We start from the raw sequence: 72,089 nt of genomic DNA on the forward strand, positions 1-72,089 counted from the left end.
CCCTCATCTTTTCACGGATATGTGTTATTATTATCTGTCGCTCACATGAGCATTATTCTAATAAATGATTAAACCAGCATTTAATCATTCTTTCACCAAATGGTCCTCAAGAGACTTTGGTATTTTTCTCATTCGAGGATCTGGGCGTTACATGGTGAATTCATCGTCCCATGTAGCCGGTCCCTGCGTCACTCTGCGGTTGATTTGCAATAAATCATCATTTCAGTAAAATTAGAGTTTTGAATTCAGATCTCCGCAGAGACATGATTTTGAGCAGATTCAAATACTCTGATAATTTTATGTTAATTCCATGATCAACATTTTTATTTTACTCGACCCAGCAGTAAGTATCTTAAATTAATATTTTATTTGGTCCTGCTACCAACAATTCATCAAATGAGCGGCATTTGCTCAAACCGGCAATATTTGCTCGAACCAACAATGTTTGCTCAGATTCAAGAATAGTGGTTCAACTATCAATATTCAATAACTCAGCAACATAGCTTGCTCGTCTTAGGTAGTCAACATAATAATACCTTGTCTCAGCAGACATATTTAATTCACGAGTCTCAGAACATTTGCAAATCATGTTCAACTCAACAATACATGGACTCATCGTCCCATAAAGTCAGCAACTGACTCCACAATCACGAGATATCAATCGTGTTACATGGCAGGGATATTAACTGGGGTTTTGATATGGCGGCTACGACACGTGTGTTCACCCACGACGAGAATGTGAGCAAGTCGTGCTGTCAGTTGGAAGAGTCAGCAAAGTAGTGTGTGGAAAATTAACCAAGTCTTCGCACGATGAGCAACTGGTTTTAACACGATTTCCCACTTCCCCACTCTCTGATTCCAGCAACTGTCACACTTCATGGGATCATGGTATTTTCAACTCCGCCATTATAAAATGTCTCTGAATCCTGATTGAAAAGACAAGATTCGAATACTCGAACATTCGTCTAAACAAGCAATTTCTCGGCAAGTTCATACAGACAATCTTCGTCTAGACGAACTCATTGTCTGAGTAATCACTCTCAATTGAGTAAAATTCAATCATTCAGAGCGTTCTTACGCTGAATTCACAATACACCTACAATCTTAGATCACCATTGATCTCACACATTTCTCAGCTTTCCTCCTACAGATCAACCCATCCTCTCTTGTAACCGAATTGACGCTGGAACGACCATTGTTCTTGGTTTAGGCCGGAGTCCTACAGATTGATCTCTCGAACTTAAAGCACTCCCTTCTTGCAGTGCATCTGTGTGAGGTTCAACATTTCACTCGGTTCAAGGAGTCTCCACATGGTCGACTCTTCAATTCCGTAAAAACCAGCAAATCATTTTTCCCCATCTACACCTGGTTATATAGAAACTGGAATCTTGACAGAATTTCGTTGGATTCAGCTTGTACTTCAATATTCATGTGTTGCTGCTCCTTTGCCCAGTTGAAAGCTAGGTATACACCTCCTGTTGCTCCCCATTCTCCCAATTGGCCTGAGTGTCCTATGCTATCAAAGTAGTTTCCTGCAACATCCAAGATAGTTAGTGCAGAAAAATATTTTGAGTTTTCAGGGTCTTGTAGAGTACAGATTGCAACTCGGTAAGTACCGATTCATTATGCAATGGAATGATTGCAAGGAATCTAATGAAATATATGCATGTGTTAATTTGGTGATTTTGATACGAGACTAAATCATGAGAATTTCACGTGCATGTTGTACCTCCTCTACCAGGTAGAAGAAGAAGAAGATGCATATCTCAATCTGAAATAAGAAAATCAAAAACCCAGTAAAATGTCGATTCAACAAAAAGCAAAACCGAAAAGAGAGAAAACAAGAAAAGAAATAAAAGTGATAGATTTTTGCTTTAACGTGGCTTCAAATAGGTAAAGGTATAGCAAACACATTTCAGTCTGACTAAGGACCGGTCGACATGGGTTTGTGCTGTATGACCAAGGGAGGGTCTTCAGTTATCATGCTTGGTTGTACATTTGGAAGACAAGAACACTATAGAGGTAAAGTATAAACAAACTTACAGCTTGATACTCGCGTAGCTCATTCATCCAAAGACTGGAAACAATGAATGTGATAACAACCTTTAACCTTATCCATACGAGGATTGAAGACAACAGAGAGGAAAATCAAAAGAAATCAGTGTGTAGTGGGAAATAAAAAGGCATGTTTAGAAGAAAAAAATGGCTTAAAAACATGCATAGATAGACTCTGAAAACCAATAGACAAGTTAGGGCAACTGCTGTCTCTAATGTGTTAATGCCAGCTATTCGTATGAAGATACCAGCCTTAACCGGCACCGGAGCCATGATTTATTTTAAGATTGTACAGTAAGATAAATAAAAATCATTGTGCAATGGCAAATAAAATGCCAAGTTTTGAATTTTAAAATAAAATAAAATACAGTATATCTTACGGAGTATTTTGATATATATAACCTCGTAGAACTAAATGGGAAGTGCCCGTACTCTCTGTAATATACTTTCCTGGTACTGGCCAATACAACTCATTTACTCCGAATCTTTGAGATAGATAACTTGTTGGGATACGATCCGAAATTTTTTAAGTACCATTTCAAAAATAACTAGTTCCATTTCAACTAGAGACACGTATTCCATACTGGGTATCATCTTCTAAAGAAAACACCAAAAGTTTTCCTAAAATTTGAATCTCCCTGTCTGTGTACCATCTAATTCTTATACTTCTACTAGGCTTTCAAACCTGACCACCGACAATGTTGTACTTCTATTCGGTAGAAGAATCAGTCAAAAAAATTGAATATCCCCTGACTATCTGATTCTTAAAGATGCCTCTTCTTTCAGTATGCTTTCAAAAAAATCTGACCATTTAGTTAAATAAAAATGTTGTACTACTAACCTTCTATAGAGAGGAATATCAGTCAAAGTTGATTGACCGATCTGTTCCAACTTTCTCTTCTGCTTTTCCAGTTGACTCAATTCCAAAGTGTTTTTTTGTGCTTTAAAGTGTATATATTTCCCATTTTATTAGTCCAAAGTCACTTAGAACCACATTTTATGTTTTTGATTCCATTTTTTCAAAATTTCTTTGTTAGTGTAATCCATAATCAATTTTTACTTTGTTTAAAACTTTCATGATTTCATTTCTTTATTTTTAGCTTTCTCATTCTCCAACCATATGGCCACATCACATGGTAAAAAAAAAAAAACCCTACTATATACTCAATCACACATGCATGTTACCCAAAATGATTATGACAAACTACATGAATCTCATCAAAAGAAGACACAATGAATCATTTTCACTGTTTGAGGTTCATGGGAATGCATGTTAATCATATCTGTGTTGGTGTTTTGATAAGAGAATTTAGCACTTTATCATTATTGATATGTGTTTGGTCCTGTTTGGATATTCTTAGCTATTCTTAAAGCACGAAAAAGTTAGATTTTAACCAACTTTAGTTTTCTTTGTAGCTCCCATAATTAGTGAAGAAAATCTGTTCTTAAAATGTGTAGTAAGACTCAACATTTTAACATTTCACACGCACTGAAACTGGGGAATCTTCTTTTGCTTTGGACATCAAATGATAGCAACACACATCAGAAACGTGAATAAATCAGATTTTTAGGTGTTACTGTTGCCAATTATGGCAAGCACTTGCAGCAATATACACTCGAGTATACTCAAATAATCATTGTGGTGCGACTGTACTAATACCAATGCAGTAAGGAAGAAACCAAGAGAACGTATCTAATCACTTGCATACAAACAGAATATTAGGAGGGTGTACGTTTTTTTGTTTCATTGGTGCCAGTGTCTGCTTCATTTACCTGCCTCTTTTTCGGCAACCAGTACTATGGGGTTGCTTTAACAATTACACCACGGTCATTCCACGTAAGTGCTACGTGGATAACCAAATTCCACAGGAGATTACCAAACTCCGTATACTTTAATTTGAAAAATAATTTTTACCAGAGACCGGTAACTCTCATGGAATATGAGAATTTACAGTAGCAGCTTTGACATTTTGGGAGCTAGAAATGGAAAGAGAAGGAGCGGAAAAAACGCTCTATCTAGAGAGAGAAAAATTTTCAGAATTTCCATGGGAACTCAGGGTTTAAGATTGGAGGAGAGAAAGAAAGGAGGTTTTAGATCTTGGATTGGCTTTTCACCAGCTGTAGCATGTTGGTTGCTTGAGGTTTTGGAGGAGGTTAGAGAGGGAGATTGTCAAAGGAGGAAATGGCCGAGAAGGGAAGGTGAATCTTCGTTTCTGTGTGAAGTTAGGGAGAATGACGCAGGAAAGTATTTGCGAATATCACGAGTTAGAAGAGGAGATGAAAATCGCTCGTATGCTTTATGTGTACCGTGTGGAGATAGTAGCTATTACTGGGCAGTTCTATCTAAGGAGATTAGAAATGTGTTGCATGATAATAACTTACTAAAGAAACCAGTTCAGAAAATTCCTGCAAGATCTGACTTTGCACAAGCTCTGCCTAGGAAAGCATCTCAGCAAAAGGTCTATGAAGGTTTCATTCGTCTAGATGGATTGGTCCGTTGGGAGAGGGTTGCTAGGGAAGTGAGAAAGCAGATGGAGTGGGATTCTTTTATTGACATGGCGATTATTGATGAGAAGTCTGCTAAGATTATTTTGGACAAGGATTATTGGCTTGATCTTTGGAAACCTCAGAAGATTGTTGTGGATAATGTGGTTGTGCATTTATCTCAATCTGGTGGATGGGACGAGTCAATTAAAAGTAAGAATTCACATTCAAGGTTAATTTCTCCAGATAAAGTGAATACTATTCCTCTACAGGCTATGGCTAAATATGGGAAATGGCTAAAGATAAGAGGCATCCCTAACAGATTCTGGAACTCTAAATTGTTTGGATCAGTTGGAGACGCTTTGGGTGGTCTCATCGAGATTGCACCTAGTTCATTGAGGATGACGAACCACAACTTCTTCAGAATCTCTGTCAAGGGAGATTTTACATCTATTCCGGCGATTCTCATGGTTGAAGATGACAATCAAAAGTTGGTCGTTTCTATTAAATGGGATTTCAAATTCGATCCTAAAAAAAGGCACCGATGGAGGAGTATATTAGGTTGGTCAATGAGTTTGATAATATAATTGTTTCAAATTCAAAATTTTCTCACCCAGCTTCTCAAGGTGCCAAATCGGTGTCAGTGAATGGATTGGGATCAAGTGAGTCTGGTCAGGATTTACGAGGTACGGATAGTTTTGGATTGGAGAGCAAGTTAAAAAAACCCGGCACATAACTCGTCGATCATTAAGGACTCTATTCCTAGGAGGGATGATCAGGAAGGTGATTCATCTTTCTCTAGCTCCATAGCTTTGATTGGTGGTGAACTCAATCAAGCTGTTGAGATGGTGGTTAACAATTTTATTTTTGAGAATAGTGTAGGTTTGGGGTATTCTCAAGAAAGAGTTTTAACTACTACTACCAATAAATTCCAAATTCTAGATGATGATGGATGCGAAGGAGATGTTCCCACCTCAAATAGGTTGGAAATAATTGAAAGTGTGTTGGCTGTTGAATCTCTTGGTTCACAGTGTATGGTTGGATATGCAGTTGGAGTTCCCAACATTCACAGTGTAGCAAATGTTTCAGTTAGTCATGGTTTCATAGCTTTGGAAGGTGGTGTACGTGCAGGTTTAGTTCCAACCTCTTCTGGGGTTAATTATTTTTATTTGGACTTAATAGAAAACCGAAGGTTTTCTTCCTCAGGTCTACCTGACGACCTTCAGATGGTTTCACACGAAAGGCAGGTGGAGGTGAGTAATGATATGGTTTCTTATGATGCGTTGCAGAGCATGATACCTCTTCGGGTTACTTCTGCTGCTGAGCTTTTTAATGTGACAGAAGATCAAATTTTCAACAACCTTGGAGATATTCAAAGTACAAATATTGACTCTAATGAAGTATTCTTTTCTACTTCAAAATTGGTAGTTGAGTTATGTTGTAGGTTGTGAGGTATTACTACTAAAGATGAGAAGCAAGCTAAAGAAATTTTGTTTAAGTGCAGGGACAGATATAAGACAACTGCTCATGGAAGGAAGGTGCAAGATAGTTGTGATTCTGATAATTCTTCTGCTTCTAGAGATATGGAAGAGGACATGGAGGAAGTCAACTAAAAGGGAGAATAATATCACTGATGGGAACTATGATTATATCTTGTAACATCAGGGGATTAAATGCATATGAGAAACAAATTGTTGTGAAAGATTTAATCGCAGCATATAGGTGTTTAGATTGTTGTATTCAAGAAACTAAGATGATTTCTCTCTCAAGTTGGTTTGTGAGACAGTTGTGGTTTGATGATGATTTTGGGATGGAATTTCTACCCTCTCAAGGATCGGCTAGTAATAGTGGAGGCCAATTAACTATTTAGGAAAATTCTAGTTTGGAGTTGCTGGATAAGAGAATGGGAGTCAACTCAATTTCTTGTCTCTTCAGATTTAGAAGTAATGGATTCAAGTTCGTTCTTACCAATGTTATCTTATTCTCCTTGTGATGCTAACATATGAGAGAATTGTTTTGGAATGATTTGGCTCAAGTTAGAGCTTGGTCAAATGAGGCTTGGTGTTTTACTGGAGATGTGAACACGGTTAGAAGTGACGCAAAGAGAAATAGTCCAGGCGGTGATACAAGGAATATGGAATTTCTCAAAAAATTTACTACTGATCAGGAATTGATAGATTTACCTTTGTGTGGAGGATATTTCACGTGGAGCAACAAACAAGACAATCCTTTGTTATGCAGATTGGATAGATGTTTAGTATGTTCTTCTTTTGATTCAAAGTTCAATAATGCCACGCAAACTGCACTGGTGAGAACAATTTCTGATCATAACGGTTTATTGTTAGAGTTGGCGCCTAGTATTATAAATAACTCAAGCTTTAAGATCGAGAATCACTGGTTAGAACATCCAGATTTTGTTAAATTGGTAGAAATTTGGTGGAACTCTTTGGATTTTGTTGGTGCGCCGGGTTATATACTTTTTAGGAAATTGTAGAACCTAAAATTATTCACTAAAAATTGGAGCAGAGCTACATTTGGAAATGTAAGTAAAGAGGAGAATGATATTACTGAGAAGATAAAATCTTTGAACATTGCAGAGGAGAGTGCTGCTTTATCTCGATTGCAACTTCAGGAAAGAGCTGACTTGTTGAAGTCTCTAAATAATGTGAAAGTAATAAGGGCGAGAATGGCTTACCAAAGAGAAAAGGTTAAGGGATTTAAATATGGTGATAAAAATACTCAGTTTTTTCACAAAATAGCTAATGGTAAGCGAAGGAGGAATTGCATTACGAAGTTGGAGGTTGATGGTGTGGACGTGTTTAACCAGGAAGTTATAAAACAGGAGATTCATCAGTTTTACTCAGGTTTGTTCACTGCTAGCTCACCTGTGAACCCTTCTTTTTATAATATGGATTTCAGGAAAATCGATGTTAATCAGCAGGAGTGGTTAGAGAGATCTTTTGAGGAAGATGAGGTGGTTAAGGCCATTAAAGTGTGTGGTGCTAACAAATATCCAGGACCCTATGGGTATAACTTGGAGTTTTATAAAGATTGTTGGAGTATTTCGAAGCATGATGTCATGGATGCCATTAAAGAATTCTATAACAAAGGCAAGTTGGATTGGAGGCTGAATACGTCTTTCGTTAAGCTCATCCCAAAGAAAGAAGACTCAGCTACTGTTAAATACTTTATACCTTTAAGTCTAATAAGCAGCTTTTATAAAATTTTGTCTAAGCTTCTTGCTGAAAGGCTCAAGGTGGTAATGCCTGGTTTGATCTCTAACGCCCAAGGCGCTTTGGTTAAAAAAAAAACAAATTGTTGATGGCATTTTAATAGACAATGAATGTATTGATTGTAGGATGAGACAAAAGAATCCAGGAATCATGTGTAAGATAAATATGCAGAAAGCTTTCGACAATGTTAGGTGGCCATATCTTTTTGCTATTTTTCACAAGAACAGTTTTGGGGAGAAGTGGATTCAGTTGATGAAGTGGTGTGTAACTGTCGTGCAATTTTCAATCTTCGTCAATGGTGGAGCTACAAATATGATTAAACCTTCAAAAGGTATTCGTCAAAGCGATCCTTTATCACCTTTTCTTTTTCTCTTAGTAGTGGAAGTCCTCTCTATTCTCTTGAATGAAGTTGTCTCTCATAATAGAATTAGTGGCTTTAAAGTGGTAGATGGAGGTACTGTTGTGTCTCACTTATAGTTCGCGGATGACACGATTATTCTTCTAGATGCTTCTATTGTCGAGGTAATGAGATTGTTGGTTATTCTTTTATTATTTGAGGACCTCACTGGTCTCAAGCTAAATTTAGAGAAAAGTTCGATGATCAGTATTCGTGCAGATGATTTGATTGAGATGTTGGCTTTAGAACTAGGGTGTAAGATTGAGTTTCTTCCCGTGACCTACTTAGGCATGTCGATTGGTGCTGGTAGGAGGAGTGCGTTAATTTGGGAAGTAATCATTCAGAGGATGCAAAAGAAACTCGCGCCGTGGAAGCGTAAATAATTAAAAAAAGCTGGTAGGATTGTTTTTATAAGAAGCTCTCTAGAAAGTGTGGCGGTGTATTTTATGTCTTTGCACTACATGCCTGTTTCAGTGGAGAAAAGGCTAAATACAATAATTCAAAAGTTCCTTTGGGGGGAGGATGAAGATAGGAGGAAGATGAGTTGGGTCTCATGGTTAGGTATTTGTAAACCGAAGAAGAAAGGTGGTTTGGGTATCAGGAACTTAAGACTTATTAATAAATCCTTACTAGCTAAGTGGTTTGGAAGGTACTGCAAAGAAAAAACAGCTTTGTGGAGGCGCATAATTTGTGCGAAAACTAGGGCGGAGGAGAATAGTTTATTTCCTTTGCAGGTTGGTGACATTATGGGGAAGAGCATGTGGTTTGACATATTAAAAAGTAACGATGTCTTCTATAATTCTGTGACTGTACAAGTAAAATATGGAAGGTCGATTAGGTTCTGGCATGATTGGTGGCATGAAAAGAAATCTTTCAAGGAGAAATACCCTAGGCTATAAAGACTGTACAGGCACAAGACGGCTTCGGCGACAGATGTTTTTGAAGATGGTTTTCAATTCACGAGAGACTTGGACCCGGCTGAAAAGATAGACTTGTTGTAGATTAAATACGACACCAGGAGTGTGACTTTAGTTCAGGAAGAAGATGATGCTTTGGACGGTGACATCACGGCTAAAAACATCTACAACAAGTTAACAGAGACTGATCCAGACTGGGATGGATACTATGTCTTATCCAATAAGTTTGTCCCACAGAAAGTGTTGTTTCTTTTTTGGGCTTCTTTACACCATTCTCTACCAACTAGAAGCATGCTGCAACACCGAAGAGTGGTGGTTCAGTCAAATTTGTGCCTATTTTGTAACACTGAGGTGGAGACCTTGGAACACCTCTTTATTCGTTGCAGTTGGGCTTCGAAGATTTGAGAGATATTCATATCAGCTGCTGGGGTCGACTGGGTGATGCCATATGACTTTAAAGTTCTGATGCAAGGTTAGAGACTAACAAGATGTTCTGAATGAATGAAGATAGTTTGGCATCTTATACCTTTTGCCATTTGCTGGGAAGTTTGGAATGAACGAAATAAAAGAGTTCATGGCGATAGGCAGAAGTCCAGAGAAGATCTTGGAAGTTGTTGTCAAACTAAATATTTTCCTCTGGAGCTCTTCTGCGGAAGTTTTCAAGATTTACTCTATGAATCAGATTCTAAGTCATTGGGAGGACATTTTGCACATGTAATTGTTGCAGCTCTTTTCTTTTCGGAGGTCTTTTGACCGTTGTAAATATTTTTCGTTTTCCGTATATCTTCCTAAAATAAAGCAAAAATCTTGCTTTATATAGCTTGCCAAGAAGATTAGAACACCTAAAATAAAACAAGAAATCTTGTTTTTCTTCCCAGTGAATCTTTGGAAGATCAAGTCTTATGGCAACCAACACTTTATTAATTTATTATTAGGCTTCTCTAAAATATAACCTATGGTTTTATTAACCATAGCCCATCTGACTTTAGTCAGTATAGGTTGACTTTAATTTTATATTCAACCTTTTCTATTATTATTGATAGCCTATAAACTAGGTTATTGAGTTACCGAACGGGTGAAACAGTGAGTTAACATTGTCTCCGTAATCAATAACAATCATCATTTTATGTATGGTGTTACTAATACAGGTTCTATTTTATATCGTGTTTATCATGATCATCCCGTTTCAAGGTTTTAATGTTTCATTCTTCAAACCAGACAAGAGTCAACTACTTCGGTCACTGTACTAGGTTATTTTACAAGTAATACATAATTACTGTTTTAATGTTTTAATGTTTCACTGTTTTAATGTCTCCGTAATCAATAACAATCATCATTTTATGTATGGTGTTACTAATACAGGTTCTATTTTATATCGTGTTTCATTCTTCAAACCAGACAAGAGTCAACTACTTCGGTCACTGTATTAGGTGGATTACAAGTAATACATCATTCTTATTATTACGAAGAAAATCAAAGTTGTTAAGCCGTCGGTGAAATACCAAATCACAGAGGGAAATTCTCTTTTCCTATACATTTGTATTGCTAGCTAGTATTTTACTTAAAACACACTTAATCAATCTCACTGAATATAAAATTCACTTGAGATAAGGATCCTTTCAGTAACCTTGTATCGGAAACTTGAATATATCCTGATTGTATCATGACTAATAATCCCACTGAATATAAGATTCACTTGATCTTTTATTTTGAAAGTCCCCACGAGTAATAATTGCTGATGGGTATGTTGGTGATGAGGTGTTGTTAATTAACATTTGCACAGTAATTCATGACGTCATACTGATCCATTAAAACCTAATGTTGGATACATTGTCAACCATGCAGTCGGTGCCAGCCAAGAGTAGTCTTTTGCAAGATCATTTTGACCAGGGGTCTGTTAATTAATGTGTGAGGTTCATGACCAGCATAGAAGTCATTGTAAGTGCGATTACAGATATGGCAAGGATCACAGTTACACAGTTGGAGTTATGGAAATGGAGGAGGAAGAAGAGGAGAAATAAGTTAGGGTTTTTGCTTAGAAGTGTTTATCAACGTAATTTTAAAATTAATTGAAAATGGTGATTTGAGTCGGTGAAAAAATTTAAACCGCTTCCTTTCCGAGTCGACTCAATTGACACTCAGTAAAAATGTATTATGGGTTATGAATTGGGCTATAATTAACAATCGAAGCTTTTATTGCGGGTTATAACTAAAATGGGCAATGGTTAGTAAAAGCATAGACTATATTTAAGAAAAGCCTTATTATTATTCCAAAAGTGAGAGGATTACCGGGCTACCAACCTCTTGTATATATTAATGGTGCTCTAAGCCTCTAAGAGTCACTGGATCTTAGAAAGGGTATTCAACTTCCTCAGTATTGGCTATCAGAGACCCAGCGAAAATCGGACTCCAAAGTGCATTCCAGACTTCCCAGGACCAGGATTCTGGAATCTGGATTGATCCGTGAGGAGGAAAAAAAAAATGGTCCGCGAGTTATAATCTCAGAGGTATCACCATCTTTTCACAAAATACCCATCAAAACAAAAGTAACACAAAAACCCCATCAAAACAAAATTAACACAAAAATCCCAAATTTAAATGTTGGTTTTATCAAATTTTATTTTGGTTTCATCAAATTTTATGATGAAACCAAAATAAAATTTGATGAAACCAACATTTAAATTTGGGGTTTTTGTATCAATTTTTAAAAATTTGGGGTTTTTGTATCAATTTTGTTTACGATGGAGTTTTAATGGATCCCAACATTTGAATGGGGTTTTTGTACCACAAGTTTTGTCACCTTGAATTTTTATGACTAGTTTTGAAAAAAAAATACTCTAATGATTGTTTTACAACTCCCACTGGGGGTGTGGGGAGTTGGTTGTAAGCATGCAAGGAGATTTTTTCTCCGCTTCTGAAATTTTAGGGGTCGAAATAAATGAAATATAATGATACCTAGGGCCGAATGGTTTTTTTGTGAGCTTTTTCAAATATAGTTGACCTAGGTGGGGTTTTGGGTAGTCAAAACAATTCAAAAAAAAAATCGTCTCGAAATCCTTACCCCGAAAATCCGACTTAGGTGATTTTAAACCAAATGGTTTAGGTAATACTTTAGATTAAATTGTTCTAAATCGCCATCATGGTTCATGTAAACCTTCTAAGGGTCTTAGGCATAGTCGTCCGTCGTCTCCCCATTTATTTCTTATATGTATGAAACAATATAAATCCATTAGTAAATCAAAATCTCAAGTAGTAACAATTTGTCTTTTTATTCTTTTTTTTTTTTTTGTGCACAGTTGTAAAAAAAATTACCCAACATCATAGAGTACCGAGCTGTCGGCGGGGAAAGGACTTAAAAAGAGGTGATATTCCGGGGCACGTACTCTTCTGGCTCAAAATTCCAAAAACGACATTTTGGACTTTTGGCAACGGTATTATACCTTTTTACCCTCCACAGTAGATTTTTCATAACGGTTTTGGTCTGAGGAGGACTCATAGAGTCTAGTTGACTGACACATCATACTGTTGACTGTGTAATGTTGACCAGTCAAGGACGGGAGAGCACTCCCACTACACTCGAAAAAGGTACCGTTGATCGTTGACGGGGTAGTGTTGACCAGTGAAAATGAGTCCAGATGATTAGTCAATATTATGAAGGCAATATTAGTGCACTCAATAAAATGTTCTTACAACATTCATCTCGCAGTCGTGTATGTCATCATTTTAGGGACACAGGCGATACTTTTACGATCATTTTTTACCCTTTTGGGCATACTTACCTATTTTGGAATTTCTGTGTACGCAAGGGTGGTACACAAAATTTCACCTTTTTTAAGTCCCTTTGCGGCAAAAATCTCTAGGGTAACATAATCCTGCATCTGGTAAGATGACTGAATTTCGACAAATCTGGGCTACTTTTAATAAGAGAACCCATCATGGCCACCAAAGGATGATGACTAGGCTACTTAAGATCAGGAATAATTTACAAGGAATGTTATCTAGATGCCTGTTGTAATACCTGGTATTTTTACTTATGGTTTTGGTTCGTGTTATACCCAAATTAGCTAACCATGCGGTTTAGGTTGTTTCCTTTGCCTTAGCCTAGCTAGGTTGTTTGAACTAGAAAGGCTACAAGTTAGGGTGGAAATATAATAGCTAATAAATAATAAGATAAACATTTTGATTAATAGAAAATGAAAAGACAAATAAAAAGAAATAAAAATAAATAAATATGATGCATTAGTCTATTATTATTAGTAGGAGTGGTATTAATATGAGAATTAGTGTATGGTTTATAAAGGAAAGAGGGAGAATAGAAATAGGGGTTACAAACATAGATTAAAATGAAAGCTAGGAGAGGAAGATGGAGTTAGAGATTTTTGGAGAAGAAGGATTAAGAAAATCTGTAAAGGCTTAATGAAAATAAGGTAAATTGCGAAACCCTTTCTCTTTAGATGTGTTTCTTTGGTGTTTATTTTATATTATTTTGTATTGTTATGATTCAATAATTTATTTGAATAAATATGTACCTCTTGTTGATGATCAGGCTTCTCTTATTGATATAAAACATGATTAGGTATCTCTTGTTAAATTTTGAGAATTTTTCCAATGTAAATTCACCGTTGAATGTTTCTTGTAATTTGGATAATAGTTTCTGAAATTATGGACAGTTTCGTTTTTAATGTTCTTAGACAGTCTTAATAATGTTAAAATGATTTGAGGTCTTAACAAAAGTTGTATATAAATGTATTATCTTTGATTGTGATTTAGATTTGCTTAATTTGAGACCAATATGAATTTTTGGTGAATATTTTGGTAAAACGGTGTTATCTGCCTAAATATTGTGATGCGTTTCTAAAATCAATAACTTTTGATTGAGTTGTTAGTTTGATGTGAAATTTGGATATATGATAGATAAATATGTTTGGAATGTTCATATAAAATTTTAAAATGATTGGATCAAGTTATAATTTTGAAACCTATAAAATAAAATTATGCAGTTAGTGTGTTTTCTTAAATGGTTGAAAGAATTACATCGTTAGTTGGGTTGTGAACTTATGACTTGTTGATGAAGTGGTTTTGGAATATCAAGATGTATGATAAAATCATTTTATAAATAATTGGATATGCTTGTTTGGACGGTGGTGCCCATCCCGAGGATATACGGATAGGTGGGGCACGACCCAAAGATACTCGTGTAACGGTTGTGAATTTATAAATGAATGGATATACTTATTTGGATGGCGGTGCCCGTACCGAGGATACACGGATAGGTGAGGAACACCCAAGAATACTCGTGCAAGTGAGGTTGGCGGTATCGTGCCGAGAATATACGGATAGGCGGGGCACGAACCGAGGATACTCGTGCATTTAAGAGAATTTAATAAATTCTGAGTTTAGTTGATGAATACACATATATTTAAATCCTTGAAGTTGCGGCGTATACTCTTGATGTACATATTCTCTTTGATTTATTGGCATGTTTTCATATATTTTGAGAAATGGAATGCATTCTATTGAGCTGTCATCTCACCCCAATTGACATTCCTTGCAGATTTATGAAAGTTGGAAATGGAAGCTAGAAACGAGTAGCTTAGTAATTGCATTGTTTTGTCGTATTGCTTGAAATGTAGACTGAATTAAAAAAAATGTTTAGTTTAAAATGTTTTGAACGATGTTTAATGTATTCATATGCTTCAATTCATGTATAAAAGTTTCAATTATGTTTGGTATAAAAGTAAATTAGTAAGGAATAAATATACGCATAAGTCTCATTCCGACCCGTAACGCCTTGAGTTCGGATCTCCATATGGGTTTGACCCTGATCCGTAACTCGGGGTGTTACACCTGCTTCAATCAAAAATAATTTTTTTGCAAATAATTATGGAAAAAATGAAGCAGTGAATTTAAGACTGAAAGAGTAAATACTCACCCAAGCAAGCAAGCTTGCTTTAAGCAAGTATGAATATTCTCACACTATCTCAAAATTTTTTAACTAATTTTTTTACAAAACTTTATTACTGAAAATTATTGCTTTCGGAGATACTAAACCTCACCACCTACCACTTTTAGTTTCGATCGTTAATTTTTCAACAGTTGATTTTTAAAAGCAGTAAATGGTGGGGTTTACGTTTCATAATATGTTCAACCTTTTATAGATTATAGAGTTTTATAATAGGATCATACCAATAAATTAGCTGCAAATTCATTGTTGTTTGAGTTTTTAAGAGAATCAATATTGAAACTGTAAGATACTGTAAGAGCAACCATTTTCAGATGTAGTAAATTTCTTACTGAAAAATAGAATCATCACTCTTCATACAAAGAGACTCCTGGTTCTGGTGGGGAAATGAGCCTTTATTTTATTAATTATAATTAGAGTCTCTATGAAAACCCATTTCTACGGAGATTTAAGGATCAAAGAGAGAAATAAAACCAATTAAGCGATGACAGATTTTTTAATTTTTTTCTATATAAGAAAATGTAAGGATGAATCCTTACCAGGAGATTATAGGACTGACTCTTACAAAACCAAAATAAAATTATATAAATTGAAAAATATAGACACAAATCAAAGCTAAACAACAACTATCACCATGGTTTAAGAAACATACAACCAAATATTCCAGTTTTTCTAAGTAATATATAGTAATAAAGTAACATGTTCATAAATGGTATTATTTGGCTTGTAAAGAATAAAGCTAAACTAAATAATAATTACATTGATTCAACTATTTCTCAAGGGTTTTTCGAGTAATAAACTTATAATGGCTCTGTTGTCGACTAAAGACGCCGGCCAGTGATGCGTGAGGACGGGCGAATGGTTTGTAAACTTCATCTGAATTATGATATATGAGACTGTTAGTGTTGTTGACAGTGATGTTGGTGTGGCCGCTACTGAAAGTGATTTTGTGGCAACTGGTTTGTGAACCAAAATAGGAGTTGTTAGAGCATTGCTCGGTCGAACTCACAAGTGTTTCTCTCTCAAGCTTGTTGTCAAAAATATATCTTGATTTCTAATCTACAATTAGTTAAGTCTCGGACTAGGATATAAATGTAGTTGAGAAAAAGTGGATCACGGAAGTCATCATTGCTTTCTACCATTTGAAGGCGAAGATCAACCGAAGCTTTTGGAGAACTTCATCAACAAAGGTAATTGAAGACTGAACCACCAATTTCTCAAGTTATATTCACTTTTCTATCATTGAGACGATGCCGCATAACTAATTAGACTATTATGCATATACAAGAAATTTCGAGTCAAGTTTATCTTGATAATTAGTCTTTGAAATATAATGACTAAGCGTAATGAACATTTGTTCATACTTGATGTTATCTCGGTTAAGGACAATTTACTGTTCGGAATAAAAATCATGATTCAAGTTTTATCGTTCGAAAATAGCATGGAATAGTGATATGTCAGTGATATTATTTGGGAATGTTTCGAATCGATTTAGAGAGAAATATAGAACTACTATAGATTCGGATACAAGACAGTGTTATCAGTCTTACAAACTGGGAAAACTGTTATAAGTCTAAAGTCGTATTATATGTACTTGTACACGTAGCAGAGTAGCTATATATATATATCGACTTACAGATTTATGGTACGCATATTCTTATGCACACCATGTAAAAATCTGTTCAACTCGTGAACCAGATCGGTACGCATACTCGTATATATGCAAGCCTTTTAGGAATAATGGTCACGGAACCGGGTCAATATCCAAACCGGTACACGTATTAAAATAGTTCAGTGTTCCCGAATTCGGTAGTGTATCCAAACCGGTACACGTACCAAAATAGTTCTGTGGACTCCGGATCCGGTCATAGTCTTAAGGTATCCATACTGGTACGCATACCTAAATAGTCCTGTTAACTCCGGAACTTGGATTGGCTTGTTAGATTACAAACCGATACACGTACTGTGACTGAACAGACTCACGAACGGCTATGGTATTTGTACTTTGTACACCTACTAACCATGTTGATTATTTTCAAGTGCGATTAAATTATTTCTACGAGATAATTAGCATTTGATCAATTCTCTAAAAACACTAGACTTGTTTGATCACATGATTATGACCCAAGGTTAATGTCTTAAGTGTTCACGAAAATGAATATTAAGCTTTTAAATTCAAATCCACTTGTTGCGGCTAACCACCTTGAACATAGTCTTTGTACACGGTTCGGTTACGGTTTCACCTAACCAGAGTGTATATCTTTTTTACGTAAATTAGACTCAAAGATTCATCTAACAGTGGATATTGATTGCTTGGTTCCAAAGCTATCTTAGCTTAAATATAAAGTAACATATGCTTTTAATGTTTATAAAAGGAGAACTTCTGGGATATTTGGATCCCGACACTACTTTTTGGTGTGTCGTAGTTGTAACTAGAGTCGTCCTCTTCCTAACCCCTTTAGGGTTTAGCGTCTACAAAAACTTCATAGGGATTCGTGAAGCCAGGTCAAGTTATCTTTTCTTGATAACTCGAGTATCCTGATATTGATCGATTTTTGAGATGCTAACTCGATCAAGATAGATAGAAATCATCAAAATTCTCTTCGTCTCAAACTTTGTTGATTCCACAAGTTTTATACTTGTGAGGTGAATAATAATCTAGATTGCACTTCGGGTAGCATAAGTCTGAATTTTGAGGTTAGCTTGACTTTCTCTATTGCTATCGATTTAAAAACCACCTTGATCAAAATATTTTCGGTCGTAAAGTATATCATATATAGGCTTAATCTGTGGGAGGCAGATTTGGTATAAAGTCTTCAATCAAGTTGAAGTAACTCTTAGTTGGTGTGACATCAGCTAAGGGAATCAATTGCGCGGAATCTTGCTGGGATTCAAGAGGCGTAAGGAGCGCAACTGTACCTTAATTAGTGGGAGACTTGATTAAGGATCAACTACATACCAGGCCGAAGTTAATTGGTAATAGGCTAGTGTTTGTAGCAGCTTAATACAATTTGGTGTTCAATCTGGACTAGATCCCGGGATTTTTCTGCATTTGCGGTTTCCTCTTTAACAAAAGTTCTGGTGTCTATGTATTTATTTTTCCGCATTATATTGTTTATCTTTATAATTGAAGTATCACAGGTTGCGCTTTAACCAATCATATTAGATACATCCTACCTAGTTTGTTTGATACGACTTGATTGATTCTTGGACATTGGTCTTTGGTATCTCTTTGTGATTAGGTTCACGGATTTTTTTCTGTAAACGTTATAATCGCAAGAGAGAGGGAGATATAACTCTAAATACTATTCCTTGATTGAGTTGTACTCTCGGAGTTGTATTGAGTTTGTCAACACAGATTTCCTAAGACAAAATTGGTGGTGTATTTTGGTACCACCCGCATTTTCAGGAGTCATGAAACCCGATGTGCTGCTGAAGAGGAAAACTTTGAGGCTATTACTGGTCAATTAACAATTGTAGAAAATGTTGATATTTCCTTTTTGTTGGCTCAGTGTTACCGGATTGAGGGAAGCAACAAACACTGAAACAAGTCTTAAAAAAAATACCCAACCTTAGTCAGAAACACCACTATAATCAACAATCACTAACTAGATTTGAAAAACAGCCGAGAAAATAAAGATCCCAAAGAGAAAAACCAAAGAAAACTGCACAAAGAAACTTAACATAAAACCAATAATGATTAAAGATAAAAGAGGGAAACCGATAAAATCATAGGTCCAAGTAGGATATCTAAAAGAAAACCTAAGAAAAAGAAAGAAAAAGGACTAAAAATGGTTGAATCCAGAAGATAGATTCAAAGGAAAAAAAAAAACGAAAAATACTCGAAAAAGAGCTGATTATGAAGAAAACACAAAGGGAGAAGAAGGATTGAGGTTCTGCTCAGATCCGCTCCAAAAGAAGAAGACTTTACTAGGAGGAACCTCAAAGCGACATGGGTTTCGGTTAGCTTTCTTGGAGGGAGTTTTCTGGTTATTGGAGGGAGTTTTCCGTGTTGATGATAAAAAATCAAAAGATCTTCCTAGAGTTTTCATAGAGACTTTCTGGTTATTGATTTCTAGATTGCATGGAGACTAATTGACCTGGTGGAGACTTTATGGGCCTCTTTGATTAAAGAAAAAACTTCCCTTCTAACTGTTATAAAAATCTAATGCTGTTGTATTTGATAACATGTTTTTCAAAGTAAGTAAGGGTGAGCATTGGAGATTGAATCCGCAAATTCGAATCGGCCCATCCGTTTTTTTGCAGGTGAATGTCTGAACCTTTGACTAATGGATCGAATGCGGGTGTAGAGTTAAAAATCCGTCGGACCACATCCAATAAGTTAAAATTTATCCTTTTTCGTTATGATATTAGCATAGCCTAAATACTAGTATTTAAATTTCCTAACACTATTCTATTAGGTTATATAAAATTAGGATTATAACTATTACAATATAACTTCTTCAAAATAATACTCGATAATAATATTCTTATTAAAATAATAAAATTTCCTGGTCCCGTCTCGGATCCTTAGTGCTAAAATAATAATTTCGATAAAATCATAAAAAATTACATTTCAAAAGTTCTCGTTAAGCATTAACAGGTCTCAAATAATATATAAAATAATAATGTTAATACAAAAACAAAAATGAATTTCATACATATTAAATTTTCTCAAAACATGATTCAATATTGGTTTATTTTATGACATAAAAAGGATTAACATCCAAGATGTCTAAACACCTAAAAACAAATTCATATTGGTTTGTTTGTCTATGCATAAAAAGGATTAACATCCAATATCGGTTTATTAATTTTATCTTATATATTTTAAATATTAATTATAAAAATAATTCATTGAAATCATTAATATCAGTCAGATATTGAATCAGATGTGGATGCCAAAATCGAATCTGCCATACATCGGATTGGATGCGGATAAGGCGGATAACTAGAAGAATGCAGACCATGCTCACCCCCTAGTTTTAGAACGGTTTTTTGGGGACCATGGTTATTTTGGGGGGACCATGGTTTTATTTTGGGTAAAGACAAAACATAAATCTAGGTCACCCCTTATATAGATATTTATATTAATACCTAAATTACCCTTTTGATTAATTTTTGGTAATGATTATTAGTGTTAGTTAGTGTTAATAATAGTTAGCGTAGTGATTAGTAAAATGATTAAGTTAAAGATAATTAGTGAGATTAAAAAAATCAGATGGCTCTTTTTTAAAAAAGAAGCAGAATTATTGAGAGAGTAAAGTTGGAGAAGATGAAGAAGGAAAACATGAAAAACAAAGGATTTTACCAACCACAACCGAAGGAAGAGTATTTGGGTACCTAGGTATGTTTGAAACTTAGATAATGTTGGTTGAATTGCTCCAAATTTTCAAAAAACTGTAAATTTTTAGGGTAGATTTGGGTTTGTTCGGTTACCTTATGTGAAGAACAGGTTATCGAACTCATCTGAAAGTGTAGTTCGGTTACCTTTTCCATATACGCAGGTTACCGAACTCGTTCTTTAATGGAGGTTTTTAGTTGTTCGGTTACCTTTTCCATACACGCAGGTTACCGAACTTTGTTTATAGGACTTACAGAGTAATGTTCGGTTGGTTCGCAAACTTTAACCCAACAACATATCTAACCGAACTCCATATGTATGCAATTAGTGAAGAGTTCGGTTTGTCAAGATTTTTTGCGAACAAACCGAACATAGTGGAACAAGTTCGGTTAAATTGAAACTCAACATAGTAGGAAAAATAACACAGTTCTGTTACATTGGAAAAAAAAATTCTTTTTGGAATATAAGTAGAGTTCGGTTACTAGATAGTTTTAGAAATTTTTGCGACCCAACCGAACAAGGTAGGTAAAGTTCGCTTATATCATAACTCAACATAGTAGGAAAAATAACACAGTTCGGTTACATTATTTTATTTTTTTTGTATTATGGATAGAGTTAGGTTACTAACTAGTTTTAGAATTTTTTGCGAACCAACCGAACTCGGAGTTCGGTTATGAAAAATTAAATTCGTGATAACCGAAGTGTTCTTCGTGTTCTTGGTTTCAGAATGTTTGGTTACAAAACTAGCTTTTTTTAAAATTATTCCTAACCGAACATGTCACTTTAACATCCATTTAAACCATATTTTGACGATTTCTACTCAATTTTCCTATCCAAAAACGAATTAAAAAGATTGATGGGTTTTTCAATCGAACGAGGAACGTCAAGGAAAGAGAGAAGAAGAAGAGAATAAACTTTTTTTCAAAACTAAAAATTTTCGATTGTTCTTTTGATTTTGATTTGATTTTGATTTTGGTTAATAAATTCATTTAGATTAGATGTATACGATTAGATTTATATAGTTATTAAGTTAGTTTTAATTTAAATTAAAGTAAAGGGTAAATGGGTATTTATCTAACTTTGGGACACCCCTTATAAATATAGGGAGGTTGGCCTAATAAGACCATGGCCCCCCAAAAAAACCATGGTCCCTAAAAAATCGTTCTAGTTTGAGGGATTTACTGTTTAGTCCAGAAAACCCGACCCGGGTTACTGGCTAGTCCAGCGCCAAAAAATATTTACTCCCTAATCCAAAAAAGTTTTGAAAAGAGTAAATTTAATCTACTAACCCTAGTATATAACATTAGGTATAATAATACGTATGTTACTACATATGTATACTTGTATACTAGTAGTAATTAGTAGTAACTAGTATGTAGTAATAACATATGTAGTATGTAATATACTAGTAGTAACTAGTATGTAGTATGTAGTAATAACATATGTAGTATTTAGTATACTAGTAGTAACTAGTATACTAGTAGTAATATGTTATGTATTGATACTACATATTGATATGTAGTATGTTATGTATTGATACTACATATTGACATGTAGTATGTTATATATTGATATGTAGTATGTTTGATATGTAGTATGTTATATATTGATACTACATATTCTTATGTAGTATGTTATATATTGATATGTAATATAGTATACTAGTAGTAACTAGTATACTAGTAGTAATTAGTAGTAACTAGTATGTAGTATGTAGTAATAACATATGTAGTATGTAATATACTAGCAGTAACTAGTATGTAATATGTAGTAATAACATATGTAGTATGTAGTATACTAGTAGTAACTAGTATACTAGTATACTAGTAGTAATATGTTATATATTGATATGTAATATGTTATGTGGTGTAACTACATATTGACATGTAGTATGTTATATATTGATATGTAGTATGTTTGATATTGATACTACATATTGATATGTAGTATGTTATGTATTGATACTACATATCAAAAAAAATTGTTATGTATTGATACTACATATTTTACTACTAGTACTAGTTAATACTAGTTTACTAGTATACTATACTATAGTAGTATACTAGTATACTAGTTTAGTATAGTAAAGTAGTTACATAATTTACTAGTAACAATAAGATATTTTTGTTACTACTAGTACAATACATATTAATATGTAGTATCACCGTATTGATACTACTATTATGTAGTAACATACTACTAGTAACATTTACATGTGTTGATACTAATTAGACCTGGAAGGGTGTTTTAGGAATTTATAAAATACACTTTATAGTCTCCACGAAGTTTTTGGACTAAAGAGTAAATCTTTTCCATGGATGGACTAGCCATTAACTGGGTCTGCTAGAACTGGACTAGCCAGTAATCCCTACTTCTAGTTTTAAGCAAGGATTGGCAATTGCCCTCCCAGCCCAGCGGGCTCCTAATCTTTTTTTTCTTTTCTTTTTTGAAATTGGGCTCCAAAGCCTATTTATTCTCAATCGTCCACATATAACGAGAGTTTGCTTGTCACTTGTAAGATTTCCAACTCCGCCACCAGGTAAAAACGATAACATCTAGAATGGCGGAAATGGAAAGTCTATTAATATCTGGATAGACAATTTGGTTCCTGCTCGGCTGCCATATGTACTGATAATTAAGGGCAAAGCCTCCATTGAGGGCAACTCGCAAGGAGGGCAAGTCTGCCAGAATAAGAGGGTCCTCAAACCAAGTGTTGGCTAGACTTGATCCAGAACAAACCCACACAGTCAACCCTAACCCAGCCTGCTGCTAGCTCTAGACCAACCTATTTTGTCTCTTTTGGTTCCACAAAGGAGAAGAGCTGATTTTGTGGCAACAACTAAAAATAATAGATGCTCTTCAATTAGCTAATGATAGTCCCCAAATAAAGCTTTGAGCTGATTTTGCAGAAAAAGTAAAAATGGATCCCCTTCCATGAAGTACATGGGGTACAATTTATGTTTTTGTCTCAATTTTCGCCAAATGGTCTCTAAGCCTTTTTCAGCGAATTTGAAAGCCCCTGTAAAATTGGAGCTTCTCACTGTTCTCCAAATTCTCTGAAGGTAAAAATGGAGAATCACAAAACTGCTGTACAAATTCTTCAACATAAAAGTAAAAAACTCTTGGGTCTTATTTCTTTCTATATGGAACGGATCAAAATTTTTTGTAGAAGCAGAAACTACTACATGTTATCAATGGCAGATAAGAGCGAATCAACATCTGGGGTCACAATTGCACGCGTAGTTAGCTCCCCGACAGACCAACACTGTTTCTTATCAGTATTGACTGCTACAACTTCGTTAACAAATGAAAAATGTGATCCTGGGGAAACCTGCATTGAATAGTAAAATTTTTGATCTCAAACAATGAAATAAATAGATAATCCGCAAAAAACAATATGATGATGATGAAAAAACTGGAACCAGGCATGACCGAAGCAAGGTCCACAGTCCAACCACTAAGACAAGTTACTCACTTTGCCATACTACAATTCGTTAATGAGGCTTTGCTATATTTGGTTACATTACAAGAACATCAAGCTCCAATCATATAATGCTGGCCTTGATAAAATGGAACCCTCACCCACATGATGAAAAGATTATACATAAAATTAGGCTCCAACCATATGACGTGGATCGCGGGTAAGAACCTATGTACGAGATTGTCATTTACACGAAAGGAGTTCGGGTAATGGAAATACTACAAATCCTAGAGTTCGGGTGTAGTACAGATTTTATTCCTATTTTGCAAGAATGCAAATGAAATCACTAACAATCAAGAGTATGAAATATCGAACAAATCTCAGCTAAAGAAAATTTGACGCCTAACAACTAAGTCATGCTAAAACTCTTCCAAAGATGACCCAAGCGAAAATAACCAGAAATATAAGAAGTGAAGTCTTGATTATATACAGAATGGTGTTATATACTGCACTTACATCGTAAAGGGTGTCTCCGACCTTCAATTTAACTTTGCCACTCTTGTACACCAAAAGTTTACCCACGAGTCCAGGAGGCAATTCTTCCAAACTGCAGCCTCTACCTGGACGTCCGACTGGTCTGGATGGTTTTGAGTTGCCAGCTGTTTCGTTGCTCTCTGCAGCAGCTGATCTCTTCGTTAAAGGCAGAGACGCTGGTAACTGAAGAAAGATCAGTCTAGGGAAAGGGTCCTCATCATCCTTCTGCGAACAACCAGACAAAAAATATAAGTACTGCATCTTATCTCATTGACAGTACTTATGATAGCAGCAATTGAGTTACCGTCAGTCCAAGATCTTCTGCTGGATTTAGAGCATCCTCGTTATAAGTCATGTTTGAGACAGCCTCCCCGAATTCCGCCTCATCAAGATGTACTGAAAGAAAATGTGAGAGTTATGCAATTTTATAGAAAGATCGACATCCCTTTAAATGCAATTAAGTGTGTGCCACCTCTTTTCTAATTGTCACTTGATGCTTCATTCTAGCATATAGCATGTATTGCTCACTGGGGCTGACATAGAGATGACCAGTGGGCAAATAGGTGAACATACTCAACGGAAAGCAAACACTTAGATCATCTCCATGTGGACCCTAAGGAGTTGACTAAGAAATCATGATGGAGAACTTATCTAAAGTAAATCATTCCTCTAATGGGACAACTCACTGCATACCTGGATTTCCAGAACCCGGTGGCCTCAGGGGCACGGTGACCGGATAGTAACTGTGGTAACTCTGCAGCAGCATCAGATGATAAAAATCAATTCAGGAGAGAAAGAGAGGAGGGAGTGGAATTATTGGAGTTTCATTGTTGAGCGTACCCATGGTTCATTGTATTTTTTCTCCATTTTTGGAGCTGATCCACCAATACCATCTACAAAGATACGGTTGACGAAGTTACAGACAATTGAACGATATAATTTAGAGAGAGTATATAATTTAGAGAGAGTATACCTGATTCTATCTTTGGTTTGGGATAATGCTTCGTGGAATTCCATGTAGCTCCTTGACCAAAAGCAACTTGAACCTGTGATTCTGCAAAGTAATACCAGAGATTAGTACCAACTCAACGAAATATCCTATCAAGCTATACTGATTCTGAGTCATATTTTGAACATGACTTAGTGGCCGGTGTGACAAACGAAACATTGATACTTTGTATTACGCTTAACCCACTCATTGCTGGTATTGGCAGGACATTCTCCCTAATGATGCAGGGGCATGTATCAGCAAATTACTCAATTTTTATTAGACGGATAACTGAACTTTCATGGATGTTCTAACATCAACTTTCACAGGTTTTAGATGTGATTATCATAATCTATTCATGTAAATAGAGCGTACGATATAAGAAAATAAAAATCTGCGCGAAAACTCCAACGATCAGCATATAACTAGAAAAAAGAAACTTACCTTTCTTTTCAATTTTGGCTCTTCCCCTTCCCCATCCAGTATTTTCCTATCAATTCAAAAAACAAAACAACAAAGGGGAAATATGAGCAATGTACACTAGATCAAAGTAACATTATGCACAATCTTTTCTAAACCGAAAACAAAGCCGCATTCAGAATGTATATCAATTGATCATGTAATCAGCCTAACAAGGACTGGCAGAGTTGAATCACATTCATCTAACACTAACAATAAACGCCATTACACGGCGCCCCATCTTAATTAAGAATACAAATACACCACAAAAATCACCATAGAAAATTGAAACAAATGTCAAGTAAAATGTAACCCCACGTACATTGAGACGGAGAATCCTTTGAGTTTCGGCTAGTATTTCATCATCAATAACCTCTCTGCGAACATCACAATACGAAAAAAATTATGGTTAAATAATCAAAAGGAAATTAAAACCAAATTCAATGTAAGAAACAAAGATCAATAAAATTTACTCTTTGGGTTCAACTTTTACTACTGGTTTCCGAACTGGGACTTTTGGGGCAAATCTAACCTGTATAAAATTTTGAGATTACCATTAACATTGAGTTCATCAATAATCATACTAAAAAAAAAAAAAATTGAAAAAAAATAAAATAAAAAATCCCACCTTTCTAACAGGTCTAGTTGATTCTGGTTCCATTACGTTTACCCTAATCAAGGGTTTAAGGGTTTAAGCTCCTCTGGGGTTTACTCACAGGAGAGGAGTCTACAAGAGGAGAAGATCCAAAAAGAGCCTAAATTTTTTTTTTTTATATTTATATCTGACAGAAGTCCCTTGAATAGTTACCTAATTGAGAAATAGTCCTTTTTAATTATAAGGGTATTATTGTAATTGCAGTAGAAAGTGATTATCTAGGGTTTTAGGGATTTCCAAATTCAACTTCTTCTTAAATCCTCTCTCTCTGTTTCTCTCTGGGGTTTTTGGCTGCAGCTGCTGGGAAAAGAAAGTTTTGAAATTTTTTAGGGTTTAAGGAGGAAGAATTAATCAATCAATCACAAGATGTATCTTCAGTACTACATCAATGACAACGGTGACAAGGTTTACACTGTTAAGGTATAAACTCAAAAACTCAAAATTTCTCTGTTTTAAAATTAGTGTACTTTGTGATTTTGGTTTTGTTTTTTCATGATTATCTAGTTGAGTTATTGTTTTGGAGTATGGGTTTTATCAAAGATTGAATTTGGTTATGTTTTAGAGGTCTGTTTGATTCTAGTTATTAAGGGGTTTTTGTAGAAAGTTCATTAAGGACTCCATTAGTTTTGATTATTGAAAGTGAGATTAGAAGCATGATAAGTAGACGGCGGGTACACTAATTTGAAATTGGATCTTTTGATTTTCACAAAGTATTTTTGTTCATAGTTCTTGAAATCCTTGCTTGTGAGGATATATGATGATGTGCACTGGACTTAGTTCTCTAGTATCTCATGAGGGGTTGAACTCAACTTTCCTTGAATCGGGACATTACAGGGGATACTAGTTGCTTTGGGAACTTTTTGATTCTTTTGAGTTGACAAGAAACGAAAGGGTTTTCTGTACTTCGATGTTGGTGGTGTGTTGGTTCAATAGTATGCTCTCACTGTTAAGGGTCTTACGGCTATTGTTCGATCTCATAACATGTAAACCTGGAGAAGGAAATATCTAAAGAAATGACTTTTGCAACAAGGAGTTATTTTCAAGACTTTCGAGTACATTGTATGAGTGTTTATACCAGCAAGAATCAACCGTTGCCATATTGGCCAGCCAAATAACAATCAGAGTGCGTTGTTTCTCTTAGGCGTCCTGTCCTGTCCTGTGTCTCCTTGTGGATTGTTTGGTTTTTGGATAGTATTCTTTCTAGCTGTAACATTATGTTTTTTGTGAGGTCGTCTTCTTACTTCTGTTTGTCCTCTTAACAGAAAGAATCACCACTTGGGAAGGCAACAGAATCCGCTCATCCAGGTAATGTGATTTGTTTTTGATGTGAGATTTAAGAATTTCTTGAACATTATATTTGTTGCGACACTGGTGATTTTTGGTTGATTTATCGCTATTGTTAATGTTTCAATAGTTGATCTGAAACCGCTGAATCTGCTTACAAATTTTAGTCATTGCATATCGGTCACTGCAAATTTAGGAGGCCTTTTCATTGAGATTAACTATTGCAAATTCGGAAGGCTTTGCATTAGGTTTGATTGCAAATTCTGTAATTCTGCTGTTTATCTTTGGTGCAATGTTTGTAAATTGCCTTTATATATGCGTGGTTGGGCTAAAATTTGCAAAAGTCTAAAGTTTCTGTGTGAAAGACTAAAATATCTGAATAATCCTTGGATAAGTTTAAATAAGTAAAGTATCAGGATTTTATTCTAGAGGTCATGATATCATGCGACAGTTTAAATGCTTTCTTTGTAGCATAAATCATTGTTGTCTGATGACAGGCATGAATGAAAGAGTGACACTAGTTGTGCGGTTTAAGATATGTTATGCGTAGTTAGCAAAGGAATCATATAGTAAAAACCAATTACATGTTAAAGCTTGTGAATGTACATAACTTCTATAATGTGTTTTATGAACTAATAAATGGTTTGAACTTTCATACATTGTAGTGCACATCTTTTATTTTCTTCTTACTGCTCAACCTAGTAATAGTTTCTTTTGCAATAATCTCACATGTTCTTGTACACTGCAGCTCGGTTCTCCCCAGATGACAAATACTCCAGGCAGAGAGTTCTTTTGAAAAAGAGATTTGGATTGTTGCCAACTCAGAAGCCAGCACCCAAGTATTAAGAAACTTACCTGACATTTCATACTGCGAGTAATGTTCCGTTAGATGTATTATGTTTCCAACTTCATTGTATTAGGAGTTAAACATGATGATACTGAACTTAGCAGTAACTATAGAAGCAACACTATTGTTAATGAGTAATATTTCTATCCAGTTGTATGTTTGAATTGCTCTGCGTTCTTTTATCTTCTTTAGGAATTTGCATTTTCAGATATCAGTAGTGTTTTGTTGGATGAAATATTTCTGAGCAGCACCTATAGCCGATCTCTTGTTCTAAATCTCCAGTCTTATGCTTAGTTATGTTTTGGAAGATTGTGATACTGTTTGAGACTTGCTTATTTTTGTAGTTAAGGTTGGGAATACTGAAATACAACCCAGTAACCTCTGCCAACACTAGAAAAAAACGCGAAGCGCCAGACTCTTTGGGGAACATAGCCAACAATCAGATGTACTTGTGCAAAGACTATTAATTGCTCCTTTTTCATTATCTGAGTAGATTTAGCTACTCATAAACATAACTTCATCCACCATCACTGTCCTCAATGACTTGGCAACTGACTCTCTGGTAAAAGACCCATCTTCATTTCTTTCAATCTCTAACCCCATCTCTTTCCACACCAGTGTTCTTGCATTTAATGGCTGATCAATCACCATTGGCAACAAGATTAAAGGACACCCAAACCCAAGTGCTCATGCACATAAATCCGTTTCCACTAGTTCTTTCCAAGAATCCTATCGGTAGCATGCTTAAAAGGTCTCTGGTTGATCCAACTGGTAACTTCCATAGTTCTAAACCTAGTTCTGATTGACTTAGTGTTGCTTCACTTCCTAGTGCTATTATATACCACTGATCCTTGCTCTTGTTTGTCGAGCCACTCCTTCATCCGCATCCATTCTGTCAGCTTCGTCGATCATATCAGGTGATGGAGGAGGAGGGAGTAATCCAACAGGAATTACTTTTTTCTTGAAAAGATTTTCGAGACCCAAGAACTCGGATTCCACTTCCAAACAGCGTCGAATAGCCATGACTTCGCCAAACCATTTATGGCACTGGAAACGCGATTCCCGTCAGTGACGCCCGACCGTTTTATATCAACAGTTTCGAAAACTCTACCAAACCGAAAGGCCAAGTTAGATGGAAAAGGAATCCAACTCGGAGGAACTGTCGAGTCCATTGCTGGCTTCTCCTCCTTACTGCTCGACTCATTTTCACCACTCACTATCCCGGAAAGCCGATGGAGGCCCAAAGAAACAGTTGACGGATGCATTGAATATGGTAAAGAAACAGCAAGGAATGTCAAGCCTTGACGCAATAGCCGGCAACCGGTAATTAAGGAGCAAAATCTTGAATAATCCAATCAGGTTTAGCTGTTTCAATGAAACTGGAGACAGGACCTTCGAGGCCATCGTAAGCTCTCTTTATTGGTGTGTACATAGTAACAAGTCATATACAACTGCATATCTTCTGTCAAGAGTGATTGAAGTTGTGTAATTGATATCATATATTTTGTTTACTAAAATAGTTGTGTAATTGATATCTTATATTTTGTTTACTAAAATAGTTACGTTGATATACGTTAGAGTCAATCAATGGTCAATCATCTTAATCATAATTGATTCCCTAGATATTGTATCTCCATGTAAATATAAATAGAGGTTCTTACCTCTCTGTATGATTATCAAAGAAACTCAATTCTTGATGGTCCAGAGCAGGAACATCTGATCTTAAGTTGTTTGATCAAATTCCTGTGGGAATTTTTTTTTTATCATTTTTTTTTTCCTCTTTCGTCTTTTGATTATGGAAGGAGAACAAAGTCCTAATGCTTCAAGCCCTACTAGGCAGTCAACTTCAATTTCTTTGGATATTGCTTCTTATCGTGATCCATTTTTTGTCCATCCATCGGACAACCCCAACGTTGTTCTTTGTAGCCCTCCATTAAACGGTGATAACTTTGCATCGTGGAAGATATGAATTATTGATGGATCTATTTCCAAACCAACTGATCCGGCCAAACTCGCAGAGTGGATGCCGGCAGATGGTCTTGTCATCGGTTGGATTCATGCTGCTATTCTTCCTAGCATTAAAGATAGTGCTTCTTATGCTCCTACTGCTTATCTTTTCTGGAAAGATCTCGAGAACAGGCATGTTGAGTCTTGTGCTCCAAAGCTATATCAATTGAAACAACAACTTGCCTCTATTAAGCAGGATGGTTCGTCTGTGATGGTTTTTTATGGTCGTCTTCGTGCTATTTGGGATGAAATGGGTGCTATAAGACCTGTAAGTACTTGTATTTGTGCTAATGCAAAGGATGCTATTGATCATCTTAACCAAGATAGAGCCATGGAGTTCTTACAAGGCCTTCATGATAGGTATGCTGGTCTCCGTTCTAACATTTTGCAGCGTATTGAGTTTCCACCCTTGTTAACTATTTATAATTTAGTCCGACAAGAAGAGGTTCAACAATCTTTGGCTAATACCATCCAATTGTTAAATCGGCTACCCTTGTTGTTGCTCGTCATGAAAGTGATAGCTCTTCCAAAACTAACAAAAAGAGAAGTTATTATTATGATTACTGTCATAAAGATGGTCATACTAGAGACCGTTGTTACAAACTGAATGGTTATCCACCAAAATATAAGCGCAAGGATGGCACAACTTTGGCTACCACTTCTGTTGTTCTTCAAGGTGTGCTACCAGAACAACATGATGCATCACAAGGGATGATCCCTCCACCAACTACTGCTGGTCCGCTTTTCCCTGGATTATCCGCTGATCACTTGGCTCGCTTGGCTGCTTTTGCTGCAACACTCCCTGCTATAGCAGACGAACAACCTAAAATGAATCTCGTTGGTACGTTTTTATGTTCCTTAGATACTGAATGGATTATTGATAGCGGTGCTATCCACCATGCATGTTCATCTCTAAAAATATTTTCAACTTATAAAATTGCCCCGCCTAATATGAGTGTTTTATTACCTGATGGTACAAGGGCTTTGATTTCTCATATTGGTATTGTTAATCTTTCCCCCACTTTGATTTTAAGGGATGTTTATTATTTACCATCCTTTAAATATAACCTCATTTCATTGAGTAGGTTATGTTCTTCTTCAAATTGTGAAATTACTTTTTCTCATAATTCTTGTCGTTTTCAGGACCGATGGACGAAGAAACTTATTGGTCAGGGTGATTTGGTTTCAGGCTTATATCAATTGCGCTCTTCTTCGGTGCTTTATTTTATGAAAAATAAGCCTTTTGATCTATGTCATTTTCGCCTTGGGCACCCTAGTTTAGGTCGTTTTCGCTCTCTAATTAATCGTTTTAATTATATGCATTATACTTTGGAACACAAATGTGTAATCTTACCTATGGCAAAACAGTCTCGCTTACCATTTAATAAAAATATTACTTTTAGTACATCTCCGTTTCAATTAATTCATTGTGATATTTGGGGACCTTTTTCGGTTCCTTCTTTAAATGGTGATCGTTATTTTTTGACGATTGTTGATGATTACACTCGTTGTACTTGGGTTTTTCTGATGAAATTAAAATAAGAAACCTTAAAATAGTTATTTTATTTTTTTAACCAGGTTATTACTCAATATAAGAAACCTGTTCGTCGTGTGTCTACCGGGTCGGGTTCATTTATAATTCCTGATCTTCAAAAATTTCGATCCGATAATGGATCTGAGTTCTTATCAAAGGAACTTCAAGCTTATTTTTCTAAAATGGGAATTGTTCACCAACGATGTTGTATTTATACTCCACAACAAAATGGTTTTGTTGAAAGAAAGCATCGACATTTACTTGAAGTAGCTCGTGCTCTTCGTTTTCATTCCAACCTTCCTATTCAATTTTGGGGGGAATGTTTATTGGCAGCAACTTACTTAATTAATAAAATGCCAACACAGCTTTTAAATCATATATCTCCACATGAAAAATTGTTTGGTACACCACCAGATTATTCTGCTTTACGTGTTTTTGGGTGTCTTTGTTTTGCTCGCAATATCAACATTAAAACTAAATTTGATCAATGGGCTACACCCTGCATTTTTCTTGGGTATCCTTTTGCTCAAAAAGGATATATTGTTTATGATATTGAAAGACGTCGAAAGTTTGTTTCTCGTGACGTTGTCTTTTATGAAGACATTTTTCCTTTTGATGAGACTAGTTCCTCAAAACCATCTACAACTACGTCATCTAAAGATGATGATTTTTTCTTTGATTTTCCACCACATTTACATAAAGATATATACCCTTCAGATTCCACTATTAATCGTTCACCTGCTTTCGCACCTATTTTGTCTACAACACCACCTTCTCCCATTTCACATACTACAGCGGACCAACACAATTCACCACTTCAGGACTTCCCAATTAATGTTAACACTCATGCATCAGCATCCCCTTCCCAAACAAGTGTCCACATCCATGAACTTCCACCTGATTCTCAAACTAGTAATGTTCATGAACCCACACTTGATTCTGATCACACAACTGATCCTGTTAACTCTTCTAATCCTGTTTTACGACGATCGGAAAGATCACACAATTTACCTTCTTACTTAAAAGATTATGTTTGTTCTTCTGTTGAGTGTTCCCAATCTCAACCTTATCCTCTTACAAATTATTTGTCGTTTGATAATTTTAGTCCTTCTCATAAAATTTTCTTGACCACAGTTTTGAACACAGCGGAACCAACTTCTTTTAAGGCTGCTATGCAGATTTCAGTATGGAGCAATGCTATGGTTGAACAAGTTCGGGCCTTGAAGGACAATGACACTTGGATGGAGATGGATTTTCTTCCTCCCGGTAAATCTATTGTTGGTTGCAAATGGGTTTACAAAATTAAATACAAATCTGATGGTAGTATTGAGCGATACAAAGCTCGTTTGGTTGCAAAAGGTTATACCCAACTTGAAGGGGTGGACTATCATGATACGTTTGCTCCTGTTGCAAAGTTAGTTACCGTTAGAGTTTTGCTTTCTTTAGCTTCCATAAAAGGTTGGCATTTACACCAACTTGATGTTAACAATGCATTTCTTCAAGGTGATCTTGATGAGGAAATCTACATGCGTCCTCCACCTGGATTTGGTAAACCTAACCAAGTTTGTCGTTTAAAAAAATCTATTTAAGGTCTTAAACAGGCCTCTCGCCAGTGGTTTGCGAAATTTTCGTCCTCCCTTATTGCTGAGGGTTTCCAGCAATCTACTGCTGATTATTCGTTGTTTACTCTTCATTGAAAATATTTATCTCTATATGTTTTAGTCTACGTCGATGATATTGTGATTACCGGAAATGATTCTACTGCTATTTCTCGTCTAATTTCTCGTTTAGAAACTTTGTTTTCAATTAAAGACTTGGGTCGTTTACAATATTTTTTGGGAATAGAGGTTTCCCATTCTTCTAATGGAATTTTTCTATGTCAACGCAAATATATTCTTGATATCTTGCGTGACTCTGGCCTAACCGGGAAAAAGCCATCAACATTTCCTATGGAACAACATCTAAAGTTATTACCCATGGATGGTGCTCCACTTAAAGACCCATCACAGTTTAGGCGCCTTATTGGTCGCTTACTTTATCTTACGGTAACCAGGCCCGATATTAATTATGCGGTTACCTATTTAAGTCAATTTATGTCTTCTCCTCGAGCTGCACAACTCGCTGATGTCTTTACGAAGCCTCTTGGTGCAAACCAGTTCACGAAGTTAGTAAGCAAGTTGGGCGTTTGTCAAATTTCTGCACCCGCTCCAACTTGAGGGGGGTATTGGCGTGTACATAGTACCAAGTCATGTACAGCTGCATATCTTCTGTCAAGAGTGATTGAAGTTGTGTAATTGATATCATATATTTTGTTTACTAAAATAGTTGTGTAATTGATATCATATATTTTGTTTACTAAAATAGTTAGCGTTGATATACATTAGAGTCAATCAAGGATCAATCATCTTAATTATAATTGATTCCCAAGATATTGTATCATCTCATGTAAATAGAGGTTATTATCATCTCATGTAAATATAAATAGAGGTTATTACCTCTCTGTATGATTATCAAAGAAACTCAATTCTTGACTCTTCAAGTACGGTACTTCTTTGGCAGGGAGGGACTCTGCTTGGTCACGTAAATTCTCATCTTTTGGCAGTGGGAAAGAGACCACGTTGATGAGGCTTGAAGAAGAAAGGTCGGAAGCGAGATTAGGAAGGAGTCTTTGGATGTTTCGTGGAGTGGAGATGAAAGATATGTGATGACCCATGTTAGCCAAGGACATTGCGAGCTCTAGAAATGGATTCAAATGACCAAATGCTAAAAACGGAACCATAACGATATGTAGTTGATCATGTTGGGAATCCGTGGGAAAAAGATACCACCAAATCTCACGGAGATTACCAGATTGCTCAAGAATAAGGCTGTTGCTCTCTTTATAAGCCACGACCGTAACCTAGTAGGCAAGTTAGGTTTTAAAAACCATGGCAAATAATTTCAAAATTGAACACAGGAAAACAAGTTTTTGCTGGTTATTAGTCGACACGATTTATTTTACACGTCAAAGTTTAGGGTTGAATATCATGACAGACATGTGATTGTTATTTTCAGAGATGAAAAGTCGTCACGATATTCATCCGAAGAAGATGACGATAAAAAATAAACATGAAAAATGGTCAAGGGAGGTGAAAACATTCCTCAAGACCACATAATTATAATTCAACAATTTCGATTTTTCTGATCTAATTTGATATTCAAACAAAGTCTGCTTTACTCTTTTCGATAGAGAAAAACCCCTTTTCCTTTCCCACGTAAAAAAACAAGTTCCCTTAGAGTTTTTCTCTACTTCTTTTGGTTTCTCCCCTGCCATGAGCGGCTAACCGGCTGTTCATAGGCCCTGATGGGTTAGAAACACATAAGTGAATAGCATTTTCTGCTAAATATGGGTCATGTATTGAGATGATCAAGGCCAATTTTATGTTTGAACCAACGAAAGTGGTAGTGGCAGTCAGGAAATCTTCTGCAGCAATCTTATTATCACACGCTGAAGTTTGATTCTTATCGTAATCTGTTAGGTAATGATTATAATTAATCCCTCTCAACTTGTTACTCTTAATCACGCCGGATCTGAGATTTCATTTGCTTGATACCTTCTTCAATTTTTAATCTTCTCCCATGACATTTGTAAGAAATCCCAACAAATTCATACACCTGGTAGCTTTTCTATCGAAGCCTAATCTTCACCCAATTGAAGCTTGTTTCTGTGATGGTAATTTAATTCGATTTCCAAAATTAATTTTTTATAAACCTAATCTCTCTTCTCAAACCCAAATTTTTACTATTTAAGCACTGTAAGATGTTGAGGTTCTTACCCATGATGTGCTCTCATTACTCTGATAAAACCTTTACCTATTCCCCATTGCAACCAACAACCCTCAAAACCCTTTTAAGTAGCTTTTCAGCTGAGTGCGTGTATCACCATGTATGTTGTTTGGCATGGTGATGTTTCCTAGTTAATAAATCAACTTTAAATATCATTGAATCTGAGTAGTGGAAGACAATTTAACCTCAATGAAGTTATTCCCTCTAGATATCAGAATAATTAAAATCTTTCCACAAGATGTCTGTTACGTAGATCTGCTGAGCCAGTTGCTAGAGATAGCTGGAATGTCAAAAATGCATTGCTTTGTCAATGAAAGATTCAAGGTGGTTTATCAGTTAACATGGTTAATGAGTGGGTATATTTGGTCATATTTGAAAGAGAAAACGAGGTGCATAGAGATTTAGCTGTTGCTATTAGACTAGTTTATGGTGACTTTTCTGTATCAGAAAATAAGAGAGAACTGAGAACTTTGCAAGTTGGAATCCATCTTAAGAAATGTTCTTCATCACATTTCATAACTTGACTCCAACTCAAGTCAACAGTGATAAACTTAGAAGATATATGGCTTACATGGGAGATATTTTATACTTCTCTTTTCCAGTCAGGAAAGATAATAGGAGCTACTTCATAACTGTTAGATCAAGTATCAAGTGTTGGCAAAGTCTGAGATTCAGTGTTGCCGCAGAAAATGAGATGTGATTTACCAATGAAGTAAACTTTCAGTTTTGTAATGTCATTGGTTATAAGCTGCAAAATTGTGAACAATTTGAATTAGACCAACAACAAGCTTGAGACAACAAGCAAGAGCCGATGCCAAAATGGCTGCTATGCAACAAATGGATACACAACAACAAGAACCTGACATGATGCTGCAGATAAAGCAACAATACATGCAGCAGGACATCCAGTTCTCAGATGATATCCTAGCCATTCAATGTTAGAGCAAGTAGTTTCTGAGGTAACTTGCACTGACTATCTTAAACAACTTGATGCTGAGACTGTTAGCCAAGATAATGGTAAACTTCCAGCTCATTTCTCTAGTGAATCAGTTCCTTCAAGTACTCTTAATGCTGCTCCTCCTTCTTTTTATACAAATATGGGTTTGCATTCTGATTCATATATATGGAAAGTGATTCATAAAAGAGATAGGCCTCGTCAAATGTTTAGCTTTGAGACTGGTTTATGGAGTGAAGCTAGTTCTTACCATCACATACCAGCTAATGACACATCCTATCTATGAAACTCGAGCCTCATGCAATCTTACTTCCACTGGGACTTTCCACTACCAACAACTAAGAAACCATTAATTACTGAAATTGACCTGAACTACCCTCCATCCAATCATATGCATGAAGTTTCAAGGGACATTCATGTCATAGAAAATCAGATTAATGTTAATACTTATCCTCATCAATGGTTCAAAGATGAAGCTTCAAACACCAACCTTACTGACAAAGACTCTAAATCAAAGGGAAAGAAAGCTGCAAGCAATGACTGTTAGTTATCATGACCCCCAAAGTGCAGAAATTTTGTGTTTTTATGTGCAGATAACCATCAGAGCCTATGGCTCTCTATTATGATTGTTTTTTGCTTGTTTTTGTCTGTTATTCTGTGTTCCAGTATTTCACTTTTTTTTCTGTTAAAACTGTAGTAGTATTTTCTCCTTATCTTGTCTGTGTTGTAGTTAAACTGTAGTAGTAATTTCTATTTATACTGTTTGTATTGTAGTTAACTTTCCTCCTTTCTAATTCCCTTTATTAGATATCACCATCTTGCTTTAGTTTATGTTAAATTCCTAGTTATGTTGTCTTTTATAATCCTTTTATTCCTTGATTCTCTAGTAATTTAGTCAGTTCTCACTCTGCCAATTTAGGCTTTTGCTGCTACCTATCTTACTGTGCATTGTTGCTTTCTTACAGTTTATAAATTTCTCTACATTTAATTTGTATTCCAATTCTTGTACTAAATTCTTACTCGCAATCCTCTCCCAATCCCCTTTGATTTTGATGTTATCTTTCTTAAAGTCCTTTTTTTTGTTATATTTATTGAGCCCCTTTTTGTTCCTCTTTATTGGTGAAATTTCCTATATATCTATTCTTTCCTTGTTTTTTGTTGATTCCATATCACTTATTTTTCTCTTAGGACTCGGGTGGTTCCTAATTTTTGTTTTCCTCCTGATTCCCTTTTATCTATCTAAGTAATCATTTGCTATCTCCTGCATTTTTTTTCTTTTCTTTTCTCCTTTCTTTCGTCCAAATCGTTTCGTTTTGTCTCTCTATACCTTCATAGCAGTTTGGACTAGATTGTGTTGTTTTGGCAAGATGAAGTTGTTATCAGGGAATGCACATGGTATAGGAACCCCTTTAACAAAGGACCATTTTAACTATCTTTGCCAATATTACAAACCTAACATTGTCTTTTTAACCGAGACAAAAGAGACAACAAAAACAAAAAACCAGTCATGAAACTGAGAATTTTTAAGTAATAAATCCATCCGAGACAAAAAAGACAAAAACTCTTTTGTCTCAGATGGATTTATTACTTAAAGATTCTCAATTTCATGACTGGTTTATTGTTCCTTCCGTGAGAATATCAAAAGAGTTAGATATAGCCTGACACAATAATATTGACATGAGGTTAATATCATCAAGGTTTAATGTTTGTCACTTTTGAAACATAATTAGGAGATATTGAGATTATAATCACGTATGTTTACGGATCCATTAAAGCTGATGAAAAATAGAACAATTGACTCATATCTTGGATACTGATCGGGGACATAAATATCAGCCTAGACCCAGTCGAAAAGCAAGGGGTAATAAAGAAAGCTCCAATAATAAATCTTTTATTGTTCAGACAATTGACTCACAGGAATTATGCGGGATACGATGGCGTTCTGTTCACCTAGTCCAACAACAGAAAGGCAGACGTGAATATACGTGAGAGATTTGATCTCCTTTCATTGATCTTTGAACTTTTCAGACACCAAGCTAACTAATTCATACAGAGTATGGTCGGTCATACACCTATTTTACTAGATTCCAACCCTGAAAAACATAAAACACAAAAACCATTTAGGTGTATTAGGTCTTGGCTATCCCATCCCACTTTATCTAATGATGTAAAAGCGGCTTGGGAGTTACACTCCAATAATTCCACATAAAGGAATTTTTCCTTGAAACTTTAGCTTCTACCTTGCTCATTGGAATTTACACATCTTCAACAACATTCACAATAAAATTAAGAATTTAAATTACAAAATAGGGAGCATTCATATATCCCGAAACATATCCAGTGACATAGAAAAGTTGAAAAATCAACAAGAGGAATTAAGAAAATGGTACAAAATAAATAATGATTTATACCATCAGCTGTCTAGATATAAATTCTTCAAGGAATATGATCAGAATACAAAATATTTCTATGCCACGGCTTCCAATAAAAAAAGAATAAATTCCATCATCTCTCTTAGAGAACCTTCTGGTCTTTGGCTCTCTAATATGGAAAAAACTCAATTCTCTTCTAGTAAATCATTTTACCCAAATAGGCACTTCTCAAATAAATAACTTTGACCTATCCAACATCATTAAGCCATGTGTCACCGAAGCTGAAAATAACGCCCTTTTCATATTCCCCACTATAGATGAAATTTGTCTCACCTTGTCTAGATGAATCAATGGGGGACTCCGGGTCCAGACGTTTTCCAACCAGGATTCTTCAAAGCTAATTGGGAAATTTTTGGGTCGTATAATTAGCTCAGTCCAAGATTTTTATTTAAAAATCTGGTATTCTTAATACATATATTTTAATTGTTCTTTCATTACGTTTATTCCAAAAATAACCACTTCGCAGACCCCGAATGATTTTAGACCCATTAGTTAAAGTAATGCAATCTATAAGTAATATAAAAAATTCTTGCGAATAGATTAAAGCACATCCTCAACAAATTAAATTCTCCTAATCAATCTGTTTTCTGCCTGGGATACAAATAATAGACAATATTATAATTTCTCATGAGCTTATTCACTCGATCAAAATATCTAAAGCAATAAAAGGATATCGGGCGCTAAAACTAGATCTCTTAAAGGCATTCGATAGGGTGGAGTTGTCTTTCATCCAAAAACCCTATTACTTTTGGCTTTTATGAAATTGGGTTAATCTCATAATGCAATGTATATCAACAACTTCTTTCTCTATCCTTCTCAATGGTTCACCCGGACCAAAATTCAATATCTCGATAGGATTAAGACAAGGAGACACTCTATCTCCTTAACTTTTTCTCATCTGCATGGAAATCCTATCCCGGCTCCTTGTTAAAGCAATTGTAGATACAAAAATCTTTGGCCTTTCAAATCAACAAAAATGCTCTGAATATTTCACATGTCTTCTTTGCAGATGACTGTTTCTTATTCACCAAAGATGATCTAGGGAAGCAAAAAATTTTCTAGGGTATCTCTTCCTTATTTGGAGATATCACATGTCAAATGATAAATCTTCAAAAATACAGTGTCTATTTTAGTCCTCGAATTCATCCTAAAAGTGGAAAAATAATAGCCAAAATTCTAAAAGTTCCTCTGATGACTAAAAATGATAGATATCTTGGTATTCCCATCATCTTTGATAAGAATAAAAAAGCAAACTTTGAGCCTCTTCTCCAAAAATATTATGCCATTCTGCAAGGCTAGAAATCAAAACTCATATCTCAAACTGGTAAGACAGTTTTAATAAGATCCAATTTACAAGCCTTCCCAACTTACCAATTGAAAGTGGTTGCTCTCCCGGAAGAAACTTTGGATGAAATGTATCGTATACAAAGAAACTTCTGGTGTAACAAAGAAGGGAAAAAAAAGACAAGGATGGTTCATCAAAGCTTAGACAAGCATATGCAAACCAGTTTCTCAAAGGGGGTTAGAAATTAAAAACCCTCAGATACAAACCCATTAGAAGCATCCAGTACCTCGAACTCTACGTTTATCTTGACGAGCATCCATAAAGGCTTAGACCTGATTAAGGGGAATTTTTTTTTGCAAGTCAAAATGGCGAGTCTGCGAAAATTTGGGAAGACTGATGGATTCCTAATGCGGGTGTAGTCTCTTAAGCATGCAATCTACAAGATCCGACACCAAAAATGGTCCAAGTACTTTTATCCGAAGAAAATAAATGGGATCAGGAAAAATTGAACAAATTATTTCATCCCCAGGATAGAGAAAAAATCTAAGCTATAACTCAAGGAGATAGGAAAAAGATAAAATTAGATGGAAACATCATCATTCAGGAAATATCACGGCTAGAAACATCTACAATTTCCTAGTTAAGCCAGTTCAAGATATTGATAACTCAATGGAATTTCCTTGGGAAAATATATGAAAAATTTAGGCAATCTCAAGAATTAGATTATTTATTTGGAAATTAACTCAAAAGGCTTTTCCAACTTCTTCGAGACTTGGGGACGATAATGCAGATATTGACCCTTACTGTCAAATGTGTAATTCTCAAGAACAGGAAACTGAGAATGACTTTTTCATATCGTGTCCTTTGCTAGAGCTATTTGGTTCAATTTTTCTCTTGATAATATAATCTCGAGAAGTAATACATACTTGATTCAATCTTGGGTTAAAGGTTGGCTATCGGACCAAGAGCTGGCTCAACTTGCGCAAAAAATAGCCACCATACTTTGGTTTATTTCAAAATATAGATGCTCGGTTGTTTTCGAGAGAATAATTCAAGATCCGATTAATCTGATGGACCAGATCAATATATATCTGCACTCCACTCCCACAAAAATCATTCAAAAAGGAATTAACCACCAGAAGGAGACTTCGGTCAGATATAAATTGTTCGATGGTTATGCTTTTATTCTCTACTCAGCGGACACGACTCCTTCACGTACATATTAGCGAGATCAGAGTGCGCATCTTCGACTTTCATGCGGAAAAAAAATCCTTGTTAAAGAAAGTTACATGGTTAAATGAGAATATTTTTTCAAGCATCCAAATAGTCACTGATTGCAAATCCCTGACATACAACATCAACAAGGTAAGCACATATAAATATCCCTTGGACATCAGAAAGCACCTTGCAGGAAACCAAGATAATATTGAAAGTTTATTAATAGGAAGCTTAATTCGGGAGAAGACTACATTGCCAAGGAAGCAAGAATAAAAAGTCTTCAACATATGTATATTCAACTGCAACAAAAAAACCTAGAAATCTAACATTTATTCCAATGTTTTTGATAAAAATGAAATTGTAAATCTACTGTATTATATTTTCTAGTTAATATATTTTAATCTTCCCATAAAAAAAATGCAAACAAGAAAATAAAGTACCAGATTGAGTTTATGTAATCATCACTTACTTTCTCAATTTCGTCATTTTATCGGTTTCTTTCACTTTCAGATATTTATTCTTTAGCCAATGATTATTTTATCTTTTCTTTTGAGTTGTTGTATAGTGTTTCCAATATTAGGGTCATCATGAATAGGTTTACTAAAACTTTGTTTCGTCCACATCAAATTAGTCGACGAGTATTTTTCGTTTGAAAACGATGGAAAATGACCTCATCATCTTTTAACTTTTGATTTCAAACAAACTTTGAGCTTTATGAATGATTATATACTCATTAATTCCTCCCCTTGACTTAAACTTAGACTTTTAAGAAGGAGATCGGAGATTATGTTGAGTTTGATGATGAACATCATGAAAAATTTGTCTTTTCCACTCTCATAAGGTGATTTCTTCCTTATGTAGCTTACTGAATAGCATCTCTTCCAAGCTCTTTCATGAAGGAGATCGTTTGAGCACCGAAGCGTTTGAAGCTCCATATTTGCTCAGATCTGCAACTCTCCTGAGCTACTTGAGGAAGGCTTAAAAAACTTGAAAATAACAAGAAATCTTAAAGACAAAACGGCAGAAAATTGTAGATCTGTTGATTTTGAGGTTCTACTAGACTTCTTAGATCGTGAAGATCATTTTTGAGTCCGAGCTCAACTCATTCATCTCAACAGAAATCTACTTTGTAGTGTGAAAATACTTCTCTTACAGAGATTATGAAAAACAATATAGTGTTGTTGTTAGGGAGGTAGATTAGATCGTCATACCTCCTTGTTTCTAGTGCCAAAATGTAGTTGCATCTTTTCTGACTACTACACCCAAGTGAAATTAAAGACTACAAACTACTTAAACATACAAGATTCAATATGAACAAGATGTAAAGAGCATGAAATGTAAGGATTGACACAAGCATATAACGTGGTTCGGCCTTGAAGACCTACATCCACGGAGAAGAAGATGTTTTCTTATTGATTATAAGGTCTTACCCTTGAAAGTGTTACAGATATCCTCTAGATTCCTCACTTTCTCTCTATCTTGATCTCTCTCTGGAATTCTCTGTAGAAATACCATCTAATGTTACAGAAGTTGTTTATCTCCTTGTACATGGACTGGTATTTATAATATAAATAAACTCGTGATGGCTTGATCGTCCGAGTTGGGTGAGCTGTCTTCCATCGTGCTGGTTCCCTCAGGATGGTTCTATATTATCCCTCGTGATGGCTTGCTTGGTTTTCCCTACGAGTTAATTGGCCTTCTGTGGAGAACCTCGCGCTCTATTTCCTCGGGGTCGTAGTATAGATCGTCCGAGTCTTCCGTCATGATGTGCAACTACCCCTGTCCTGTTCTTATCCTTCATTAAATGCGGTCTTGCTTTTTAGACTTGACCGTCTAAGCGGATTAGACCTTTACCTACACGCGTCATTCATGTGGCGCCTGTGCAGTTGCCTCGACTGAGACAAATCCTCCTTTTTAGAGAATGATTCGGTGCTCCTACCTTATCAGCTCATCATGTATTCATCCCTTGAGATATTGACACGTGGTCATCGGGTATTTTACCCACACACTAAGTGCACTTAGAAGCAAGGTTAACATGTGGCGAAAATGGTACTTACAAACTATCCTTGGTAATTTTAATTAAAACTAACCGATAGGTAATATCAATTTTATTTCATCTTATTCTTTTATATCTACCCTAACGACTTCTTAGAATGGAAAAACGTACTCAATCGTCATAATTATATTCTTTCCCTATAAGGGTATGGTGTGTTGAAGGAGGTATTACCTCGAAAAAAGGGGACTGAAAAAACACCCTTTTCTCCATCATCAACACCTCATGAAAAGAGGGAATGTTTTGACATTTTCACATGTCTCCAAAATTCACTGCAAAGTCTTCCTGTACTAAACTGTCCAGTCTGAACTATGGCTTAGTAATTGCACGTGACCTGCAAACTTAGGGTCCCATTTTTCTGAAGAAAAGACAAATTAAGTATTATTGCATATGTTGCAGGGAAGGTAATGGTTACCCGACGATTTGATCGCGTGAGCCAAGGAGAAAATGGTGGAGCCCAAACAGAAGGACTCGACGAGATGGAGCCAGGAGAAGCTCTGGTCCCAGACGAGGGACAACCCGATGACCAGTATCGGGAAGGACTAACTGGAAATTCTATCTCTGAAAGCGAGGGAAACCCCTTCGTGAAGCATGATGACATCCATCTTACTCAATCAGGAGGGTTGAATCGCTTGCCAAGGCAAGTAGTAAACACTGAGGTCAAGAAGGACAACCCTTCATATCTCGTCGATGCTAATGTTGCCATAGCATCCATCCTGAAAGCCCAGGAAGCTCAGGGTGGGAGAATGGTAAAACTCGAAAGGCGTAACAGGAGGCTAGAACGAAGGAACCGCCGACTAAAACGCGAGGTGAAGAAGAATGTACCACTCACCACTATCGACGAAACCCCAGAGTAGGAAAGTCCCTTTGAACATCTACATGATGACGAACGTATTAACATCCCTGACACCTCCAACGAGGGGACAACGGATAGGTTTCTTAAGGGAAGCAGAGATATGCTCGACCACTAGGATGGTCCATCTGAGGAGTCATCAGATATTGATCCCAAACATAGAAGGGAGAAAAATAAAATCGACGAAGTTAACAGCGAGACCGAGAATCTCGCAGCCACAAACCCAAGACGAGGGGAGAACTCGAGGTCAACTCGTTCCAAGGTTGTTTCATTCGTTGAACAGTCGGACGATGACTCAGGGCAATCTAGGCATCATCACTATGAACCATCTTTCTCGCCCGAGAGAGCTCTGGGAAGAAGAAAGAAGGCAGAAACGAGGCGGAACGATGGCGAACTGCAAGCCTGAGTCGACCGACTAGAGGCAATGTACAAAGAGGCCACCGGGAGGCAGGAAAACAAGAAATTAGCAATACTCATGCTAGAGGCAGGACAATCACCCTTATATGAAAATCTATTAAGATTGCCATTTCCAAGGAAATGCTCTTTACCGACGTTCACGCCCCCATTTACCGGAGCAGGAGATGCAATTGAGCACCTTAGAACCTATCGCATGACATTGACCCAATGGGACCATTATGATTTGATGTTATGTAAATTATTCTATGCCAGTCTAAGGGATGAAGCCCTACTATGGTAAAATAATATGTCTACGGTCTCAGTCAAATCGTTTGCGCACCTATCCGAGCTGTTCTTAGAAACATACATTCACAACAGTCGAATCCGACGTGAAGTTGATGCACTGTTCCAAATTTCGAGAGGAAAAAACGAGTCACTCCGTTCCCTGGTAACACGATGGAGAAAGTTATGTGCCGAGATTGGAAAGGTCCCTGAGGACTATGCAATCTTTGGTTTAAACATAGTCTTAGAAAGACAGACCCTCTTTATCCGCATGTATGAGGCCATGCCAAAGAATCTGGGTAAATTAAGAGAAGTCCAAGAGGACGACATAGCCTTGGAAGAACTCCAGGACGGAACCTATGACAAAATGGCAAAAGGAACTAGCAGAGGAGCAAATGTGGTAGAGCCATAGAACCCTCCAGTGCCAGCCCAAGGAGAAGGGCGATCCAACAATGGATCAACCCAGTTTGATAAACATCGGACTGGAGGATGGAAAGGTCGAGAACAGACCCAGTAAAAGAAGGGAAAATTCGTAGACCCATTTTATACAAAACTAAACACCCCAATATCCGAGATCCTCAAGAAGATCAACAGACAACATACGATCACCTACCCATGGAACAAGGGTCAACAACCAGAAAGAACTAAAAATAAGACTGATTTCTGTGAGTTCCACCAATTTCACAGCCACACGACAGACTCGTGTAGGGACCTAAAGAAGGTACTGCAAGATATGATCAACGAGGGAAAGCTCCAAGAATACTTTGCACAACCAACAGTCCCACCAACCACCGGGGCACCCATACATCGTGTGGAAATTCCTCGTGAGGCGCAATACTTAGGTTCTAACAACATATCACACTCGACGATTACTGCCCCTGCACGATAAGGAAGCATCATGGGGCGACTCCACAAGCGCAACTTCAAAGGCGATGAAGTTTTCAGCGTGGCTAAAGAACCCCTAATGGAGGAGTGGATGAAACTCCCCATAAGCTTTTCAGCTTCGGAGGCACCAGAAGGAGGATACAGTCATAACGATCCTCTAGTGGTCACGATGGCCATTGCACTCCCCGAACATGAGGACGAGGAAGCAAAAAACAAAGCACTACCATGGGCAATTCCCAAAATCCTAATTGATGGTGGAAGCTCTGTGGAGATATTGTTCTATGAAACATTCAAACAAATGGGCCTCAAAGACGAATGCCTCATACCCTCTACTTACAACATATTTGGCTTTAACGGGTCATCGACTCGTCCAAGAGGGGAGATAACATTAGAAATCCGGGTGGGAAGAATCCTTACCGTAACCACTTTCTGTGTGGTAGACGTGCTATCACCCTACACAGCCATTTTCGGACGATCCTGGGTCCATGGAATCAAGGGAGTGGCATCCACTTACCATCAAAGGCTAAGATTCCCAACACCTGACGGAATAGCAGAAATCATTGGAGACTCTGGCGAGGAAAAATATTGCTACAAGATGGAGGTCCAAAACGGAGAGAATAACATAAACTCCCCAAAAGCACAAGCAGGGAGAGCTACAGGCATCAATAATTCAATTGAAGCCCATAACTACATGGCAATAAGCGATGCACCAAGACACTTGTCTAACGCTCCAGCCTCGTGCAACACCATAACCTCTGGACCGACTACACGACCCTTATAACAATTACATGACCTCCCCAAGCAGAGAGAAGTCAGACCTCGTACTCACACCAAGATCGAAAGTACTCTTCAGAAAAAAGCAGCCTATACCGGCACCCGAAAAACCTTGGAGGATTCCTCTATGACAGCTCACCGAAATTTGCTGGTATGGGTATTGCACCTACACGTGCCCTACTATCTTTCCTAGATAGTTACTCAAGTTACAACCACTGCATTAGCAAGGCTAGCATGCAATATCATTTTCGACCAAGAACATACCTTCAACAAACAAGGATGACCACCCCAGAAGGTTCTACACTAAACCCCTGGCGACTCATCAAGAAGGCAACAAAGGCTCCCAAGCCCAATCAGGCTATGGCAAAACAACCAATTAACAAAAAAAACTTCACTTCACAAGTTGGGATGCAGACAAAGCCCAACCGATATCGAAAGCTAGTGAGAAGCATTAGCAGACCCACAACATATCTCTTGCTAAGAGTATCACACGACCCATGAAGGCTGATGTCTAAAAGGTTCATTTTTAAGGCTATTCCCTAGGCCCCTACTTGTAAGAAGGTCATCAAACCTCCTCGAATGTACTAAGGGTTCACACTCTCTTTTGAAATTAATAAAACTACTCATTTTGTGTAATACTTGTCTACATGTAGATATATTTTTTTTTTGATTATATCATCTCTATTACATATGTATATTTTTCCTTTACTCTGTATATGCATTTAGACTAATCATATAATATTGCACTTCTAACAAACACACCAAACAGATGAATCCATCAACAACTATGGCAGGGTGCTGGCCACACCCCCCATCCTACAAAACGATATGGGTAAAACAACCCTCAGTTACCTTACACGGACTACAGACCTAAGGTAACATCGTCATGATCATGATATCAGACGATGCCCTGTTCTAACAGGAGATACCCAACTTTGACATATCTACTTCACGCAAAAGTAAGAATTGCTAAACCAAGGTATCACCCTTGAGAGCACGCTTCAACAGCTACCTCAAGGAACAAATGCTCCAACAACGGGCGCTACAAAAAACAAATAAAGGCTACACGAAAGTTGCTACAATCTAGGTCCAACACCATAACAGATAACATATCCATCTAAGGAACTGATCATTCCTCGGATATGTTACCCAAGTTTGGACCAACAACGTACAGTCAAAACGATTTCATAGTCAGATCATGATAAAATATCATACGATCAAATAAAGGCAGTCGCCATATAACAATGTTAATAACAGTTAGCAACAAAGTTAAAGTGCCTCCCACATACGAGGACTTACCACAAAATAATAAAGTTATGCCTCCATCAGCGATGAAAATGTTTCCACAAAGGAGCAACTAAACCTATAAACTTATGTTCAAACATAAGAAACCAAAAGAAGGAAGCCAAAATAAGAGATTCCGCCAAGAGATAGGCAAGCTCAGGCTTGTCCGTCATGAGGAGACTCTTGCTCCTCACCTTCCTCGTCCTAAACATTAGTGACATTCTGCACGGGCTCGGGCTCAACGCTCGGTGGAGGGACCACGATGTTCGTAGCAGCAGCAACGGCAACTCGTTGGCGCTCCCGAATGACAGCATCCTTAAAGGCCTTGGTCATCAAAACCTTATAATCGGCGTGGAGATTACTTAACTTCTCCTCTGTCTCTGCATGAGAAGCAGCCAATTCCTCTTCATGGCTGCTCACCAGTTCATTAAGCTCCTGATCAAGGCCTCGTCTAGCCGCTCTATGTTCCACCAATTGCTTTTCCACCTCAGCCTTTTGCTTCCAAGCCTCTGCAAGACCGAAAGCACAGATGATTAACTTACGAAACATAGTAACGAAAAACAACACACAAATTGATGCATCAATAACCTTCGTTTTTAAGTAAAACGAAGGTTAAATTCTGTTCTAAACGGATCTTTTCGGTGTCTAGAGCACTAAGCCTTGCTTTTGCAGGAGTTACATCCATATCACCATGAGGACAGGCTAGCATATGCCTATCACGTTCCCTCTCCAAAGAAATGTAATCATGCTTAAGTCTTCTCAGTGCCTCCCTATTATCTTCAGCTTGTGCTAAGATAGGCATGTGATCGCACTGCCAATTAATAAGCTGATCCTTCTGGGCTCGAAGCATCTTAATATCATTTGCACGCTCTACGGATACCTTTTTAGCCTTATCCAGTAAATCACGAAGCTCCACAGTACAATTCCGATGTACCTCCACATCCTCCCGCAACATGGTATTTTCTTGCTCTAAGGAGTCAATCTTGCACTGACGAGCACTCACATCGAGTTTAAGACCACTGCGCTCTCTAGCATGTCTATGACCAACAGTCTCTAACTGATCCTCCAATCGTTTGACCATAACTACCAATACAGGGACTAATTCAGAAGTCTAATTCCCTACCATGGAGACATAATATTAAGAAAATGGAGCACATAAATACCTTCTAGTTCCTTCTTATCTTGGTGAAAGGCCAATGCTTCATCCTTAGCCAACTGCAATGCAGTTCGAAGCAGTTGAGCCTCCTGCTCAGCCGCCTTGGATTTCCTCCTAGCAGCCCGAGCCTCGGCTAGCATACCAATCCTCAGATTGTTGCTCTAAACACAAACATAACATTCCCAGTCAAGACTGGAGCAAAAAAAAATAAGAAGAAGAAAACTAAGTTGTTCCACACATACCGATAGCACAAGTCGCTGCCGTGCAGACCTATCCAAAGAAGTCAAGAGACGAGCTTGCTCGTCCTCGCTCAATTGAGCATATCCCTCCGAGCATATAGCCTTCATTGACTCGGAACCACCACTAAACCATAGAATCGACGAGGAACCACTTGACGGACCCACAAGAGCAGAAGGAAACCCACTAGCAAAGTTACTTGGCACACCCGGAACACCACCACTATTCAGATCCACAATGAGACCTCTGCTTACTTCCTCGCCACCAACACCCACACCCCTGTCAGCGATACCTCTCGCCTGGGGCAGAGTTATGTCTGATCCAAAGGCAGCACCAGGATCGGTGGGATCAGCCAACAGAGCTTGATCAAGATCCTCAAAGAATGAATCAGTAACATCCAACACTTCATTCTCACCAAATAAAACATCAACATCCACCTCCATGGCATGTTCAATCGCACCCGCTGGAGAATTTGACGGCCCAGCACCATCAGCCAATCTCCTCCTCTGCCAAAAACACAAAAACGTTGGCTGCTAAGGCAACAAACAGGGGAAAGGTATACACATATACATCAAAACATTAAGACAATATTTCTTACCTTAGCATCCTCAGAAGTCCGAGCAGATTGAGACAAACGCCTAAGAGGGATAACCCATCTAAGCTCCCAGGGCCTATAAGCAGGAAGATGAGCATGCATCTCAGGAATGAAGGAAGAACGTTACCAATCTCATCCCAACCATAAATATAAGGACCTATAATTCGAATAGGAGCAACAGACCACTTGGGATCATGAGTCTTGCGAAGCGTACGCTGGGTAGCAACAAGGGGGTCCAAGTCAGACATATACGAAGAATCTCGGGCGCTCTTCCGAGACCTAGAAATCCCCACTCCAAATCCATCATATGTATCGGACTGGTGACACCAATAATTCTCCATGAAAGTATCAGAAGAGTATAATTCCTTTTGAGCAGGAACGAACTGATTCAACTCGTGCTGGGTAACCTTGCCTTGGCTTCGGCGATTACACTCTCGGGCGATCCGATAAAAGTTACCATTGGGCTGATAAATGGCTCGCTGAGGATTAAGCTTGCATAAAATGTCGTACTGGAAAGGATTCAACAGACAGTATAAAGGAAGAAGAAGGCCGACGTCAAGTTGATCCACTGAAACTATGATCTCATTAGGACTACATGGGTACTTTTAGAAAAGGTCCTTGGAAATAACACCAAACTGCTTTTATGGAGTAGCAAAAGAAATATCAAATCGATGGAGGCGATGTCTGACCCTCGCCGATTCCAAAAACGCCTCATCAGACAGGCCGGAGATACGCTCAGAACTGGGATTTCTCATCGGAGATTTTCCAGGGATGATAAAAAAGAAAAACAGAGAAAAATAAGTTAGGACAATGACTAACAAAGTAAAGAAAAGCCAGACTAACAGACATACACCGGCAAGAACAGCCGGAAATAATGGCGGAAAAACCTCACAACCGGAGCAAAAAGAGAAAAGTTATCAGTCAAAGTGACTGTAACAATCGCAAAACCCAAAAAAGGAAAGGGAACAATGATAAGAATCATTGATACCAACAACACTGAGTAATTACAGAGAAATCGAATCTAATCATCGGAAAAAACAAAAATAGAAATAAAGAGAAGGGACCATACCGTCTTGAGGAGCGAGATGGGGAGTTCCTTCCAGACATTATAAATCTCTTTATAGGAGACAAGGAGTTAAAGAAGAAACCGTAAGAGACAAAGGAGAGAAAGAATGAAAAAGTTCTGAACTCTGAAAAGAGATATTAAAGGCGACATTCTCTCCTTCCAAAAGATTTTATAAGAAACCAAAGGACCACCAACCGGCGCCTCAAGTCCAACGGGTAAAATTGCATTAAACATGCTGACATGGCGTAAACCAGGGACATGGCGGAAAAGGTGGGACGGTTACATAGTTTTCTTCCCATCATGCCCTTGGAAAGTTGCAAAGAAAAGGAGCAAAATGTGTGGGTAAAATACCCGATGACCACGTGTCAACATCTCAAGGGATGAATACATGATGAGATGATAAGGTAGGAGCACCGAATCATTCTCTAAAAAGGAGGATCTGTCTCAGTCGAGGCAACTGCACAAGCGCCACATGAATGACGCGTGTAGGTAAAGGTCTAATCCGCTCAGACGGTTAAGTCTAAAAAGCAAGACCGCATTTAATGAAGGATAAGAACAGGACAGGGGTAGTTGCACATCGTGACGGAAGACTCGGACGATTTATACTACGACCCCGAGTCAATAGAGCGCAAGGTTCTCCACAGAAGGCCAACACGATCCAGGGAGAGCGAGATAACTCGGAGGGAGAACCAAGCAAGCCATCACGAGGGATAGTATAGAACCATCCCGAGGGAACCAGCACGATGGACGACAGCTCAAACACCTCGGACGATCAAGCCATCACGAGTTTATTTAGACTATAAATACCAGTCCATGTACAAGGAGATAAGCAACGTATGTAACATTAGATGGTCTTTCTACACAGAATCCAGAGAGAGATCTAGATAGAGAGAAAGTGAGGAATCTAGAAGATATCTGTAACACTTTCAAGGGTAAGACCTTATAATCAATAAGAAAACATCTTCTTCTCCGTGGATGTAGGTCTTCAAGGCCGAACCACGTTATATGCTTGTGTCAATCCTTACATTTCATGCTCTTTACATCTTGTTCATATTGAATCTTGTATGTTTAAGTAGTTTGTAGTCTTTAATTTCACTTGGGTGTAGTAGTCAGAAAAGATGCAACTACACTTAGATTTCTGGATACCCCAATTTGTTCCAGTGTACCTCAATTCCGCCAGTTCAAATAAATACGTAATTCGAATAACGTTTTGAAAAAATTATTCTAGGATAGGGGTTGCGGCATTGTTAATTATAACAAGAGAACGTGTATAACGTTCTTTAAGTCTCCCTCCTACATTCCCTTAAAAGTGGGTGGCAGAATTTAATTATATGGTACTGTCTAAGAGGAGAATAGTAAATGGCACCAGCTCACCATAAATGCTGTGGCCGATCTATGAGGATATATCACAATAAGATAAAACTTAGAAATATTTAAGGCCACCTTCTGCGATCTACCTACTTGTACCTACTGCTTATAGCTCAATCATAAAGTACGACAAGGAGAGTAGCTATTCATGCTCAATCAAGTTTCAACAGTGCCATTTTCGCGGTTGGCATGTTTCTTGGCCACAGCTTATAACACACACGTTCTACTTACTTAAGCGACGAATTGTTGCAAGACTTTCACAACGCACAGCTTTCGCTTGTATAAATCCTTTCCTACTGTTGAAGCTAGTATACAACTATGTTACCAAAATCAAGCCCTGATGCAAAAATAAATAAATAAATAAATAATCCTATTCAAAAATTCAAATGTAGTAGTTAACCGTAAGTATGATTGGTATTTGGTATCCGTCTCTATGCTTTTACAGTGAATTAAGCCTTACAACACGACACCATTAGATATGTTCCACCATAGCGAGTGTAATCTGCGACAACCATTTTTGTTGTGCTCCATTATTACTGATTTTTATTTTCTTTGAACGAAAAGGTTAAGCGGTTTACTGAAAGTAAAAAAGATAACAAGAAAGATGTCGACAACTTGCTGTCTTGGCAATTAATTGGCTTCAACAGCCAGCAGTTATCTTGGCAGTTGGATTACACTTATTTAGGTGCAAGAGCATTTTGGCTAAAAGAGGAAACATATAGATGTTATTGCACACATTCCTCATTATAGCCTAAAATTCATTCTTCTTATTTAGTTGAGTACTTAGATTAGTGAAAAGGTAAGGAAAGAAAACTAGAACTTGCTTAAGATCACCATGAGTACCAGTAACAACAGCATGAACAAGACAGCAACATTTCATGCAGCCATGTATCCATGGTTTGCCATGGGTCACCTAACTCCGTTTCTTCATCTCTCTAACAAATTTGCTGAGAAGGGTAACATAGTTTCTTTCTTTTCTCCAAGAAAAACAATCCCCAAATTACAAAAATTTAACTTGCATCCTAATCTCATCACGTTCTATCCTCTTGATGTTCCACACGTCGATGGCCTTCCTCATGGCGCCGAAACCATGTCTGATGTTCACATCTCTATCGGTGACCTCCTAAACAAAGCCTTTTATCTTCTGAAAGACCACGTCCATTCTCTTCTTATCGATCTTAAACCAAATTTCGTGTTTTATGATTTTGCGAGTTGGATACCTTCCTTTACAACTCCTCTTGGCATCAAATCCATTCATCATACAGTTGTCAGCGCAGCTTCAATAGCATACCTGTTAGTGCCTTCCCGTGAGCTTGATTCAGCAAGCCTTGCACGTATGTCTTCCAATGGTGAAGACATAACTAATACCGAACTTAAATTAATGGGTCCTCCTCCTGGTTTTCCGCTTAATACTCCTCTGATGCTTCATCTCCACGAGGTTCAAACCATTTCATCGTTTGTCACTCGAGTGGATGAATTCACAGGTTTATCTTTCTTCGAACGGCTGACGAATTCAATGAAAGCATGTGATTTGATTTCTATCCGAACGTGTAGGGAGGTCGAGGGTCCGTACTGTGACTACATTGAGACTCAGTATGAGAAACCAGTGTTGCTGACAGGTCCTGCACTACCAGAAAAACTCACAGAACCATTAGAAGAAAAATTGGCTAACTGGCTAGGTGTGTTTGGTCCAGGATCGGTTCTTTACTGTGCATTCGGAAGTGAATGGCTGCTAAGAAAAGACCAGTTCCAAGAATTGGTTCTCGGCTTCGAACTCACGGAAATGCCTTTTCTCGTAGCACTGAAACCACCAATCGGTTGTACCACGGTAGAAGAAGCATTACCAGAAGGGTTCGAGGAAAGGGTTCGACAGAGAGGAGTGGTTCATGGAGGATGGGTCCAACAACAGCAGATATTGGCGCATCCTTCAGTCGGATGTTTCGTAACACATTGTGGGTTTGGGTCAATGTGGGAAGCCCTAATGAGCCATTGCCAAATTGTACTTATGCCACAATTGGGAGATCAGTTTTTGAACACGAGAATATTAACAGGGGATTTGAAGGTCGGAGTAGAGGTGGAAAGGAGAGAAGAAGATGGTTGGTTTACTAAAGAGAGTTTTAGTAGGTTAGTGAAAGGAGTAATGGATGAAACAAATCCAGTCGGGATCGAGATCAGAGAAAATCATAACAAGTTGAGAGAGAGATTGTCAAGTAATGCTCTTGAAAATTCTTATAATGATAATCTCATCAATAAGTTACATGATTTCATGTAATGGCATCGAACTATTTAAATTATATGTCCTCTCCTTTGGTACCAAATACCAAGATATGTACTTTGTTTTCCTTTGGTTTGCAGGAGTTCTACTTGTATTATTAGTCTTCATTTGCTTCTCAGAGTTGGTATCAGGTAATGGTATTTAAGTTGTATTAGGTACCTGGGTCATGTACTTTTTCTTCAGTAGTCCAGTAGTGCCTGTATCAGTCTAAATCAATTATTACCAACTCCGTTTCAAAATAATAAGTAGGTTTGTGGGTAAATTAAAGTGCTGGTATTTAAGTTATTATGTTTTTCATAATTATTACTAAATTCATTGCCCTAAAACTTCATTCAATCTCTGTAAAAACTTCATACAATCTCTGTAAAATTTAATGACTGTACGTGTAATGCGGTGCAAAATATCTCAACAACTTACATGTCCGTGCGTGCGTACAAGATCGCTATTACTTGGTACCGGTGCTGAGTACAAGATCCACCCACTTCTTACTTGAAGATTTGTAGTACTGATCTTTAGTTTTATGTTATACTGAACAATCCAATTGAAAACACGTGGGTTCTCATTGTTGGTTATGTCGGTGGTGTTATTGTATCGAATTTGCTCCCACTAGAGTAAATTCCAGGTTACTTCAGTGTAATTACTCTTCTTCTCTTAATTGGGTGTTCGGCAGAGTGAGAAGAAGGTGTTCGGCGTATAATTATACATGTTTCTCTCCTCTCTAAAAACACCCCTACCATAAGAACAGTAAATATTGTAAAAGTTTCGAGTGTTGTAGTTTATGTAATATTCAAGTGTTGAATCCATCAACTAACCATTTATTTCTTAATTTCTCTTATGCTAGATCCATTTGGTTAGGAACTAATATCAACATTCACCCAATATTTCCAAACCCGGACCAGACTGGCTTGTCGGACCGGTGAATCAGAAAATTTTCCTGATCCGGTTCAATAGTGACCCAATAATTTTCTTAAAATCTTTTTAGTTTTTGTAAACCACGGACGATTTGACTACTAAACCGCACAACCCAATACAATTTAGACCTGATTTGACCGCTGAAAATCCAGAATTTTTGATTCTTCTGAATTTACTAAAAGCCAAAGGAATTTTTCGGACAATACTAATCTTCTTCATTCCATTTACATGCATCACTCAAAGATTTACTTCCTCCATCCTTAATATATACGCGGAGAAGGTGAAATTCCATCCCATTAAGAAATTGTTTGGTTTTTATAAATTTTCATGATTTCTCCTGTTTTTACTTTATATCTTATTCTCACTGTAATTTTCCATACAACATAAATAAGAGTATACATATATCAAAAATCTTTTCGCAATTGAAACTCCGCCTATTCAGTGGGATTAGAAAAATTCAATATTTCGTCTATATAATAGGGATAGATGGAGTATATTGAGAGATGGCTAGTTTTAAAAACCATTCAAATACATCAAAAAAACACAAAATCCAAAGTGATAAAAGATCGACATGTAAAACTAACAGATGTAGGTGTCCAACGGGCTTAAGACATGACCCACATCCAATCAAGAACTGAACAACCTATTAAATTCTTAAAATTAGAACCATTTTTTGGGGACCAACCTTTTTTGGGGACCATTGTTTTATTTTGGGTAAGACATTAGAAAATAAATATAGGTCACCTCTTATCTAGATATTTATTATAATACCTAAATTACCCTCTAGATTAATTTTGGGTAATGATTAGTTAGTGTAAATATTAGTTAGTGAAATGATTAAATTAAAGATAATTAGGAATTCATAATTAGTGAGATTAAAAAATAAGATGGGTTTTTTTAAAAAGAAGTAGAATTATTGAGAGAGTAAAGTTAGAGAAGATGAAGAAGAAAAACATGGAAAATAAAAATTTCTTTGAGTTTACTAAGCTTGAGTATTCAAGTGATGATTCAATTAATGATAGCTCATCTGAATGTTCATCTCCTTCCTCTCCTAGAGTATTTGTTAATCTTCACAATGATCCGGATATGAGTTATTTCTTAGATGGTGATAGTATGATAAGAACTTAATAGTTCTTACCCACGGCCAGCAGAGTAGACTTTAAAAGAACATAGAAACTTAGAACAAACTTATAATTCTCATAGATAATCAAACTAATAACACTAGACCTTCTTATATAGGCCACTGAACTATAAAATTAAGGAAAGGTAACCTAGAAAGGAAACTACTTCTATAACTAGGAATCTAAAATAAAATTCTTAAAACAGAACAATTTCCAAAAATAAACTAATGCCTAAAACAAGAGAATTTAGGGATTTCTAACCTTAACCCTAATTTTAATTAAGAATTCTAAGTAATTGGGGATTTCTTATCATTCCCTCCCCCTTAAGATTTTCCTTGACCTCAAGGATCAGTTCAACCATGGAGATTACTGGATCAACCTCATCTTCTTCTTCTGGTAGATTATCCCCAACAGCTGTGTTAGGAAACAAAGCCTTCTTCAGAAACGATACATGAAATACCGAATGTATCTTTGACTTCTTAGGAAAGTCCAATCGATAAGCCACAGGTCCTATACGCTCCAAAATCTTATAAGGTCCAAAATATCGTGGAGATAATTTTTGGTTCTTCCTTTGCACATTAGAATTTTTCCGATATGGCTGCAACTTTAGATACACATAATCCCCAACTTGATATACAACGTCCCGATGTCCTTCATCTGCCCTTAGATTCATTTTATTCTACACCACTTGAAGTTGATCCTTAAGTATTGATAAAATTTCATTCCTCTTGGTTATTGCCTCATCCAAAGTTGTGGTTTTCGCTTCTCCTGGTAAATAAGTTTCTAATACCAAAGGAGGAATGTCATACAAAGCCTCAAACGGTGTAGTATTAGTTGAAGTATGATAGGATGTATTATACCAATACTCTGCCCATGGTAACCAAGATGACCATCCTTTTGGTTTATTTCCAGCGAAACATCGTAAGTAACCTTCCAAACATCTGTTAACCACTTCAGTTTGACCGTCGGTTTGCAGATGATAGGAGGAACTCATTCTTACTGAGTTCCATGTAGGCGAAACAACTCTTGCCAAAAATTACTTGTAAATACAACATCCCTATCAGAAACTATAGATTGAGGAAATTCATGAAGTTTGATGATTGTTTCTAAAAACTTCTGGGCTACCGATGTGGCTGTATATGGATGTTTTAATGCAAGAAAATGGGCATATTTAGTTAGTCGATCCACCACTACAAGAATCACAGTTTTCCCTTTAGACTTTGGCAACCCTTCAACAAAATCCATGGATATATCTGTCCATACTGTAGTAGGAATCGACAATGGTTGAAGATATCCTGCTGGAGAAAGAGTCTATATTTATTCCTTTGGCAAACATCACAACAAGCAATGTAGTCTCTCACCTCTTTATGCATTCTAGACCAGTAGAACAACTTAGATAAACGTTTTACTGTCTTCAAATATCCGACATGACTAACAATTAGAGAGTCATGAAACTCAACTAGTAGTAGTGTCTTCCACCATGAAGTAGGACTTATCACTAGTTGATGTTGTTTATAGTAAACTAAACCATCTCGTACGGTAAAGTTATTCTTGCCGAAAGAAGGCTGACTCACTTTAAAGATGAAATTTGTGATCCACGGATCTGTATTTAGTACAGCCAATAGGTCTTCCATCCAAGCACAACTAACATAAGTTAAGGAACAAATTTCACCGTTTTCAAATTTTCGAGAAAGTGCATCAGCAACCTTGTTAGATGATCCCTTCTTGTACTCAATCGCGTAGTCATAGCCTAATAATTTTGTTAACCATTTTTGTTGTGCCGGTGTTACATCTCTAGCATCCAAAAAATACTTCAAACTTTGTTGGTCTTCCCGAATAAGAAATCTTCTCCCAATTAGATAAGGTCGCCATTTAGTAACCGAATGAACTACTGCTAACAAATCTTTCTCATAAGTTGACAAACCCATATGACGAGGTCCAAGTGGGTTACTTGTGAAAGCAATTGGCCTACCTTCTTGCATCAAAACCGCACCTATTCCTACTCCACAAGCATCACTTTCAATAATGAAGGTCTTTGTAAAGTCAGGTAATGCTAGCACGGGTGTGGATGTCATTACACTTTTCAATTTAACAAATGCGTTTGTTGCTTCATCTGTCCACAAAAAACCGTCTTTTTTTTAGCAATTTTGTAAGTGGTGCTGCAATATTAGCATAACCTTGTACAAATTTCCTATAATATCCTGTCAAACCTAGGAATCCTCGTAATGCCTTGACAGTTCTTGGTAACGGCCAGTCCAACATATCCCGTATCTTGCTAGGATCATCTTCCACTCCTCCTCTTGAGATGATATGACCCAAATACTCAACCCTCTCTCTACCAAAAGAACATTTACTTAATTTGACCTTAAGTTGATGGCTTTCTAATATCAGGAATACTTCACGAAGGTGCAATAAATGTGCTTCCCAAGTTGGACTATAGATCAGAATATCATCAAAGAAAACCAAGACAGATTTTCTTAATTGATTTCTGAACACATCATTCATAAGATGTTGAAATGTAGATGGAGCATTAGTTAATCCAAACGGCATCACTAGGAATTCATAGTGTTCGTCATGGGTTCGAAAAGCTGTTTTGTAGATGTCTTGTTCATACATCCTAATTTGATGATAACCCGATCTTAAATCTAGCTTCGAAAAGAATAAAGCTCCATGTAGTTCATCTAATAACTCATCAATGACCGGAATAGGAAACTTATCCTTGACAGTAGCCTGGTTTAAAGCTCTATAATCAACACACATACGCCAAGTGCCATCTTTTTTCTTAACTAACAAAACAGGAGAAGAGAAAGGACTCGTGCTTGGCCTAACTAATCTTGAGTCTACCAACTCTTTAAAAATCTTTTCGATCTCACCTTTCTGGTAATGTGCGTACCTGTAAGGTCGTACATTGATTGGAGCACTCCCAGGTTGTAACGTTATGCGGTGATCATGGCTTCTCACAGGTGGAAGCATTGTGGGTACCGAGAACACCTCACCAAACTCTTCAATTAATTCTTGTATCTCCCCTGGTGTTTCTTGACTAATTTGTGCTTCTCCATAATTACTTGTTTTTTGTTTTCGAGTTTTGGTCATAAACATGATATGCCTGCTCTGATACCAATTGGTAAGAACTTAATAGTTCTTACCCACGGCCAGCAGAGTAGACTTTAAAAGAACACAGAAACTTAGAACAAACTTATAATTATCATAGATAATCAAACTAATAACACTGGACCTTTTTATATAGGCCACTGAACTATAAAATTAAGGAAAGGTAACCTAGAAAGGAACTACTTCTATAACTAGGAATCTAAAATAAAATTCTTAAAACAGAACAATTTCCAAGAATAAACTAATGCCTAAAACAAGATAATTTAGGGATTTCTAACCTTAACCCTAATTTTAATTAAGAATTCTAAGTAATTGGGGATTTCTTATCATAGTATCCTTCCCCAAACTCAATCTCAAGATGAAAACGATGGATTTTACCAACCAAAACCGGAGGAAGAGTATTTGGGTACCCAGATATGCTTCAAACTTAGATAATGTTGGTTGAATTGCTCCAAGTTTACAAAAAAATGTAAATTTTTGAAGTAGATTTGAGCTTGTTCGGTTACCTTATGTGAAGAACAAGTAACCGAACTCATCTGAAGGTGTAGTTCGGTTACTTTTTCCAAACACGCAGGTTACCAAACTCGATCTTAATGGAGGTTTTTAGTCGTTCGGTTAATAGACATGTTACCGAACTTTCGTTATAGGATTTACAGAGTAATGTTCGGTTAGCCCAAAATGTCGCCGAACTTTAGGGTCTAGAAGTTCGGTTGGTTCGCAACCAATAACTAACCGAACTTTACGTAAAATAAGATTTGACTTAGTGTACAAAGTTCGGTTGGTTCGCAAATTGCATATCAACCTACTATATAACTGAACTATACATAATATAAGATTATAGTAAGTGTAATAAGTTCGGTTAGTTCGCAAAAACTTGAACCCAACACCATAACTAACCGAACTTAACAAACAAAAAAAATCAAAAGTTTCAGAGTGATATTCGGTTACCTAGTTAAAAATGGAAGGTAACCGAACTTTTGCGAACAAATAGGCCAACTCTAAAAAAAAATTGTGTTCCAGGGAAGAGTTCGGTTAGTCCAGCTTTTTTGCGAACAAATCAAACTCCACATTATATGTAATTAGGGAAGAGTTCGGTTTGTCAGTTTTGTTGTGAACAAACCGAACTCCACATGTATGCAATTAACAGAGAGTTCGGTTTGGGTAGAGTTTGGTTACTAGATAGTTTTAAAAAAATTTGCGAACCAACCGAACATAGTTGGAAAAGTTCGGTCATATGAGAATTCAACTTAGTGGGAAAAATAGTACAGTTCGGTTACATTGTATTTTTATTTTTTTTGTAATGTGGGTAGAGTTCAGTTACTATATAGTTTTAAATTTTTTTTGCGAACTAACCGAATTCGCAGTTCGGTAACATAATTTTCAATCCTATGGAACCGAACTGTTTTTCGTGTTCTTCCTTTCAGGAAGTTCAGTTAAGAAGCTAGGGTTTTTTAGAAAATCGTCCTAACCGAACAAGGCACTGTAACTTCCATTTGAACCCTATTTTGATGATTTCTATTCAATTGTAGCAATCAAAATCAAATTAAAAGTTATGGGTTTGTTGGAAAATACCGACGGATTGGTCCCATGACAAAATCAGGGTTCTGATTGCGTCTTTTATACTCGATAATGCCTCTAACTTCCGGTTCCACTTCTTCCTCAATTTCACTTGGGAGATTTGCTAGATGTTCCACTTTTTTTTTTGTGCGGCTAGATTTTAGGATGATAACATTTTTGTTTTAGATTAAGTTAGATGCAATTATTAGGTTAGGGTTAATTTTAATTAGGATAAGGGGTAAATTAGTAGTCTCATGATTTTTAGGATATCCCTTAACATTGTAGGGTAAGGGGCCTTATAAAAGCAATGGTCCCAAAAAAAAGAAGGTTGGTCCCTAAAAAACGTTTCTAAAATTACACCTGCATCTAGCCCGTCATTTTAAGGGTCGGGCACCCACCCGTAAAAAGTCGGATGTACCGGGTCGGGCCGATGAATGGGTACCAAATATTATTCCATGCCTATTAGACGAACTAGTTAAGGGTTTTAACCTAAGGGGAACTTAGGCGCAGGCCCAGAATTTTTTTTTTCTTACCGCCAGGCCTAGAAATACTTTTCCCTACAGTCGCACCCAACATTATTTAAAATTATTAAAAACGTGCAGAATTCCTCAATTACCCTTCAGCGGTTCTGGGAAGTTTTATTAACTCCCAAAAACGGTCGGAACCATTTCTTTTCTCTTCTTCTCATTTTTTCTTCATCCGTTCTTCTCATTTTTTCTTCATCCGTTTTTCTATTCCTATTCCTCCATAAACACTGTAACGGATGATTGATTATTGAAGTTGATCAAACCCTAAAAATCAATTTCAAACTCTAAAAAACCTTAACCCTAGAATTCAGTAGAACCAAAATGGATGAAACACCGACAAAAACACGTCTTCAGAAATCAAAAGAGAAAAAATTAGGTACTAAAACTAGTTTAATCGATCTTATTCTTGCATGCATTCGGTACATTTGATTTTATTTGATTTTCGATTTAAATTTTTGTTCTTGATGCTTCAGATGAAAAAGGAAAAATGAAGTCGAAGAAACAGAAAAAACCCGGTGAGATTTATCATTAGCTTCATCTGTTAGTGTTTGATTTTGTTCGATTCTTCTTCGATTTTAACATAATTTTCTCCTCAATGTGATTTTACCTACTGATGTTGAAGATGAACAAGAAGAAATTGATAGTGTCGAAACACTGAAGGAGATGCAAATCAAAGCAAAGAAAGCAAAGAAAGCTGCACCAAAGGAAGTATTGGGTGATGATACAGATAATGAGGATGATAATACAAATGATGCCGAAGATGGTAAGATTTGCTTTGAATCTAATAAGCAATGTGTTGTCTATAAACAAGGTGTGTTGAATTCCTTCATGTTCCTGTTATGCATCAGTTAATAAACTTCTCTTATCATTTAAATGCATAATAAGTTAAGCAGGGTTGTGTTCTTAAATGCATAATAAGTTATGCACCTTAACAAATCAATGCATGACATATTATTCAGTTCCAATATTAAATGCATGACTAGTTATGCATTGTTTAGACTTGCTGCATCACAGGTTATGCATATAAAAAAATGTTGTTATATTTGTTACGCATTCCTTTGTTGTTCTAAAATATTAAATGCATGACCAGTTACGCATTGTTTAGACTTGCTGCATCACAGGTTATGCATATAAAAAAATGTTGTTATATTTGTTATGCATTCCTTTGTTGTTCTAAAATATTAAATGCGTGACTAGTTATGCATTGTTTAGACTTGCTGTATCACAGGTTATGCATATAAGAAAATGTTGTTATATTTGTTATGCATTCCTTTGTTGTTCTAAAATAGCAGTTCTAAAATGCATTTTTTTTGTTCTTTTTTTTTACGCAGTTAAACCTAAAACCAAATCTGCAGTTCAAGGAGGTACTAATAGAGCAGGTTTCCTTAGGGTAGGTCACTTGTTTAGTAAGATAAAAGACAGAGGTTGTTTGAATCCGTTACAGGCTAACATGATGAATGTGTGTGTGTTTGGAAAGTTCTATAACTGGTTATATGCTGCAAACATGGCATACTTGGATGGTAAGAGAAACAAGCTGATGGATGAAGTCTTTCTATCATATGACCATGAAGATTTGAATCAACATTCATTCAAGTTGTCTGAAACAAGTCCATAGCATCAACGTCTAGTGAGCTTGCTGTTACATTTCTGATTCCAAGAATTGAAGGAGACAGAGGAAATGATATTCTGACTTCGAAGGCAGAGATAGAGATGACTCAGTCACATCCCCTCGTCAAGCAATTCCCATTCAAAACAAAGCCATGATTTATCAGCAAAGATCCCAAAGCACGGGTAACAAAGGTGTGGATAGATGATATTGAAAGGCTGGTGTTGGAAATACTTGATAAGAAAGGTCATGAAGAGGAAGTTGTCTGCCTTATCTGCCTTTACATGCTAGTCGTCTTGTTCTTTTGTCGTTCAAGTGGAGACAATTTAGATGTCTCGTATGTTGGTTTGGTTAAGGATTTGGAAACCATGGACTCTGTCTCTTTTCCTGATCTTATTCATGAACACCTGATGGAGAGCATCAAGACTGTCAAAAGAAACAATATTCATATCAGGAATTGCAGTGGTTGCACTATATATTCTCTTGTGAGTTAGTTTTTTTTTACTTTCATAATATCTGTCAATAAATATTACTTTCTTGGATACAGAATATCTTATTAGTTATTATTTTTTGCAGCTTTGGTTGGCTGAGCATTCTAACATAGATGAGTTATAATCAGACATCGTCAAGGTCATTTCCAATGCTACACCGAGAGCTGCGAAGTGGGACTTGGCAGTAATGAAGAAAGCAATGTTCAAGAAGAATATTACGTTCTTAAAGGTACCTGTTTGTGAACATTTCATGATTTATAATTGACCTTCATGCATCTATGACTGTATCTCTAAATTCCTTAAAAATGAACGCATAATAAGTTACGTTAGCAAAAAATGATAACTGCATAATAAGTTATGCACCTTAATAAATCAATGCATAACATGTTATGCAGCCCAATATATGAATGCATGACCGGTTATGCATTTTTCAATATTGAAAAGGAGTTAAGCAGGGTTGTGTTTTTAAATGCATAATAAGTTATGCACCTTAACAAAAATCAATGCATGACATATTATTCAGTTCCAATATTAAATGCATGACTAGTTATGCATTGTTTAGATTAGCTGCATCACAGGTAATGCATATAAAATATGTTGTTATATTTTTATGCATTCCTTTGATGAGTGTCATTAATCATGTTGCAGTATAATGAGAAATTTAGAGATGAGTACAGTGCAATGGAGATGGAATTCTGTGAACCAAGAAAACCAAGAAAAAGGAAAGAGATATATGATCTCGTCGCAATGAATCTTGAAGAGAACAGGGACAAGTATGAAGAAGCATTTCTGGATGCGATTAAGATCATTGAACAAGAAACGTGTCCACCCGATTGTGCTGAAGCAAGGTTGCAGATCATTGAAGCAAAGATGAAATACATGAAGCAGACTAAGGAGAGGAATAGACAGAGTGGAGTAGACTTCAATGAAAAGTTGTATAATTACGTGAAGGAATTGCTCGTTGATTGTGGCAACATAGAAGTGCAGGAGGAGTCGTCAGGTGGACCTAGTGTCAATGTATCATCAGCTGAGCCAAGCGACCCACTGAGCCAAAACTTGCCAAGGAATGAGACTCTTGTTGAACTGGTATCTTCAACTGAACCACCTACACAAGAATCAGTTCCAGAAGTTATCAGACTCGATAGCCAAGACCAAACGGCTAGTCAAGGTATCCAGTCTTCACCTTTCAAGTTCATGGACATGGAAAAAGATGTTAATCTCTCCAGCGACGACAAGGAAACAGAAACTCAAGTGGAATTGGAGACAACACCAAATATAGCAACAACACAAGAAAGACTTGAAGCACAGGAAAGAGACTTTTTGGCCGGTGGTGATGATGACATTCTTCCAGAAACTCAGAAGAAAGCAGAAGAATATGTGGTGCCCACATTTAATCTGCATTTATCACAACCTGCTGCTGCAATTAAAGATGATGCTGGTGGACCACAAGAGCAAGCTGAAAATCTGCAACAACCCCTGTTGAGATACCACAACATCAAACTGAAGAACCACAACAACCAGAAGAGCCAGTGGCTGAAAAGCCACAACAAGTAGCTGTTGAGATGGTTGTTGATGCAGAGAGATGGTGGTTGAGAATCCTTTAACTCCTGGTGCCACACAAGATGCTGAAAAGAAAAAGGCTATAATGAAGATGCTGAGATGGAGACCGTTTCAAAAAACCTGGTACCTAAAATATAACATCTTTTATTATGGTATTTTTATTAATGTCAAATCAACTATGTACTACTTATTATTTTTAATCAACTATAAACTGTTTACTATATTGTTGTTTTGTTGTTTAATCAACTATTTACTTAATTTCATAATAAACTGTTTATATCTAACACATTTTGGTTACATGAATCTCTAGGAAGAAGACGTAGGAGGGGAGTTTGTACCAAGAACAGAATTTTTGAAGAGGTCACCATTGAAGAAAAAGTCAGTATTGAAGCGAAAAGCAAACAAGGCAGAAGAGGATGGGAAGCAACCAGGAAGCAAGGTAAGAAGAATCAAGGAAAGGACAACATGGAATCAAAGGACAACCAGTGTACTACTCAAAGATTGTGAGCTAGGGAAGCAGAAGAAGCAAAAAGACAAGCCTGATGAGAATAAAGTTGAAGAAGAAAATCCCCGTACGTCTGCTGGCTTGCCGTTCAGAAATTACCTCCGCTGGAAACAATGGAATGCTTTCAAGATTACAAGGATACAATAGAACCAGCCATGATGGAAGTACTGGAGACATACTTTGAGAATGCCAACAGCCTGTAAGTACATCAAAATTACCTTTATGCTTGTTTGCATAATATGTCATGCAGCTCCCAATGTTTAATGCATGGTTAGTTATGCATTGTTTAAAATATCTACATCACATGTTATGCAGCTCCAATGTTTAATGCATGTTCAGTTATGCAAAAAATGTTGTTATATTTATTATGCTTGTTTAAGAAATCAATGCATTACAGGTTATGCTTCTTATGAAATAAATGCATAACAAGTTATGCTTAAAAAAAACCCATGCATAACACAACCCTCTAGTTTATGGTTCTGCCGCATGTCACTTGAATAAAACATCTCACCAATTGTGTCTTATGTCATCTGCAGAAATTCGGCTTGGAGTATCAGAGAAGGAGAAGACCCGTACTTGTGGGATATTCGGATTCACGGAGATATAATAAGGCAGCTAATGAACAACGAATACTTAGAAGACCAAGTAGTACGCTACTACAGTTATAGGTTGTTCAAGAAGCGGGAAAATGAAAAGATGGCTGATAGTGTTGAACATAGGTATGCGGAGTCTGCATTCATGACGCCAGATGCTTGGGTAAGTCAAGAAAATAAAATCATTTTGCTACATAACAAGTCATTCCTGCATATTATCTTATGCCCATATAATTACTTCAGCATAAAATGTTATGCAACTAGATTGAACTGCATAACAAGTTATTCAGCATTGTTTTCTACACCTGTTGTGCACCCTTTCAATTGCATCCACTAACTTTTTTTTCCTAAAAAATATTTCTTTTGCAGTTCTTTGTTAAAACAAAGGAGAAAGATGGGATTGCCAAATTTGTTGGAGAATTCATCTTGAATCTCCCTATTGAAGTTGAGAGAATGTTCATTCCAATGAACTATATGACAAAGGAAAACCCTGCTGGTACACATTGGACATTGTTAGAGTATGACTTTTCAGAGGGTGAGTGGAACTACTATAACAGTGTTGAAGGCTAAATCTAACTGCAAGAAACAAGCTCTCATAATGGCAAAGGCTTGTATGCCGTATTTGATCCAAAGATATGATGAACTGAATCTATCACCACAAATCGTGGATATAAAGCGGGAACCGCTTGTATACAAGGATATTTTTACCAAGATTGTTCCTGAACAAGGTCATCACCCCGACTGCCTCATATTTGTATGCTATTATATGAAGATGAGCATGAAGTCTCAAGTCAGGGACAAATGGCTGAAGTTGGGAAAGGAAGATGCAGTAGAAAAAGCCAACAGAAAAGAGTAAGTCTGGTATTGAAAATGCTGACGGATCTTAGAAACAGTTGGGCGATAGATGCCAATGAAGACATCTGGGATGATATTGCGCGTCAATGTGATGAAGCTGAGCGTCAAATGTGAAGCTGTGCATAATAGAAAGGCTCAAACATAACTTTGTTTTAACAACCTGTGTGTGTTGGTAGGTTGAGAAATTTAACTTGGGAGTGAAAACTAATGGGAAAGTAGTTAGTAGTTCTTGTCAGAACAACTTATGTTATCTTGTCGATGTTTATATATATATTATATATCAATGCTGGTTTCAGTGCTTCTATTTGCTGCAATCTTATTTCATTTAACTGTACTATGATATAAATCTTACAAGGAAAATGAAGGAACAACAGGTTACATATAAACATCTAAATAACAAGTTATGCAACAAAATAAACCTGAATAACATGTTATTCCTAATAAAATAAATGTGCATGACTTGTTATGCAGACGCATGACTTGTTATGCAGATGCAGATGCATGAAGGAACCACATTTGCATGAGTCGTTATGACGCCATCTTTAAAAGAATAAATGCATAACAGATCGTGCATCGTCGAAAAACAATGCATAAGAGATTATGCATCTTCAAAACAATAACGCATAATACGTTATGCATCATAAAAACTAATGCATAACAAGTTATGCATCATCAAAAACTAAAGCATAATCCATTATGCATTTAAGAATAAAAATGAAAACATTATCTGATAGAAGCAGAAAAACACACAGTGAAAAAAAAAGTATTTTTCATAAAACCAATACAAAAAAGAAACTAAGTAAAGAAAAAGTACTTGTTCATAAAAACTAATACAAAACTAATGAAAAAAATGAATAAGGTTCAAACATAAAAGTAATAGTCTGAAGAAACAAACAAGATAATTGCTCTTCTTTAACTTCCCTTAGGCTTCGGCGGCTTCGGAGGCTTCTTGTAACAGGTAGGATTCGTACATGTTTGCTTGTTATGATGACCAAGCTCAAAACAATTACCACAGCGAATAGCTCTCCTGGGCGGCTTCTCATATCTGCTCAAATGCCTATTAGCTTGTGGTCTCCCTGGCGGCCTCCTAACATCAGGTACATCGATAATATCATTACCTTCATAAACTTCAGGCCTGTTATAGTTCGGAATAGGATGAATTGCATGACTGTAGGCATTATTGAAGTATGAAGTAGTGAAATAAGGTTCAACAAAATCATATGGATTAGAACCAGACATTGTTATCGATGCGAAAGCATGCACACATGGAAACCCATAGACGCGCCACCTCTGACAGGTACATGTCCTTGCCTCAAGGTTAACACTATGAGAACTGTCCCCTCCTTCCACTTCATAAACATGAGTATCGGACTGTATAACCAGCCAGGTTAAACCCCCATCAATAAGAGCCTTCATCTTATTTTCATTCTTCGGTGTGAGAATTGTTATGAAACTATTACCCGTATTCCGCCTTTCTGACATCATACTCATCACATCCTTCCTTATCTGATCCAGAAGAGCATTTGCAGGGAGCTTCTTGTGTACCTTCATCCAACTATTGAAGGATTCAGCAAGAGTAGAAGATGTCCTACCATACCTACAACCCTGGAAAAAGGCATTTGACCACTTCTCTGGAGGGATATCTTCAATATAGTCGGCAACCCAACCACAACCAAGACCCCTAATAGTAGCGATGGCAGTTTGGAAACCTTCGCGACTAAGAGCATAAGCAGCAGCTTGAAATGAATCAATAACTGCACCATACCTTTCGTCAGATGCATTAATAGGTAAGTTCATCTTAAGATGATAATAGCAGAAACTATGGAAGGCTCCAGGAAAGTAAAATGGAATCGCTCTCTTTAATCCTTCTGCACGATCAGATAAAAATGTGATTGGCCTTTGATCATGATCAAGAACATTACTCAAATTCCTCATGAACCATTCCCAGTTATCATTATCTTCACCAGGTACCAGGGCCATGGCTAGTGGGAAGAAGCCTGCACAAAAAAATATAAAATCAAGCCAGCGTCTACATGAAGTATGTGCAGCTAAAAAATGCATAATGGCTCATGCATCTAAACTAAATAATGCATAAGACATTATGCATCTAAAACAGAAAATGATGCATAACCAGAAAAGTGAAAACAAATAATGCATAATGTCTTATGCATCTAAACTAAATGATGCATAAGACATTATGCATGTGCATAAAAAGGATGCATAAAATCAATAAGTGAAAACCATAATGCATAAGACATTATGCATCTAAACTAAATAATGCATAAGACATTATGCATCTAAAACAGAAATGATGCATAACCAGAAAAGTGAAAACAAATAATGCATAATGTCTTATGCATCTAAACTAAATGATGCATAAGACATTATGCATGTGCATAAAAAAGGATGCATAAAATCAATAAGTGAAAACCATAATGCATAAGACATTATGCACCTAAAACAAAAAATGTATAATGTCTTATGCATCTAAAACAGAAATGATGCATAACCAGAAAAGTGAAAACAATAATGCATAAGACATTATGAAGCAAAAATAAATAATGCATGAGACATTATGCACATATATAAAAAGGATGCATTATCAGAAAAATTACCATTTTCAGCATTGATAGCGGTTGCAGCCATGAGGCATCCTCTATATGTCCCTGTAAGAAAGGTAGCATCGACATAAACCATGGGGCGAAGGTAACGGTAACCATGGATGCATGCCTCGAAAGCAATAAAAAGACGCACAAACTTATTTGAAGGTGCCTCATCTTCTAATTCAGCTGAACTATCCTCGTTCGCTTCAGGTTCATCCGTTTGAACTTGAAAATCAATCCAACTCCCAGGATTTGTGCTGCGAATGGAATCTACATACCATGAAAGATGCGAATACGACATGGCTTCATCACCAAATATATCCTCATACACTTTCTCTCTTCCGTTGTAAGCTTGGTAGTATTTCACATTGATCCCGTAGCTAGTTTTGAAAAACTTTGCCAAATCAGATGCTTTGAAACTCGGATCACTTCGGATTTCATCCTTGATCAGACTAGAAACAAATTTACTGCTGAGCCTGTGGAAAAGCCTTTCAGTTCCAACACCACAGGTATGACTGCTCTCATATTTCTTAACCTTAAGCATCCTGTTTTCAACATCAACAGCAACCTTATACTCCCAAGGGCAATTTTCTTTTGAGCATTTTGCATAGAACCTGCTAGGTTCATTCTTCTTATATACAAGAACACGCCCAGCTTTTAACTCGTATTTCTTCACTACGATACGTACCTCTACTACACCTCCAAAAAACACTTTACCAACTTCACCAAGTAATTTATCCCAACCTTCAGTCCTAAGAACCTTTAACAGGCACAAACCATCTTCAAGGAAATTCACCATAGCTTGTTCGGGTTCAGGTTCTATTACATGACTACTTGAAGCTCTACTACGACTTCTGGAAGAATTACAGCCAACTTCAACAAGTAAATCAAAGCTCTTCTGACCTTTACAGTGGCAACGAGATACAAAACATTGAAGCAGAATATCAGAATCAACTCGCACAAACATGATTCCATCATTAAAGGAAAATATGACATGATGCGGTAATAAACGAGTCCAGTTCTGGAAAACGGCTGTCTTCAAAGACTCCAAAGTTTTGTTGACATCAACAGGATGTGCTAAGAATTCACTCAAGTAGTGAATTACAGCTAGTGCACTACCAACAGGCATTTTCACCCTGCAAAACACAAAAGAGAAAAAACCAAACATATCTATCCTGCATATTGCTTCACAAAAATTCTTACTCAAAATTAAAAGATCAAATCAACAACAGCAAACAATCTACATTAACCATAATCAGATGAGAAATCAACAGGATATCAAAATCAATAACATATAACAGATCAAAAATAAGAATGGAAAAACAAATCAAATAAAAAATCCAACAGAACAGAAGCAAAACCTAGTAAATTGGTATGTCAACATCGGAACATGAAATCGAAACAAAAAAATTTGATCGAAAAGATCTACATTGATGTTAACAAATTCAAAACCTAGAAAATAAACAAAAATTCAAAAACAAGCTTAAAAGAACTAAAAAACGATTCGAAAAACTAAATTAAGCTTCGGAAACCTAAAATAATAGATCCTAATCTTACAGAAACTAAAACATAGAATCGAATCAAGATT

The 72,089-nt window shown here is 36.7% G+C and overlaps 3 protein-coding genes and 1 pseudogene across 3 annotated transcripts; 2 read left to right on the forward strand and 2 right to left on the reverse strand.

Moving 5' to 3' along the window:
• Window positions 1-23,293: 23,293 nt before the first annotated feature.
• LOC113335826 lies at window positions 23,294-26,522 on the reverse strand. The gene is made up of 10 exons (XM_026581864.1): window positions 26,423-26,522; window positions 26,268-26,326; window positions 26,117-26,171; window positions 25,780-25,825; window positions 25,321-25,401; window positions 25,188-25,240; window positions 25,041-25,101; window positions 24,652-24,743; window positions 24,330-24,572; window positions 23,294-23,723 (listed from the first exon to the last, which is right to left on the reverse strand). The coding sequence occupies exons 1-10, from the start codon at window positions 26,453-26,455 to the stop codon at window positions 23,574-23,576; spliced, it is 873 nt and encodes a 290-aa protein (XP_026437649.1). The 5' UTR covers window positions 26,456-26,522; the 3' UTR covers window positions 23,294-23,573.
• A 188-nt stretch (window positions 26,523-26,710) lies between these two features.
• On the forward strand, window positions 26,711-28,791 carry LOC113335788 (H/ACA ribonucleoprotein complex subunit 3-like protein). The gene is made up of 3 exons (XM_026581828.1): window positions 26,711-26,869; window positions 27,712-27,754; window positions 28,482-28,791. The coding sequence occupies exons 1-3, from the start codon at window positions 26,816-26,818 to the stop codon at window positions 28,577-28,579; spliced, it is 195 nt and encodes a 64-aa protein (XP_026437613.1). The 5' UTR covers window positions 26,711-26,815; the 3' UTR covers window positions 28,580-28,791.
• Window positions 28,792-29,075: 284 nt separating this feature from the next.
• Window positions 29,076-35,940, reverse strand: LOC113335559 (annotated as a pseudogene).
• A 17,574-nt stretch (window positions 35,941-53,514) lies between these two features.
• LOC113335794 (UDP-glycosyltransferase 79B8-like) lies at window positions 53,515-55,311 on the forward strand. The gene has a single exon (XM_026581833.1). The coding sequence runs from the start codon at window positions 53,621-53,623 to the stop codon at window positions 55,055-55,057; it is 1,437 nt and encodes a 478-aa protein (XP_026437618.1). The 5' UTR covers window positions 53,515-53,620; the 3' UTR covers window positions 55,058-55,311.
• Window positions 55,312-72,089: the final 16,778 nt, after the last annotated feature.

This window comes from Papaver somniferum, unplaced genomic scaffold, assembly GCF_003573695.1.
Source record: "Papaver somniferum cultivar HN1 unplaced genomic scaffold, ASM357369v1 unplaced-scaffold_15, whole genome shotgun sequence".
NCBI classification, from domain to species: domain Eukaryota; kingdom Viridiplantae; phylum Streptophyta; class Magnoliopsida; order Ranunculales; family Papaveraceae; genus Papaver; species Papaver somniferum.

Coding starts and splice junctions, on each gene's coding strand:
- LOC113335788 (XM_026581828.1), top strand. CDS start 26,816: ATGTATCTTCAGTACTACATCAATGACAACGGTGACAAGGTTTACACT. Junction 26,870..27,711: donor ACAAGGTTTACACTGTTAAG/GTATAAACTCAA, acceptor TCCTCTTAACAG/AAAGAATCACCACTTGGGAA. Junction 27,755..28,481: donor AACAGAATCCGCTCATCCAG/GTAATGTGATTT, acceptor TGTACACTGCAG/CTCGGTTCTCCCCAGATGAC.
- LOC113335794 (XM_026581833.1), top strand. CDS start 53,621: ATGAGTACCAGTAACAACAGCATGAACAAGACAGCAACATTTCATGCA.
- LOC113335826 (XM_026581864.1), bottom strand. CDS start 26,455: ATGGAACCAGAATCAACTAGACCTGTTAGAAAG. Junction 26,172..26,267: donor GTAAAAGTTGAACCCAAAGA/GTAAATTTTATT, acceptor TGATGTTCGCAG/AGAGGTTATTGATGATGAAA. Junction 24,573..24,651: donor CAGAAGATCTTGGACTGACG/GTAACTCAATTG, acceptor GGTTGTTCGCAG/AAGGATGATGAGGACCCTTT.